The sequence below is a fragment of the Blastomyces dermatitidis genome, assembly GCF_000003525.1.
Source record: "Blastomyces dermatitidis ER-3 genomic scaffold supercont1.1, whole genome shotgun sequence".
In the NCBI taxonomy this organism is placed as follows: domain Eukaryota; kingdom Fungi; phylum Ascomycota; class Eurotiomycetes; order Onygenales; family Ajellomycetaceae; genus Blastomyces; species Blastomyces dermatitidis.
In genome coordinates, this window is record NW_025544774.1 from 5,751,932 (window position 1) to 5,817,878 (window position 65,947).

The 65,947-nt window shown below is 39.6% G+C and overlaps 16 protein-coding genes and 2 non-coding genes across 23 annotated transcripts; 9 read left to right on the forward strand and 9 right to left on the reverse strand.

Moving 5' to 3' along the window:
* Positions 1-8,216: 8,216 nt before the first annotated feature.
* BDCG_00728 lies at positions 8,217-10,748 on the forward strand. Of its 2 annotated transcripts, XM_045416234.1 has the most exons (2): positions 8,217-10,178; positions 10,280-10,748. In XM_045416234.1, exons 1-2 carry the CDS (start codon positions 8,383-8,385, stop codon positions 10,311-10,313), a joined length of 1,830 nt encoding a protein of 609 aa, XP_045279283.1. In that variant the 5' UTR covers positions 8,217-8,382; the 3' UTR covers positions 10,314-10,748. The 2 variants fall into 2 exon arrangements, with proteins under 2 accessions (XP_045279283.1, XP_045279282.1); XM_045416233.1 differs by having other exon boundaries at positions 8,308-10,748.
* An 801-nt stretch (positions 10,749-11,549) lies between these two features.
* BDCG_00729 (uncharacterized protein) lies at positions 11,550-15,222 on the reverse strand. The gene is made up of 4 exons (XM_045416235.1): positions 13,936-15,222; positions 13,782-13,863; positions 12,574-13,602; positions 11,550-12,491 (listed from the first exon to the last, which is right to left on the reverse strand). The coding sequence occupies exons 1-4, from the start codon at positions 14,118-14,120 to the stop codon at positions 11,913-11,915; spliced, it is 1,875 nt and encodes a 624-aa protein (XP_045272010.1). The 5' UTR covers positions 14,121-15,222; the 3' UTR covers positions 11,550-11,912.
* Positions 15,214-22,260, forward strand: BDCG_00731 (AGC/AKT protein kinase). Of its 3 annotated transcripts, none has more exons than XM_045416238.1 (7): positions 15,214-16,044; positions 16,067-16,891; positions 17,238-17,428; positions 17,751-17,862; positions 18,403-18,905; positions 19,053-21,637; positions 21,714-22,260. In XM_045416238.1, the coding sequence occupies exons 3-6, from the start codon at positions 17,382-17,384 to the stop codon at positions 20,488-20,490; spliced, it is 2,100 nt and encodes a 699-aa protein (XP_045279285.1). In that variant the 5' UTR covers positions 15,214-16,044; positions 16,067-16,891; positions 17,238-17,381; the 3' UTR covers positions 20,491-21,637; positions 21,714-22,260. The 3 variants fall into 3 exon arrangements, with proteins under 3 accessions (XP_045279285.1, XP_045279286.1, XP_045279284.1); XM_045416239.1 differs by having other exon boundaries at positions 16,067-16,882; positions 21,714-22,110; XM_045416237.1 differs by having other exon boundaries at positions 16,067-17,428; positions 19,053-22,260.
* On the reverse strand, positions 15,604-16,363 carry BDCG_00730 (uncharacterized protein; the record flags this gene model as incomplete). The annotated part of the gene is made up of 2 exons (XM_045416236.1): positions 16,138-16,363; positions 15,604-15,839 (listed from the first exon to the last, which is right to left on the reverse strand). Exons 1-2 carry the CDS (start codon positions 16,355-16,357, stop codon positions 15,604-15,606), a joined length of 456 nt encoding a protein of 151 aa, XP_045272011.1. The 5' UTR covers positions 16,358-16,363.
* A 129-nt stretch (positions 22,261-22,389) lies between the features above and the next one.
* Positions 22,390-22,706, forward strand: BDCG_16203 (uncharacterized protein). The gene has a single exon (XM_045425458.1). The coding sequence runs from the start codon at positions 22,410-22,412 to the stop codon at positions 22,590-22,592; it is 183 nt and encodes a 60-aa protein (XP_045279287.1). The 5' UTR covers positions 22,390-22,409; the 3' UTR covers positions 22,593-22,706.
* Positions 22,707-24,644: 1,938 nt separating this feature from the next.
* On the reverse strand, positions 24,645-24,730 carry BDCG_16204. Its single transcript has one exon. It is a non-coding gene; the product is annotated as a tRNA-Gln (tRNA).
* Positions 24,731-25,854: 1,124 nt separating this feature from the next.
* On the forward strand, positions 25,855-29,983 carry BDCG_00733. 2 transcript variants are annotated; one of them, XM_045416241.1, is made up of 3 exons: positions 25,855-26,405; positions 26,522-27,247; positions 27,297-29,968. In XM_045416241.1, exons 2-3 carry the CDS (start codon positions 26,790-26,792, stop codon positions 29,320-29,322), a joined length of 2,484 nt encoding a protein of 827 aa, XP_045279289.1. In that variant the 5' UTR covers positions 25,855-26,405; positions 26,522-26,789; the 3' UTR covers positions 29,323-29,968. The 2 variants fall into 2 exon arrangements, with proteins under 2 accessions (XP_045279289.1, XP_045279288.1); XM_045416240.1 differs by having other exon boundaries at positions 25,855-27,247; positions 27,297-29,983.
* Positions 29,278-32,025, reverse strand: BDCG_00734 (26S protease regulatory subunit 6A). The gene is made up of 3 exons (XM_045416242.1): positions 31,416-32,025; positions 30,911-31,326; positions 29,278-30,817 (listed from the first exon to the last, which is right to left on the reverse strand). Exons 1-3 carry the CDS (start codon positions 31,736-31,738, stop codon positions 30,159-30,161), a joined length of 1,398 nt encoding a protein of 465 aa, XP_045272012.1. The 5' UTR covers positions 31,739-32,025; the 3' UTR covers positions 29,278-30,158.
* Positions 32,026-32,041: 16 nt separating this feature from the next.
* Positions 32,042-34,595, reverse strand: BDCG_00735 (trimethyllysine dioxygenase). Its single transcript, XM_045416243.1, has 12 exons — positions 34,353-34,595; positions 34,234-34,279; positions 33,874-34,091; positions 33,759-33,776; positions 33,628-33,694; positions 33,494-33,554; positions 33,341-33,437; positions 33,165-33,270; positions 33,007-33,106; positions 32,456-32,944; positions 32,307-32,378; positions 32,042-32,211 (listed from the first exon to the last, which is right to left on the reverse strand). Exons 1-12 carry the CDS (start codon positions 34,466-34,468, stop codon positions 32,138-32,140), a joined length of 1,464 nt encoding a protein of 487 aa, XP_045272013.1. The 5' UTR covers positions 34,469-34,595; the 3' UTR covers positions 32,042-32,137.
* A 1,851-nt stretch (positions 34,596-36,446) lies between these two features.
* BDCG_00736 (peroxisomal dehydratase) lies at positions 36,447-37,834 on the reverse strand (the record flags this gene model as incomplete). Its single annotated transcript, XM_045416244.1, has 5 exons — positions 36,447-36,789; positions 36,898-36,991; positions 37,134-37,454; positions 37,567-37,615; positions 37,715-37,834. 5 exons carry the CDS (start codon positions 37,832-37,834, stop codon positions 36,447-36,449), a joined length of 927 nt encoding a protein of 308 aa, XP_045272014.1.
* A 737-nt stretch (positions 37,835-38,571) lies between these two features.
* BDCG_00737 (protein arginine N-methyltransferase 1) lies at positions 38,572-40,194 on the reverse strand. Its single transcript, XM_045416245.1, has 5 exons — positions 40,098-40,194; positions 40,020-40,033; positions 39,927-39,946; positions 39,717-39,826; positions 38,572-39,577 (listed from the first exon to the last, which is right to left on the reverse strand). The coding sequence occupies exons 1-5, from the start codon at positions 40,184-40,186 to the stop codon at positions 38,608-38,610; spliced, it is 1,203 nt and encodes a 400-aa protein (XP_045272015.1). The 5' UTR covers positions 40,187-40,194; the 3' UTR covers positions 38,572-38,607.
* A 380-nt stretch (positions 40,195-40,574) lies between these two features.
* BDCG_16205 lies at positions 40,575-40,659 on the forward strand. The gene has a single exon. It is a non-coding gene; the product is annotated as a tRNA-Ala (tRNA).
* Positions 40,600-42,425, forward strand: BDCG_00738 (Mn2+ homeostasis protein). The gene is made up of 4 exons (XM_045416246.1): positions 40,600-41,012; positions 41,092-41,134; positions 41,210-41,984; positions 42,066-42,425. The coding sequence occupies exons 1-4, from the start codon at positions 40,884-40,886 to the stop codon at positions 42,118-42,120; spliced, it is 1,002 nt and encodes a 333-aa protein (XP_045272016.1). The 5' UTR covers positions 40,600-40,883; the 3' UTR covers positions 42,121-42,425.
* Positions 42,426-42,439: 14 nt separating this feature from the next.
* Positions 42,440-47,095, forward strand: BDCG_00739 (phosphoacetylglucosamine mutase). The gene is made up of 6 exons (XM_045416247.1): positions 42,440-42,700; positions 42,772-42,785; positions 42,949-43,093; positions 43,159-43,173; positions 43,246-43,752; positions 43,820-47,095. The coding sequence occupies exons 1-6, from the start codon at positions 42,608-42,610 to the stop codon at positions 44,681-44,683; spliced, it is 1,638 nt and encodes a 545-aa protein (XP_045272017.1). The 5' UTR covers positions 42,440-42,607; the 3' UTR covers positions 44,684-47,095.
* Positions 44,837-47,257, reverse strand: BDCG_00740 (ATP-dependent rRNA helicase RRP3). The gene is made up of 2 exons (XM_045416248.1): positions 46,599-47,257; positions 44,837-46,515 (listed from the first exon to the last, which is right to left on the reverse strand). The coding sequence occupies exons 1-2, from the start codon at positions 46,945-46,947 to the stop codon at positions 45,416-45,418; spliced, it is 1,449 nt and encodes a 482-aa protein (XP_045272018.1). The 5' UTR covers positions 46,948-47,257; the 3' UTR covers positions 44,837-45,415.
* Positions 47,110-49,454, forward strand: BDCG_00741 (ribosome biogenesis protein Ssf2). Its single transcript, XM_045416249.1, has 2 exons — positions 47,110-47,384; positions 47,470-49,454. The coding sequence occupies exons 1-2, from the start codon at positions 47,178-47,180 to the stop codon at positions 48,589-48,591; spliced, it is 1,329 nt and encodes a 442-aa protein (XP_045272019.1). The 5' UTR covers positions 47,110-47,177; the 3' UTR covers positions 48,592-49,454.
* Positions 48,691-50,156, reverse strand: BDCG_00742 (riboflavin synthase, alpha subunit). The gene is made up of 3 exons (XM_045416250.1): positions 49,796-50,156; positions 49,604-49,726; positions 48,691-49,533 (listed from the first exon to the last, which is right to left on the reverse strand). The coding sequence occupies exons 1-3, from the start codon at positions 49,824-49,826 to the stop codon at positions 48,974-48,976; spliced, it is 714 nt and encodes a 237-aa protein (XP_045272020.1). The 5' UTR covers positions 49,827-50,156; the 3' UTR covers positions 48,691-48,973.
* On the forward strand, positions 49,923-52,172 carry BDCG_00743. Of its 2 annotated transcripts, XM_045416252.1 has the most exons (7): positions 50,047-50,134; positions 50,195-50,360; positions 50,444-50,475; positions 50,590-50,713; positions 50,803-51,307; positions 51,381-51,674; positions 51,769-52,128. In XM_045416252.1, exons 2-7 carry the CDS (start codon positions 50,340-50,342, stop codon positions 51,978-51,980), a joined length of 1,188 nt encoding a protein of 395 aa, XP_045279290.1. In that variant the 5' UTR covers positions 50,047-50,134; positions 50,195-50,339; the 3' UTR covers positions 51,981-52,128. The 2 variants fall into 2 exon arrangements, with proteins under 2 accessions (XP_045272021.1, XP_045279290.1); XM_045416251.1 differs by having other exon boundaries at positions 49,923-50,360; positions 51,769-52,172.
* The last annotated feature ends 13,775 nt before the right edge of the window (positions 52,173-65,947 follow it).

Sequence of the window (65,947 nt, forward strand, 5' to 3'; positions counted from 1 at the left end):
GAAGCATTATAAAGATCAAAAGATAAAACAAGATATTTAAAATTGCTGTACTTGATATAAAAAGCTGTTTTTCAAATATCATCTTCATTAACTCTGATTCTATGATAGATATTCTGTATATCAATCTTCAAGAACATCTTTGCTTCAGATAATTGATCAATCATCTCATTTATTAACAGTAATAAATAGCAATTCTTAATCATCATCTTATTGAGGCCTCTGTAGTCTATACATAGGTATAGTCTATCATTCTTCTTGAGTATAAAAAGTATAGATGTCTCTGCTGAACTCTTTGATAAACATATTCAGTTCTTTGATTGCACTTCTTCAAGATATTTATACAGAACATTCAACTTCTTTACAGACAAGTTGTAAAGAAGCTCATACAGCATCATTGCACTGTCTTCAAGATAAATCTTATATTATATCTTGATGTCAGAAAACTTCACTGCTTCTCTTTCTGAAAAGACATTCTTAAAATCTGTAAAGAGATATTGTGTATATCTGTCTTTAATAACAGATACTGCTGCTAATCTTGCAGCAAGAGTGATGACTTCTTCATCTATTCTCAAGTCTCAATCACCTGCTACACAGTATATTAACTCAATCTTTTTCTCAAGATTCTTCTGATGAAACTCTTCAGATTTCTCTATCACTGTCTCTTTATCAGTGAGATGATATCATTACATCTGAGTGACTCAGTCAATGAGAGAATTGTTTTCTCTCAATCACAGAAGATCTAGAATAACATTCTCATCTATGATATTAACTGTATGAAGAAGCAGACTACTCTTCTTGAAGATTTCTTCTAAGTCTGTGACTATATACTTTGCTTAGATTATGTCAAAACAGTGACATTTCATTTCATTAGTAAATTTCACATAGTCTGACAGATCTATCTTCTTTCAACTCTTTATTAAAGAAAAGAAATAGAATATGAAGTTGACATTCATCTCAGAGTCAAGTAGACATCTCACTGATATCTTCTTATTTGAGATATACATTGTGATCATAACATGAACTCAGAGATGTGAGAATTATCAATTCTTTTCTTTCTCTTCTTTATCTTTCACAGATATATTTATCAGAAGAGAAGTTAACTTTGAGAAGATGTCTTCTTAATTTCTTTTCTTCTTCAGCTTCTTACAATCACTGACATAGTGATTACCAGCTCTACAGTTGAAATAGAGATCTTTGTCAAATCTTTTTTAATATTTCTTCACAGTGAGTGAAGAATCAGAATACTTGAAATTCTTCTTTACTTTCTCTACACTGAAGCTGTCATGATACTGTTTAAATTCTGTTATTAATTACTTAGAAGAGATCTTATTGACCTTTTTCTTAAAGAATTAATTATTCAAATAGATTCAGAAAGCCAGGTTAACAAGCTTAGTATAATTAATTAATGAACTCTGATACTGTGATATCATTATCTGCACTTTGTGAGTCAGCTTTATAAGATAAAGCTGTATTTTTAATTGATTCAAATCATCAGTTAATTTCTCTCAATATTCTTCAAATCTTATATTGAAATTGAAAGAATTTTTATTATCTTATTAATGTAATAAGTTGAATCACTGTGCTGCTGTGAAGCTGCAGTTGCAGTGATCTTCAATTTAGTTCAGTAGAAAGTTCTTGAATTCTTTCTAAGTTATGATAGTATTGATACACTCAAGCTCTCTCTTCTTAATGACTCAAGTAGTCACAGAGATGCCTTCAAGAAGATTGATGATGTACATATATTACTTATATCTTATAAGTATTATACTGGCTCAGGTTAAGGTGAAATTTCTGTTCAAGAATACAGATAAAGCTGTGAAATTCAGACAAGATATTTCTCTTATATCTCAGTGAATCTCTGACCTTAATCTCTCTATCTTCATGATAGATGTAGATGTGTAGAGGCTGTGGCAGTGGCAGAGCAGTTGAAGAGCTCATGCTAAAATGCATAGCAGGTTCAGAAATCTCGGATTTCTGCTGAGATAGAGATGTACACACTCTAGAGAATGATGTAGTGTTTTCTCCAGAGAATGAGGTCAGATTGATCTCAGTGCAGATGTATGAGATCATATCAGTCTGTTAGAGCTCAACTGATTCAAACTTATAATCAGGTTGAGTAATTCAAATTGTAATATGATGAAACTGAAGCAGTGACTAGTCAGCAGTGATATGTAGAGATAGTTGTTTGAGAAGCTGTATGAGTGAGCTTGACTATCTTGCTTGAATAGTGAGCTTGTATGCTACAGAATTATTGTGAGAATATCATAGATATGATACTTAGTATACTAAGAAGATTGTATAAGACACACAGTAACTCTTGTGTATATTTCTGTCAGAGTAAAAGATAAATTGCTGGCTTCATTCATGAGAAGTCAGCATCTAGCTATTCTATATAGACAATGAGCAGATACCTTCTCTCATTTCTTGAGTAAGAATAGCTGGAGTGATACCTCAGCAGTGTCTCACTATCAAGAAAAAGTAATCTGCTGACCTTGTATAGAAGTGAGGTTCTCATATTCATCAATCAGATCTTTCTATGATATATCTGAATGATGTCATAGAGCGGTTTGAAACCGGTTCAGACAGCCTGCGGGATGGATGAAATCATCCGCATGGAAGCGATGGGCCGTGTGGAACCGCAGCGGGGCCTTGGCGCGGCCGGGAGCGTGACACAATGATCAAATTTGCTGTTATATATCTGATTGAACATTATAAAGCAGTTAAAGAGTCAAAACTCAATCTTACTTATATAACTGATAAAGTTCTCAATGACTATAACTTCAAGATTTCTGAGTCTATGATAATTATGAAAGCTCAGCTTCTTTCTAATCTAAAACTATCTTTTAAAGATAATTAATATATGAACTCAGATACTGCAGAATAATGAGATTGTTTTCTCACTTGAATCTTAATATCTTAAAGATATGAACTTCACTTCAAAAAGTGAATATAGCTTATATAACTGACTTAACAACTGTTAAAGATTTTCTTCTAAGCTTAATAAGCTTTAAATAGCATCTTACTCTAGCAGTTCACATACTTAATACTGCAGTCTGAAAGCAGTTCAAGTATAATTACATTGAATGAGAAAAGAAGTATAGCATTTATAAATGATGCAGAATCAATTAAAAAAGTATTATTATATTTTATAATTATCATACTCTTTGTCTCTTGTGAACTTTCAGATCAATGAGATTGAGAAAAACAGCACATAGCTTGAAGAGTATGTAAAGCTACTCATTACTAGTGAAGAATGAGAATGAGAAAATACTGATTATTATACAGTTATAAGATGATGAGATCTTTGAGAGAATTGATGCTGCAAGATAATGAGATCTTTGAGAGAATTGATGCTGCAAGATGATACTGTAAGATGATGAGATCTTTGAGAGAATTGATGCTGTAAGATGATGAGATCTTTGAGAGAATTGATGCTGTAAGATGATGCTGTAAAATAATGAGATCTTTGAGAAAATTAATACTGCAAGATAATGAGATTTTCAAGGAAATTGATACTGCAAGATAATGAGATCTTTGAGAGAATTGATGCTATAAGATAATGAGATCTTTGAGAGAATTGATGCTATAAGATGATACTGTAAAATAATAAGATCTTTGATCTTTTTTTAACTTCACTGATCTTTTATAAATATCTGTGAATTTCTTTAAAGTTATATGAACTTCTGAGCCTATCAAATTAGTTAATGAATAAGAAGATAAATTCACTATATTAAAGAAGAAATGAATAATACTATACTGATATTTTTAAATCTTTTTTTTCTTTCTTTCTCTTCTTCTCTTCTTCTCTTCTTCTTTTCTTCTTCTTCATAATTTAAAAAAATCAATATAATACTTCTCTCTTCTATAATATTGATGTAAATACACTCATTCTGCTTTCTCATCAGTGAAAAGAATATAGTTGCTGCTGCTGCAGCTATTTCACATGAATAACTCTACTCTAATAAAGTTTATTACTCACTGTATATATCTATTCAGTATGAAAAGTATAATAAGAATGAAATAAAATACTAACTCTGATAATTAGTTCTTCTCTCTGTATCTGTACTTATATCTGTATCTACTTTTATTTCTCTGCTCTTACTCTTGCTCTCACTCTCATCTGTAAGAGTAAGAGTGAGAAAATATCTGAGACTTCTTCTTCTTCTTTAAAGAATGAAGATGATGAGCTGAACTTATTCAGATAGATATGAAAAGCTCTCTCTAAATAAGTATAATATAATAAGAGAATAAGAAGTTAATATTATTATATAGCAGTTCTTATTCTTATCTCTCTCTCTCTTTCTCAGATTTCTTCTCTTCTCTGTTCTTTACAGAGAAAGAAGTTTCATCAGAATTAATTAAGTAAGTAATATGAATATGAATAAAATATATATAATAGAGAAAGAATCAATCACTGATATATTATATTAGCTTTTTCTCTCTCTTTTCAGAGTTATTATGATTCTCTCTGTCTTCTATACTAATAAGCTTATCTTTTCTATTCTCTCAGCTATCTTCTGTATTGAGTACTTTCTCTCTCTCACTGCTGCTGTCACTGTTAATAATATTATATAATATCTCTCTCTCTCTCAACACTTCATCTGTCAGCTGTGTCTGTTAAGAGCAGACATAGCTGACAAGTCAGTCAAGATAAGATTGAAATTGAATAATGAGTAAGAGCTCATTATTCTATCAGTCTCAGAAATCAGAAAAATGATGATTAGTCTCTTATAAGAAGTTTCAGTGCTTCTCTCTGCAGAAGCAGAGAATGTGAGATCATATTAACTGAATAATGAAGACAGAGCTGAGTGAGCAGCTGCTGAGAAAGAACAGATATACTATCTATTAAGAGAATAATAAGAAATGTTGAGTATACTCTGAGAAGAGAAGAGCTTAGATAACTAAGTCTGAAAATTCTTATTCTTACTGCTGAGTTATTGCATGCAAGAATGAGTATAGTATCTTTAAATATAAGCTCAAGAATCTCAGTGTATTCTTATTAACATAGTTATATCAGTTGCTGTTAAAGAGATTATCTTCTTCTTCACTGAGAAGCAGTACTCTGATAGTTTAGATTCTTATTTTATTTATACTACTCTGCTTTATAAAGAAGATTTCAAGTAGAACTCTAATAAATAAGTAATCTATATAGATGAATATATTAAAGATTCTATATAGATATTCTTTATAAGTATCAGTTATAAATGTAAATTAGTTGATATTAAAAAATAATATCTTAAAAATAAAATTTATCAGATATTAGTCATATTTATTTTAAATCTTAATATTTAATTGACTTATAAGTTGACAGAATAATGCAGAAGTTCTATTATTAATATATTTATCAGTAAAAATATAATATTATATATTAAAGAAAGATAAAGTAAGTAAAGCTTCAGTATATTTATTAATTTTAGTTATTCTTCTTCAGAATTGTTTTTAAAGTATCAGATAGATTATTTATAGTAGATAAAGATAGTATATTTTCAATAAAAATAGAATCTTACTCTATATTATTATTGAATTTCTTAGAATAAGACTCAACTTCAGTATTAATAATTATATTATTTAAATTCAAGTTCATTGCAATTAACTGCTGCTGAATTTATACTTAATTAAAGTACTTAATCTTCTTCTTCAGATCTTTCACTCTAATTAAAAGTATATTTAAGAAGTTAAATATACATTTCTTTGATAGTAAAAGTAAATCTTAAGATAAGATATAATCATTCTTTAATAGACTTCTAGTAGTAGAGAATATTTTAAGCTTAGTAACAGCACTTATATATTTCTCAGTAAGTGAATATTTAAAGATAGACTCTAAAATCTGCTATAACTGATGAACTCATGTATTTAATAGATAAACTTAATTAAATATAAGATAGATATTCTTTATTGAATTTTTATAGTATTTCATCTTCAGCTTATAGCTATTATTGAGATATTTTATATCTAGATTAATTGTTTTGAAGAAGTCAGGTTTTTCAGATTAATTGATAAGACTCACAGTTATAATTACTTAATATAGAGAAGAAGTTTTAATAAATTAAAGTATTTAAAAATAATGAAGTATCTCAGTGATATAATTATATTAATCAGTATTAAGAAAGAAGATAATCAGAGATAAAATAAAGTACTTAAGAAGTTTAATATTATTATACTTAATAGTATAGTATATTTAAATAAATAATTCACATTCTTGAAGAAGATAATATATAATATGAAATTCAATATCTTAAGTAAGTTAAGAGATTTAAGAGTTAATTTCATTTCAGATATTAAGAGTAAATACTTTGATATATATATCTTTAATAAGCTGAAAATACTGTAAAGAACTAAGTTATTATATAATAGAATTAATATCTTCTAAGTATTTAAAATTACTAACTAAATAATCTTAATATTATATAATAGTATAAAATAGAGTAAGACTTTGAAATATAAAGCTCTGAGAAATCACTGACTTAAGAAGATAATATTTCAGATTAATAATAGTTATAGAATTTCAGTTTTAATAAGTAAGATTGAACTGAATATAGTGATGAGTCTTCTCAGAGACTTCAGCTTTAAAATAAGTATAGATAATGATAAAGAATAGATTCATTTAAATATAAAATTATTCAGAAATAGAATAAAGTTAGTTATACTATTCAAAGATATCTGTAGATTTTAACTACTCTATCTTAACTAACTGAATAAGTTTTGTGATTAAAGTATCTTTATATATTGAAAAGAAATGAGTTAAAAATATTATATAATCTCTTAATAAATTAAGAAAATTATTAAATATTTTCTTATAAACTCTTATAGTTTCTGCAATAGTACTCTTATTTTCAAAAATAGTACTTAACTACTGAAAACATATTCTATACACAGAAAGTGTATTAATAATAAATATTTAAGATAATAAATTATTTACAGTACTGAAAATACTTTTAATCTTATTATTATAAATCTTTTAAACAGTATCTGAAATAAGATATAATATTATTTACTTTTAAAGCTTATTATTATTATCTGTTATATCAGATATATCAATGATTTCTTACAGTATTAACAGTCTTATAAAATTATGTATAATCTGAATTAGATCAGTTTCTGAAATATCAGAGAAAATAATTACAGTAGCAGTAGTTATAGTAGTTATGAAATTATTATATTTAATTATCTCATCTTATACAGTCTTCTTAAAGTTCATATTATTATAGATTATAATAACTCAAGAATCTTTAATAAGCTACTAAAGTTTAATCTAATAGTAAGAATTAATTAAATGATTAACTTAGAAGTTAATAGAAGTTTAAAGAATATATTAGAAAATAACAGATATTATCAGAGATTACTAGAAGTTTAAGATATTAAATAAAAATATTAATAAATTAAGAATATTAAGTTATATCTTCTCTTATTTAGTAATTTTTATTATTAATCTATTTCTCATTATATAGTTATAACAGAGTTTAAAGTCAGAAATAATTTCTATTATTCATTATTTTACTTTTGAATTATAAAAATATATAGAGAGAATAGAGCTGAAGAAGTTTAAGTTTTTTAAGAAATAAGAGTAATATATAATACTTATAATAATAAATAGCTATTTAATAGCTATTATTTTATCTGAGTCTCATTCATAGCTCTTTTAATTAATATATTTATTTTTTAAAACAGAAGTAAGTAGATTAAATCAGATTAATATATTAGTCTGAATAATTTTAAAAGTAGTCTGAAAGTTAATAATATTCAGATCAGAATTATAATTAAATTTTATAAAGAAGAAAGTATTAATAAGATATTTCAGCTTCTATTTAAATAAGATAGTATAATATTAATTATTATTAAATATTCCTACTTTGAAAAGTGCTGAATATAGTATATTTTACTACTTTATAGAAGTACTGTATTATTAATAAGTTAAGATATTAGAATTCTGAATTTAAGTCTCTATAAAGATCTTTATTTCTTAACTATTTTACTGTAATATTCTAATAATATAAGATAATTTTAATCATCTTTTCTACTGATTATAAGATATTATAGACAGATACTGTGAATCATAGCAATTTAATTATAAACAAGCTTACAGAGTATCAGTATCAGTATCAGTGATCTTGAATTCTGAAGAAGTATTAATAGATTTAAGCTCTATTAAGTCATTATCTAATATATTGTTGGTGATTACTACACCTACCCTAGTCACGTGCCACCCCAACCTATTCATTTAGTTGTAACTCGCGTAGTTAGATTACAACACAACACAACAACGTTATCCTCCAAGAGGTTATGAAGCCCTCTACGCAATGAAAAGCTGCAAAATAACATGCAATTGACATCTCCACGCGTCGTTACAAGCGTGCCTAGATGATTTATTGAGTGATTGAACCCATGGTTAATCTAAGATCCGGGGGGACGCCTGACTTAACAAAAGAATACGTGCCTTCAAGACGGAAAAACGAGAAAACGCCAGAGCAGCAAACACAAGATCACAGATCACTGCCAACGCCAATAACGAATCGGAAGGCGGCTCCTGGGGCGTTTGAGCCGGACGAAACCATCGCAGAAGAACAGTCTGACGAGTCCAACGTATACGAAGACCCGGTTGAAGGCATCATCAGTGAGATGTCAGGCAATGCGGGGGGCCCAAGTGGCCGGAACGACAATAGCTCAGCGAGCGAGGAGACTCGCATGAGACTAGAAATTGCAAGACTTCAGCATGAGGTTGAGCGGATGAAGACCAGTAGGGGTGACCCTGCAGGTGATGAGATGGGAGCAGACCTGGCAGAATACCTCCAACGGAAAGGGAAGACATCTGTCATAATGAAAGTCCTTGAAGAATTCAGAAGCCAAGTAAGACTCATCAAAAGACCGATTGTCCTCACTGGATCCATTAACTACCCAATGTGGAGAGAGGAAATCCTTTTGGCTGCAGAGCAGTCTGAAACCGATGATATTCTTGAAGGTAATGGCCTTGGTGAGAATGCCACTATGGACATGCAACGTTTCTGGAAAGAACGCAATCTTTGGTTATACAATTACATGTGGTCTGCAATTGCCCCGCAGGCCAAGGCCCATTTCACTATACCCAAGGAGTCCAAATTATCAGCTTATGCTCTATGGACTATCATAGAGGATAACTTTTCCGAGAGGCCTGCTGTACGCAGGACTCGTTTGTTTGAAGAGCTTATTGGAATGACCTCCAAAAGCAAAGGATCTGACAGAGCTTTCATTGAACGATTAATTGCCATCAGGACTGATTATATCCGCCTGGGATATAAGATTGAAGATGTCGTGTTTTTCGATAGATTACTGACAGGAGTCAATAGAGGTTGGGCATCCTTCATAAAGAATAGGATGGACCAGATCGATAAGGACAATTCGAGACCTTTAGAAGAAGACTTCATGGGGTTATGCCGTGACATACTCCTACGCCTTCCTACTGCGGAAAATAGTAGTACGGAATCCACGAGAAATCCTATCAACAACGCGCAAGATAAGGATAAGAAAGCCAAGGACAAAGAGAAAGACAATGACAAGGACAAGGACACTGAATCCAAACCTGAACGTAGGGGTAATGATGCGAGGACCTGCTATCATTGTCAAAAGGTTGGTCATATCCAGACTGACTGTTGGAAGAAATACCCTGAGAAACGTCCTTCGAATTCGAATTCCAACACCAATAGGAACAAGGATAAAGACAAGGATGCGGAGAATACAGGTGCTGCTCCTGTTCACAACGTCATGGAGCAAGTATTTTGCATCAAAGAAAAGGCCTATGCGAGTGGCCAGACAGGAAAAGATACCTGGATCCTAGACTCTGGATCGGGCGCCCACGCCACACCCCACAGGGATCTTGTCGTGGCAAAACCTCAGAAGGTGAAAGTGATGTTGGAAATGGCAGACGGAACGGTAGTCCCCGCTGCAGCTATAGGAGATACGAAGATTCCAGTGGAAGGGGCGGATATGCTGTTAAATGATGTCCGCTATGTCCCAAAGTTAGAAGTGAACCTCATGAGTATGGGTAAGCTTGTACGTCAGGGTTATACCTATAAGCAGTTGACATATGGGAATAATCATGCTATGTTGATTATGTCTCCCGACCGCATGTTCTCATTTACAGCAAGATTAAATGAGAATGATATCTATGAGATGGAAAGGCCGGTTACATACAGAGACTTGATCCGGTTTGCTATGCCCAATGGTGATTTTGAACCTGCGAACACATTACGGGCGAAAGATGACACAATATTGGCACTACCTGAAAGGAATGATACAAAGGTTATAGAACTTACGATGATGCAATGGCATCAAAAGGCTAGGGCATCTGAATCCCGCGGATATCACGAAAATGGCGGCGGATCCACACCTGGGAATGAGGATTATAGGTCAACGAGCTTTACCGTTTTGCAAGGTCTGTGTCCAAGCAAAAATGACACGTCCAACCTTCGCACCTATGACACGAGCTGTCAAGCCGGCAATGAGATTCTTCATCGATCTGGCAGGGGGTGGAAAAACACTTTTCGACGGGAATGACACCCCCACTAGGGGGGGTGCAAGTTATTGGTTGGGTATAACAGACGATGCAACCTGTTTATATGACGCCGGGTTGATGGATCGCGATTTGGTTGAAAAAGGGGAAATCATGATGGAACATGTTGGTTCTACAGCGAACATAGCTGACGGGCTCACCAAGCCACTGGCGAAGCCTGCGTTTGAAGATTTTGTCAAAAGGATTGGTTTGAAAGAGATCAGAAAGGAATGATTGAATGGTAATAATGATACAGTGAATCAGTGGATTTTGCATGTATTTCTTGATTTTTACGGTTATTACTGTACGGACGCCTTTCCTAATAAGGAAATCAGGGTCCGATTGATGTAATTAATTATTATTGCATTTTCGAAAGATTTGAGGATGGGGGAGGCCCCGGGTGGCGGCTTATAGGCCACGGTGTAGCAAGGGGGGGTGTTGGTGATTACTACACCTACCCTAGTCACGTGCCACCCCAACCTATTCATTTAGTTGTAACTCGCGTAGTTAGATTACAACACAACACAACAACGTTATCCTCCAAGATATATTATATTCATCATCTATATTATTAAGAGATTATAGTAATTGTAGAGAGAATTTATCTTTAAGTAATAAAGAATATTGACTGAAGCATGTCTGATATTAAGTGTCTTGAGATTTAAAAGACACACTGTCTTTTATCAATGATTATAATATAATAAGAAGAAATAGTAAGTTATAAAATAGCAGAGATAATAGCAGAATAACTGAGAATTTAAAAAATATTAATTTAATAATGATTAGATAGATATTTAGAGTAGATGTATGATTTCAAAGTCAATTAAATATTTTATATAAATGAAGTTGATTTTTTATATATGATGAAACTGTTTCTTCTCAGACTCTCTACAAGATATTAGATTATGAGTATATATGAAGTCTCTTATTGATCCAGAAGTTAGCAGGACTTGGCAGAAGTCTAAAGGAGTTTAGTTGGTCACACTAATCCGAAAATATCGAGAAGAGAGGCTGAGCATGCTGAGATAACTGTAAATGGCTATTATGATCCGCGGAACAGAAAAATGCAGCCAAGGAGAAGAGTCGATCATTGCTAGAATAAGCTTGGATTTAAGTTACAAATAGGTATATTTAAATAGCAATGACATCTACTTGAGTAGTTTGCGAAGACTCGAGTGCATGCGTGGTGTTTACGGCGCCAAAGGAAGGAGATGAGGGTCAGTACAATCAAGACGTGGACGGAGGGAAGAAAGCTTGAAGGTTCCTCTGCGGAGATCCCTTCCCTATCATTTCCCCCTTTCCCCATTTCCCCCCTCGCCGGCCACATCTTATACCTCCCTCGCAACACCACTGCCTTTACCTTCATAGTTTCAAGCCGACAACACCGGTCTTAATGCTCGCATAACGAAAATGTGTAGCTCTCCATCGCCTGACCCTGCTCCACAACCACCGCCTTCCTTTCCTCCATAAGTTCCAATCGCAGCTCCTTCGCATCTTCCATCGATATCGGAAAGTCATCGAGATGAGACGCAACCTCACTGAACAGCTCAGGGGGGAGGCGACCCGTGATATTTTCCCAGGGCACCTGTTCCGCCCACCAATCACGCCTCTGGCACGGGACGTTGGCGGAGGAGATGATGCGGATGTTGGGGTCGACCAGGAACAACGCGAGGATTTTCCTGTGGCCGAGCTTGGACGGATCTTCGAGCTGGAATGGCGAAACGCGGTGCTGGAGGATGTTAGGGAATGTTAGGAGTCGGCCTTGTTTGCAAACGACGTTGCCAATCTCCTGTATAGGGGCGTTGCCATTCTGGCAACCGAACACGAGTGGTAGCCATCCGTGTTGGTCTTGCTCGTACCCTATCTCACTAGCGCTGTCCACGTCAGCTAGCTGGCGGAAGGCAAGGCGGCTTTCAGTGATATTGTCGCTGTCATAGTAATATAACGCGGTAGCGCATATGTGTTCATTCTGAAACGGTGTCTCAGCGCCATACATTCATCGATGTAAAAAGAGGAAACGGTTGCTCCGATTCTTGCGGGGTAATACATACTAGTTGACCCTCAACATGCCACGTACCACCATTGTACCTGGGCTTTTCTGGTGTGAGATGAATGTTGGCAAGTTTTACAATAACTTGCAAGCCAGTACTTCCATAATCCCGCTGCAAGTCAACGAGAATATCTTCGTTCGGAGGCAAAAATTTAGCATCGGGCTCAGGGAGTCTAAATTTTTGGCTCTGTTCTTCCCATTCGTCTACGCGGTCGTAATAGTCATCTTCGTCTTCGTCGGATTCCAATTCAGGTCTTGGAATAGCTGCGACGAAGTCGTGGTCAACTTCCTTTTCGCAGAAATGGTATGTTATGCGAGTGTAGGTTTTGGACTTCGCGTACCCTAGCGTTCTATTCCATAACGGAACAGCGAGGGAGATAACTTGCTCGATCACTCCATATAATTCTCGGTGTTCCCTTGGGTGCAAGTTATTTATATAGCTGGTGATCTTGCAGCTATTAAGATTTTGATCCTTGTCGTGTCCGTCCGTTTCTGTTGAATCTGTTGAATCTGTTGTGAACGCGACGTCACAGGGAAGCCACTGGAACTTCTGACTGTAAGGAATCTGTAGTTCACCAGGTCGATCATGCCGGAATTTATGTGCTTTAAGTTCTTCTTTCGACGGAATTTCAAGAACCTCACCAGATCCAGCTCTAGCGATCCCCTCGTGAATTCCTAGAACGCCGTCTGTGATAATCCGAGTCCGACCATAGACCACCGGAAACAGAGAGGGATGCACGAGGTCAAGAACCTGGTTGTTCGATTGGGGATGATAATCCTTCTGGTCGTCTGGGACATCTTCTAAGCGGGCAGCAGCGGATTTGAGCGCATTCCGGAGAGTATCCGGGATTGCGGTGTCCGATTTCACAACACCCGCGTCATAGACCAAAATGTTTCCACTCTTTTCGAAGCCCTTTGATTTGAATTGCAGCTCGTTAATGACCCAATCCATCATTTTTTCTGACACATCCATGTCTTTATGCGCCATTACCTCCTCTCTCCATTTGTTTATGATGTCTGGTGAAAATATCTAGATATGAATGTAAAAAAAAAACCCAGTCAACTAGAAGTCAATCGAGGTTGGGGGAATAACCTCATAACGTGTCTAGCCAGAAATACAGTGCATATACAAATAAAACGGCTGATTAGGAGAATAAGGTGGGGAAGCTTAAAGAGGCGCTGGGGTTAGTTAGGGAGATGTCTAAGCACCTTCTTTTCCCAGCCGGGCTTGTCAGTTATGGTATTCATAATCTGAAGCATTGTGAACTCTCGGATGGGAGTGAAGTGTTGCCTTTTACCAGACATGTCAGTCTCGTGGTCAGATAGGGTGAGCAATAGTCAACTCGGGGTGATATATAAGTACATAGCTTGATATCCTTCCAAGGTCTGTAGGGCTAAGAGGGAGGGGAATATTCCAGGCTCTCCCTGCTTATTTGGCGTATTCGTGACATAACCTTTAGCAAGGGTTGCCCTCCATGATGCTGCGCGATTCAATTCGATTCCAAAGCCGGGAAGCACAAGAGGCGCAGGGTTGGGTTGAGCAGCCATGGTATCTGTTTGGCGGCGTTGGATTTTCTAGCGATCTGACTGTAAAAAGACTGTGGAGAAGTATGAGTGATTGATTCGATATCGAATGAAAGTCTAGAAATTTTAAAACTGGGAGGTCCGTCGCGATAAATATACGGAAAGTAGAATTATGGTGGTGTTGCCTGTGTCTGCGGGGAGCTTGCTTGGTCATGATCTAGGCAGCGAGCCAGGTACAAAGATCCATGTTTTCTCGTTGTTTGAAGGCCAATCATGCGCGGGGTTGCCTACCTTGGCGTTAAACGTGGAGAATCAAAATCGTCCACAACTTCAAGCTCACAGCCATCATCAAAGCACGAAAGCTGGAGCTATCCGCATGGCTAGGAAAATCGAGAGCACAGTTATATTATCGTGATTCGTTAGCAAGATGGACCACCTCAAGAGACAGGAGAATTCAAGCTACCATCAACATTATATATGCTTCATCAGAGGTTGAGACACCTTTTAACCCAGAGAAATAAACCTCAATCCTTGACGTGGAGAATCTGAATCATATCATATGCTCATTAATTTTTTCTGCTGTCGTCTCTTTTTTGCTCTGTTCATTGCATTGCAGAGATATTTAATTGAACTGAGTCTCCTTCAAAGTCCAGGAATGTTGAACAAAAGAAAAAAAAAAAAAAAAAAAAACTGCCGGATTCACTGTATGATCCAAGCCGAGGTCTTCAATTTTAATGCTCGAATGAAACAGTATCAAATCCACATTTGGGGGATTTTTAATTACTCATGACCGAACATTGCAGCTCGCGAAACTTGCATTTGGCGTACGGCGAAACATATGCATAGTATTTGTGTGATTTGTGAAGGGCTGGAAGCCATATCTCCGCTCAACACCAAGAAGCTGCTAGGGAGCCTATACGTCACCCAATACATTTCCTGAAGTTCTGTGCTCCTGGGAATCAAGGATAGCGATTGCAGCTGCTTCTCCACTTATCGAGCTCCAGCAGCCAAATCTGTAGTCAGTGGCAAATCCTCTGTATATCGAAATCTTTCTTGTTAGAGCAGTGAGACTTTAAAATCCCGATTATTTTTTTTATTTTTATTTTTATTTTTATTTTTTTTATTTTTATTTTTATTTATTTTTTTTTTTTTTTTGAAAAAGGGACCATCGACATCCGTAGACAAGCAGTGGTTGGAGGTGGCGTTGCTATAATTTGTACAGAAGGCCGAGCTGGCTGGCGGCTGAACCCTGACAGCGCGCGTTGTGGCGGGGCGGAGAATAAGACATTTCTGATCTGTTGCTCAACTACTCCGTCCAGAGCACAGAAGGAGCTGATGATTATTTCATGCAGAATTGGAATTTGGTCTTAGGCGAAAATATGGGCTTTGAAACGGTGCGTCCAGTCACAGAATGAGGGCAGTTGGCCTAATGATCACACATCCAATAAACCAGCGGCGCAATGCCCAGGCAGGGAAGGCGCCGCGAAAGGGGACAACACAATAAGGATTAATATTGGACGGGGGAAGCAGGCAAGAATCGGAAGGCCTTTTCTTGCAAGTTGCTGGCCGTAGGTCCGCTAAACCGTGGACTGGTAGCTAATCGCTCGATGAGACGAATAGTATCTCGAATACTAATCCCAAACTCCGCAGCCGAGCCAGACTGGTGGATGTGATAGTGCGAAGTTTGTTGGTGTTGCCCTGCACCAACCTCTCTGCTCCTCAGCAATTGATGGGGATTCATTCCTAGGAGAGGTGGCCACGAAATGTGATCTCAGGATGGGATGGGATGATATGGCTTTGTTAACTAATAATGGGTTAGCCAGTGCTAAGCCTGTGACAGAGACAAAAAGAAGGAAGACGGATGAGACAGAGAACAGCACTCTCTGGCGAGGAAGCGGAGGACGAGGCGGCGGACGACGACGACGAGGAGGAGGGGGAGGAGGAGGAGGCGAGACGCGGAACAGGAGGAGGCGAGACGCGGAACAGGACGAGGCTGGTGTTTGTCGCCTCCCCCTCTTTTTGCTTCCGCAGTCAACCTCACCCAGCCCGTAGTAGTCGGCTGTTGGTGGTAAAAGATAAAAGATAAAAAAAGACAAGACAGAACGTTGGGTTGGGGGTTTGGTCAGGATGTCTTCTTTTGTCGTGTTGATGCTCTTGGAGACTTGAATGCAGCTGCTGTCTTGTCTTGGCTCCTCTTCTTCTTCTTGTTCTTCTTCTTCTTCTTCATCCTTCTTCATCCTCTTCCCCGTCTTCGTCTTCATTCTTTATTCGTCTTCATTCTTCTGTTCTCCTCTTTACCCGGTACCGTACCGTACCTCCTCTCCCTTCCCCATGCCCAAGCTTTTAGCTCCAAAGTTACTCTACATGTACATGTAAATACATACATGGCTCCCTCTGTCGCTGGATTCTCTCTGACTCCCTGATCTGATCTGATCTGATCTGATATCGCCGATCTCTGCCCACATGTTGTTGAACTGTCCGGTTCTCTCGAGTTGTAACTACTACGTACTTTTGACATATAGCCTCTTCTATTCAGCCGAAAGCTTTCTTGTTCCCCCTCAACTGTTCCCAGACGACAGCAACAGCCACTACAACAACCACAACAACAACAAGAACAAGAACAACAGCACCCTTCTACAACAAGAGCTCCTCTGCAATACTAGGGTCTTCTGCCCTATCTAGTCTCTTGTTATACTATAGGGTAGCTGAATAAGGTATCATCGACTCTCTAGCATCGTGTAAAAAGAAGGTTCTTTTGGGACAACGGTACCTAGGCACAGAGTACAGTGAGTACAGTACGTTTCTCTCTCTGTTTCTCTTGTCCTGAAATCCTAATCATAATCACCACGCCCTCACCGCTGCCCAACCATTTCCATCCTAACAATTCCTGGTCGGAGTCTGTTCCGCAAACTTTGCTAGCTCCCGGGACAAGGAATTTTTTTTCTTCTTTTATTTTCTATTTTTTTTTCCCCTTCCAATTTTTCCAATTTTTCCAATTTTTCCCCTTTATTGTTTTTAAATCAATTTCTGGTTTTGTTTTTCATGTTAAATATACTACGACTCGTTCATTTTTGTCTCTCTTTTCTTTTTACTTTTGCGGTCATAAAGTTAACATTTTCGAACTCTTATCTTCGAATCTAGGCAGGCCTCCTTCTGCGCGCATTCCAGGCCTCTCTCAAACCTACAATCGACCTCTGTTTCGCATACATCTATCTTTTTTGAGTGGGTACTACTACGGCTGTAGGTGACTGCTTTTAGGAGGAGGGTCAGCCTGTTGAATGAAACATGGCGGGACAACGGGTCCATGCGGATTTACTACGGGAGGCCATGCTGTAAGTCTTAGTGTTTTTTTGCGGAGGTGATGAGTGATTCCTCGCTGGGTATCGAAGTCTTGGAAGATAAACAAAAAAAAAAAAAAAAAAAAAAAAAAAAAAAAAAAAAAAAGAAAAGAAAAGAAAAAACACTTGGCTCCAATGCCCGCGGGCTAGCTCTGGCTCTTCTTTTGGGATCGCATCTCTCCCATCTTGAAACTCCGTCCTTTACAACCTTGCTATCACCCTTTGGCCCGGGCTCAAGAGGCTCCCCACAACATATCCATCCCCTCCACGACGTTCGTCCAACCTATTTTGGGCTCTTGTGGCTGATATTTAGCAGAGAAAACGATGACGATATAGGTTCTGTAACCCCTCCCGATGGTAGCTCTGCTACACCGCAACCAGAGTTTACCGACAAGCGCTTCCCGAGCATAATACCCAGCTATTTTCAGGTTCGTGGTTCCGATTATACTCAAGAATACGATTCTCTTGTACATCCTCAAGTTGATGTGGAGACGAAGGCTTCCTCTGATAATGCCTCGATGTCTGGCTCCATTGTAATGCTGGAGCGAGATCAGTCTTCTGATCCCGTTCCATCCCAATCTGAAAAAGAATCAGAACAGCGAGGAAAAGAGGAGGCACCTTCGGACATCAACTCGTTACCCACTCCTCCCTTATCCTCTTCATCCTCTTCCTGTTCGATTGTGCAAAAGGAAGCAGAGGAGGTAGAAAATGGCGCACCTGGGGTTGAGAGCGGAATGGGGTCTATCCGCCGCGCAATAAAGAACCTGCTTTCGCAGAATTCCTTAAAGATTGGACGGCATACATCAGAACCTGTTTCTAGCTGTCTCTCAAAGGATCCTGTCCTTGCATCTCACTTTTCTAACCCATCTTTACCTACTTGCCCTACCTTATCACCTTCCACTCACTCTTGCCCGCTTTCCAATTCTTCTGAGGAACTGGCAAAGCTGACTACCAATCAACCGCAAAAGAATACACCACCTTTAACTCCGCGGGCCATGTCAACAAATGAAACTCCTCAACTAGATAAATCCTCTAGTTCCCCTGCGCATGAGCATCCTGAATCAACAAAGTCGAGCAAGCGAACACCTCAGCAGTCATCGTCTCGTTCTACTGGCATAACGGAAGCCCAAGGTATTCCGGTAGGGTCGCTAAAAGGGAAATTATCTGTCAAAATATCCGAGGGAAGGGGTTTACGACCAAGTTACGACCCTTACGTTGTGTGCGTCTTCGAATTGAATGAGTGCATTTCCAAGGGCGCTCAGGCGGAGGAGGGGGATGACGCTGGGACTACGAAGGGAGGGGAGGATTCGCTATCCTCTGTACCAATCCAACGGTCAAACAGTGATTCCGGGCGCCCAATGGCAATCCCAATGAAAAGTCGACAGAGCAGTAATAACAGTATGTTGGATAATCATGATCGTAAAGAGGCAGGTGTGGTAACGGATCCTCAGTGGAACCATGAAGCCGTTTTGTGCGTTTTGTTCCTGCTCCTCTTTCTAACATTAATTTTTTTTTTCTGAAAAAAAAGAAAAAAAAAAGAAAAAAGAAAAAAGAAAAAAGAAAAAAGAAAACCCCGGCAACACCAATAAATGCGTCCAAATTGCTAATTAATTTCTAGTGATGTCCTTGGAGACGAATCGGAAATTGAGGTTTCGGTTTATGACAGATCGAATCATGAAGCATTTCTAGGTCATGTAAAGTTGAGCGCCAGTTTCAAGGAAGATAATCAGTCTATAGAGGGTTGGTATCCTCTGGTGGCTCGTGGTCGGGGTGACGGCCATGTGTCTGGGGAAATACACTTGGAAATGAGCTTTCAGAAAACGGATAAGAAGCAGTTTGGGCCAAATGATTTCCAAATCCTCAAACTCATAGGGAAAGGGACGTTTGGGCAAGTATACCAAGTGAGGAAAAAGGACACCCAACGAATCTACGCAATGAAGGTCCTTTCCAAAAAGGTGATCATTCAGAAGAAGGAAGTCGCCCACACGCTTGGTGAAAGGAATATCTTGGTTCGAACGGCCATGACGAATTCTCCGTTTATCGTGGGTCTCAAATTCTCTTTCCAAACGCCCACTGATTTGTACCTTGTCACGGACTATATGTCGGGAGGGGAATTATTTTGGCATCTACAAAAAGAGGGCAGGTTCCAAGAAGCTAGGGCGAAGTTTTACATTGCAGAGTTGATATTGGCATTGCAACATCTACACGAACATGACATCGTTTATCGGGATCTCAAGCCCGAGAACATCCTACTTGATGCAAATGGTCACATTGCGCTTTGTGACTTTGGGCTATCCAAGGCAAACTTGACAAAAAATCAAACAACGAATACGTTTTGTGGCACAACGGAGTATCTTGCTCCTGAAGTTCTCCTGGATGAGCAAGGTTACACGAAGATGGTAGATTTCTGGTCCTTGGGTGTACTCGTCTTCGAAATGTGCTGTGGATGGAGTCCCTTCTACGCAGAGGATACGCAGCAGATGTATAAGAACATCGCCTTCGGGAAAGTGAGGTTTCCTCGTGACGCTCTTAGTACTGAGGGACGCAATTTCGTGAAAGGTCTACTTAATCGAAACCCAAAACACCGACTAGGAGCTACGGACGACGCGAAGGAGCTCATGGCCCATCCATTTTTCCATGATGTCGATTGGGACGCCTTGGCCAAAAAGAATGTGGCTCCTCCATTCAAACCAAAATTGAAGTCAGTGATGGATACGTCGTACTTCGACCCAGAGTTCACAACTGCACTGGACCAGGCCACTTCCCTAAATGCGCGCGCTGCTGCACTTGCCGCTGGCGCCATGCCAGCGTCAACACCCTTATCGCCAGGCATGCAAGCCAATTTCCGGGGTTTTACTTTTGTCAATGAGCGCTCCATGGACCAGCATATGAAGGATGTTTACATGGAGGACGGCACAAAGCCAGATGATACCTGGGTAAAACAAGCGCACCCCCCCGCGAGCGGAAGGGATCATCGAATGAGCGGGATCGTAAAAACCAGCGAACACTCTGAAGGCGGTATTTTCGGCGATGATGACTACCACTTTGATATGTGAACCTCTTGACGAAAGGGAAACGCAAAGAAGAATTAATAATGAATGAGATTCTTTTTTTTTTTTTTTTTTTTCAATGCACATACTACCTTACCTGTCTCTGTCTCTGTACATCATCAGGACAACTTTCATTTCCCTCCGTTTCTTATCCCTTTAATTTAAAGAATGAGAAAGAAAGAACAAAGAAAGAACAAAGAACGAAAAATCAAAGAGAGCATGTTTTCCTCCCGTTATCTTAGCCCTTTTTAACTTCTTTTTTTTTAAAAAAAAAATTATCTTTTATCATGTTAACGGATTGCATGCGGGGTGAGGTGTTGCTTGTTGCCTTTTTGCAAAAGCGATTATTTATTCTCTTGTTTACTGGATGAACCCTGAAACGAAAAAAGATCTCAAACGCGTATACACACACCTGCCTAGTCGACGACGTGCCGCCTGCCCGTTGCGTTTAGCTATCATCTACGTCTCAATTTTTCTTTCCTTTTTTTTTCTATGTGTTATACTCCTTCTCTTTTACTCTTTTGTTTCGAGGGAACATATTCCTCAGTTTCTGTTTATTCGCATCGCGTTACATCATTCGATCGATACATCAATTTCCGTTGTGCGGGAGAAAAGGAGGGGGGAAAACCTTTCCCCCTTGTCTTGCTCACTATATATCTTACCTCCCCGCCCTCCTATGCTCCTTATTTCCCCCCTTTCCTTCTATTGTTTTTACTACTTAAACGATATCACTTTCCATTTTTTCTATTTTTTGCTCAGAACCTTCCTTCCTCCTTGAATCTGCGCGTTTTTTTCGCTCTATATTTTTTAGTCTCCTTTTCATTCAATCCTCAATCCAATCCTACTCTTTATTTTTATTTATATTTCTCTACTTGCATATTATGGGTCATAAAAAGAACATATTGGCATCACATATTCATATTTTATCCTGTGTTCTCGCTCTCTCTCTTCCTCCTCCCCTTTCTTCTCTTCTCATTCCTTCTTAGGATTTATCATATCATTTCACGATATCCTCTAGCGGGATTTTATCTATATCCTCTAGTTATACTGTCAAAAAAAAAGCATTTTTCTCCTCTCTTCAATTTTTTCGAGTGACATAACGGAACGTTGTGAGGATTCATGGGTTTTGATATCCCACGAGAATGTGGCATCGGTATATCAATTCCCCCTTCAACCCCTTCATCTTGATTCACCCAAATTTTAGTTCTCTACTTACATGTTTTTCATAGCACGCCTTTCTGTTCATGATTATTGCTCCAATCCTAGCCAACACGGAGACGCAGGCGGGGACAGAAAAGTCGTCCAATATTAGTATGTCCGAATCCCCCTCAGCTTTCTCCCCTCTTTTGGCTCTCTCCACAGTATATCCTCTGTATCAGGATTTCTGGCCTTGGTGTAGTGAAGAAATAAGCACGAAGTAATAGTATTCTTTGATTGGAGAAGACGTCGAAAGCTTCGCTGCGAGGAGTGCGAGTATCGTGTCCAAAAAGGAAAGGAAAGAAAGAAAAAAACCTCTCAATGTCCCCTTGATTAAACTTCATTCTGTGTGCCTGTACAGAGTAGTATTTCGTTAACTAATGACATAACTTATGCATATATTTCTTGTCACGTAACAACACCCAGTAATATTCTCCATTAAAAATCCACGCAAAATTCAGTCATTATTATTTACTTTACTCACGAATTGGAACTCGTGAGGGTTTTTCTAGTATTGTGGCGGACATATTACTTGCGAAAACAGAATTTTCCCAGCCCCCTCTGAAAATTAGTAGCAAAACACCACCAAAAAATCAAAATATCTGCATTTCTCTAGAATCATTCAATATCATCCAATACACATCTTTTTCAATCAAATATCATCCAAATACGCGTCTTTCTTACCTTTATCATCAAATCCGCATATATCAATCAACCCTTTTTTCAATATGCCTCACAACGCCCGCTGTCCTGCTGCTTCACAAGCCTGTACAAAGACTTCTACCCTGCACCTCAGTCTCCTCAAACTACCTGTTCCAGAAGTTCTGGATAATGGAGAGGATCCAGTCAATGATGAGATGGAGGAGCAGGTGGATGAGAAGGATATAGAGACTCAGTCTGAGAATCCTTGATATCCGCGAATCCCTACACCTGAGCCTGACATCTCATACAGATTGTATGAACAGGTGATTATCAATGAGATAAAGAACAAGAGAGATGATAAAATGATTAATGAGTAGAAAGAAGAAGAAGAATCAGAAGAATGAATCTATAATTTCTACAATCAATTCTTCTATACAGATCTCTCAAATGTCAGTGATTATATTCTCTTCTTCAGCTCTGACAGCTTCAACTTCATTCAATATGACATTCTCAAGTGAGATAATCAATGTGATGATGATGAAATATATGATGAAAGGAATAGAAGAACTGAATTCACAATCTCATTATCATCCACATTCAGATCTGCTGTTGAATCTTCCATCAAATCCACCGTTGAATCTTCCATCGAATACACTGTTGAAATCTTCCATCAAATCCGCCGTTGAAATCTTCCATCAAATCCGCCGTTGAATCTTCCATCGAATCCGCCGTTGAATCTTCCATCGAATCCGCCGTTGAATCTTCCATCGAATACACTGTTGAAATCTTCCATCGAATCCACCGTTGAATCTTCCATCGAATACACTGTTGAAATCTTCCATCGAATCCACCGTTGAATCTTCCATCGAATCCGCTGTTCCATCTCCAATTCAAAGCAGTCCAATACCTCAATTTGATGAATACTTCAATTGATTGACAAGGGAACAGTTGCTTCATATGAATATTGACAAGAGTATATTTCAAATTATAAGAGATGGGTTAAAAAGTCCATTATAACAGACAAAATTGCAGAAATTCAAATCATCTTTATTCACTATTTATAGTGATGAGAACAGATCTCATACTGCTTTTACTTCTAAATTTATATTATAATGAATTGTAATCTGAATCTTTCTAATTATTATAATACTATTCTATATAAGTAGATCTGAAATATTCTTTTATATCTTTTTCTCTTATGAAGTTCTCAACTGTATGATATAAAAAAGCTTCAAAATCTCCATTAAATCTCTTCAGAATTGAAGAGATATCTGATATAATCTTTGACTTTATATCACATGTTGAACAGAGTTCTCTAGCAGTTTCAAAACAGTGAAGATTTCATTGAATTCAATATACACAGGTGATAATCAATGCTTCACATGATCTCAGGCTGCTCAGCAGACATATAATCATTCTTAAGAAGGTATACAATCTTGTTGATGGTGAAATCACAGAGTTGAGATGACATATTGATGATAAAGATAAGAAAGACGCATATTTGAATGATATTTGATTGAAAAAGACATGTATTGGATGATATTGAATGATTCTAGAGAAATGCAGATATTTTGATTTTTTGGTGGTGTTTTGCTACTAATTTTCAGGGGGGGCTGGGAAAATTCTGTTTTCGCAAGTAATATGTCCGCCACAATAGTGCACACTGCCCCTCCGCCCCGTATCTATGTAACTAGCTAGCCATCACCGCCAAATCCGACAGAGCACTCATCGTATGTACTGTACATGTACAGTACATAACTAGCACGCTCGATCTCGTTCTATCAAAAACAGCCCCTCTTCCAACCCCGGCGCAGTTACGCAGTTCCACCGTTACGCAGTGTTTAGTGGTGCGACACCGATGCGCCCAAGCTTTCCCTTCACTTCCCTTTTCCCCTGCGGATGGTAGCATGGAGGTGCCTAGGATCATTGTGCATAGACGGTGTCATAGATGATGACGGTTGTTTAAAACGGAGGCAGGAGTCAAAAATAATAAAGTTTTTGTTCGTAACTTATGTAGGATCGATCCATGTGTCCTGACTCCTGCGGGAATTTTCGGAGAGTCTAGGCACTTCCCCAGGGTTTCTATACGGAGGCTCCAAGGTATTGTGCTTGTAATATACATGTCATATTATTTTTGTTATCATCACATGTTGACATGTTGCTACCTACCTAGTGGGGCAAGTCATCAGCCATTCGGTGCTTTTGGAATAGTTAACTCACACCAAAGCTACGCAGCAGGAAACTCTTTTAGCCGCAGTGGTCGTGGGAGAGGAAGGTCAAAAAAAAAAAGAAAGAAAACCATGTTTATGTTTATTTATATTAGGTCCCGCCCGGATTCGAACCGGGGTCAGTGGAAAATCGAGAAGAGCATCAAAATCCACCGTGATAACCACTACACTACGGGACCATCATCGCTCAAGATCTCCCACTCTAGCGAACTAACAATTAAAATGTAAATATCGAGTGTATTTATCGGTTTGCGACTTGAAGTGCTGATATCTGTAGATTCGAGGTGCACGACTTGCCACCACTGAGTCCCTTCCTAGATATGGACGCAGCTCCTCCTTCAATTCTCAAGTCTACGGAGATGTAGACGCTATTCCTATTTCTTGTGAAGTAAACGGTCGAGCGCGCGTACGAAGGGAATAGCCTCCTCGGAGAATAAACATGCCGTCGTGCAAAATTCCACCATAGGCTCTGATCAGCAGGAGATTGCCTCCCAAGGCTGAAGGAAATCTTCTCCCGTGTCTGAAGCGGGGCTAATTGCGTAGCAGCCGCATTGTGTTAAAGAAAAATGGAAGGTCGCTGAGGACGACTTCGAGGTTTCAAGGCCCTGCCATCTTCGCTGGACCTAAGTCTGCATAGGGGAGCTGCCACGCAGGATGCAATGCGTCACCCCGGCTACTTGAGCATCATCTCACTGTCGCCGCAGTAGGATACCAAGCGCATGCCGCCCCTGCCCAAAGTACGAGCAACGTGGAGGGGACGGCGGCTATATCCAATAACGTCAGGGCCTGACAACCCTGGGATCTTTCTGCAGGAAAATATGCAATCATTAACAACAATAATGATGACATGACACCATACGGAGTACACGAGGTCTAGCAACAGATTCGGAGGCCGGTGAAATCTAGCGGAAGACAGTAGAGAAAGACGGCATAGGGTGGTTAAGCCACAGGAGACGAGGAGTTTATAACCTCAATAGCGGCTCGTAATGCACGATACGGATGACTCGAAACTCAGATACGCGGCCGTTATTCCCATGTACTACTGAGTACATGTACTCCGTAGGTTGAGGGGCTTTCAGCAGAAACCCCGAAGGATCAATCAAGCAACGGAGGACCAATTCGATATTATTGGATCATTCGCGCAAGAAACGCATGCAATTCACGGGCCAGGCGAGATATTGGCGGATACCAAGCTGAATGGATCAGCATGAACCATTATTATATATTTAATTCTCTCTGTCCTCACTTCTTTCACGGCGCAACCGCAATGTGGTTCAGGGGAAAAGGCTTGTTAGTCAGCAGAATTTAACGCTAATCCTGATCCGACCAAGTCCCGAGTCGTAAGTAAACTAGTCCCGATATGTCCTAGATCGGAGCCACGGTTAAGCCTCTCCTCCCCGATCAGACTTCCAACCAAAGCTTCAGACTTAACAGACTCGCACCAGCTTTGGACGCTCTGGGGCTCTGCCCAAACACAAAAGGAGCTGAGAAGGAAAAACGCCCAAAAAGAGGGAAATGAAGTAGCAGCTATGCACTACTCCGTACATCAAACCGTGACGCTTGATGGGGAATCAAAACCCGCGTCGATGTGAGCGTTGATGGCATCATGGCAAGCTCAGCCACGGGCCACGGTCAACATCCTGTCGTTAACCCCTTTTCCCTCTTTCGATCCCACTGGCTATCAGTGGCTGGTGGCTCTTTTAACTTCGCGACCAAAGTGCAGCCAAAGCGCTAATGAGAAGCTATTTCTTCCTTGGCCCTGCAGTGGCCTATCGCGAGCCTGTCCAAATAAATTCGCCGGCTGGTACAGAAACGATCGATGGGCACGCGGACGATCGAATGAGGGTGCCACAAGTCAGTTTGCTGTTCACTGCTGAAGATATTTTTTTCCTAACTATTTCTATTTCCTTATAACTATTTCGGATTCCTTTGGTTGCTTGCTAAACAATATAATTATTTGAGAATGGTAGAAAGAATTTCACTTAAAAGATCGTCCGTTTTGTGGGGTTGATCGTCAAGGCTTGTCAGATTCGTACAGCGCTCGTCACCAGAAACCGAAACTAGAGCTGTTGCTCCTCTTTAGAGTCTACACTGTTAGCTCGTGTCAATTCTGGCGGGCAAGCGTTTGTTTCTCTCCTGATTGTTTATGTTTCCAGTGATCAGTAAACAATCTACTTCCTTTGATGCCTCCCCAATCGCTTCGTCATCGCTCCATCTCCTCCCTTTCCGTGGTGTTGAATGAACGCAATGAACGCCGTTGCGAGTAGACCATCCGCTTCCACGGCAATGGCCTACAATGGTGATCCATATCGAGGCGTGGTCCCCGGCCGTCAGGCATCGCCCGCTTTTCCTACCCCTGTGCATCCCAGGAGCCATTCTCCCAGAGCTCCCTCGATGCAATATGCGCGAAATAATAATTATCCCAATACGAACACTCCAAGAATATACTCTCCTACCGCTGCTGCCCCTTCTGGGAGCTTCATTTTCCGCTCGTTCAAGCCCGCTAATGCAGGCTCCAAAGAACAACTACCATTCTCAAGGCCGTTGCCGCAGGAAGTCTATGACTGTATCATCTCACATCTGCAATATTCTCACATGGCTCCCAATAACGAGGGGTGTATAACGTGTTACATGCGAGATTTATATTCTCTAGCATTGACTAGCAGAGCTTGGGAAAAAGCTGTGAGGGGTAAACTGTAAGACGGTCCAGCATATAACGGATCGACAATTACTAAATCGTTTTAGATATAACAAAATATATATCCAAGGCAACGATTCGCCGGCCCAACTCAAGAAATACAAATGGAAAAGAGGAAGTAGATTAAGGCTGTTGCGACGATCGCTGAGATCAAGAAAATTGCTGGCCAATGCAGTGTTTGAACTTAGGGTACCGGATCTGGAGACGGCAACGGGTGGAAATAGCAAACAAAGCATTACCGCGCAGGAATATCGCGACCTTGTGGCATCAGTAGTGATGGTGTGCCCGAACTTGGAACGCTTGGTTGGCCTTTCGCTGCCCTATAATCACGAGTTTGATCGCTTGACGCATGCTCTTTCAACGCGGAAGAAGCTTAAGGAACACGCGTGGATCATTGCGGAGAACCCTGAAATCGGCGAGCGGTTAAAAAACCAGTCTTCCGAACTTTTAGATAATGGACAAGTCTTCCAGTTCCTCAACTACCACGCTTCGTGGTCCAATCTCGAGACACTCATGGTACATTCTTTGGATGGAAGTGGTATGCTGGGACATGGCGTATTCTTACGCATGTTCAACTTCCTGCCATCCCTTCGTCACCTGACAGTTTGTGGTTTCCCTGCAGATGATTTTACCAACCGTACATTATTATTTTTGCCTCCGTTGACATCCCTCCGTCTTGAGAATCTACCAGGATTGACGGAAAATGGACTAGCGCATTATGCAACTCGCCCAGAGGCCCGCGCCCTAGAATCATTGGCGTTAATAGAACTAAATATCAGGTCTCTCCTGATCATTTCTAAGATCTTTGCGTCCTTGAGCAGACTGGAACGCTTCAGCATCTTCCAGACGAAGACTGCACCGACGTTCTCTGATGGAGGGATGGTATTCCAACCATTACTCGCTTCACCAGTCTTAAAGCATCTCCATTGGGACGTTCCATGTCCAGATACGAATGGTTCTCTAACCGATTTCCAATCCTTCCCGCGCCTCTCGTCACTCAGCAAGTTCAACACAGCCAACTCTCATCTGGCCCAGAGTATCTTGAATTCGGGGTTTCCATGTCTGAAATCTCTCCGTGCACCTCATGACATGGATCCCCTTGGGGCATTGCAGGCCGTTTGTCGGCCTACGCGAAACGGCCAGATCATGGTGCCTGCAGACCGCTATTCCCTTCCCCGAAGCTCGCATGGTCCAATTCCGAAGCGGCCCTTAGCACTTCCAAGTGGAAACAACTTGACGTCAGCGCGCATACGTGGCCAAACACTCATCGATATGGCTGCTAAAAGCAGTGAAACGGGCATCAAGATTGTTGTTAGTGACCACTCCGGAGCGCTCAAGCTACCAGACCTACTCGCATTCTCCGACCCGACCCCCGAACCAGGTCCGGATGATAGATATGACATATTAGGCCCGTTGGAAAAAAAAGGGGTTGTTCCTCCACCTAGACGAGATCCACGTGGTATCACGGTGCATGAATTTACTCTTCCATTGCGCGTGGGTCGAGTCTGCACATCATCTGGTACAGGTGCGGGTGCACCCCCCCGCTTTGCCCTGACCCCCGACATCCCCGGCTCAGACGCCGAAGGCGGTCTAATTAGCTGGCGCCATTTCCTCTCCTCAAATCAAACCCTAGCATACTTAGCAGCGGTAGGAGCTGGTGCAGTAGCATCATCGTCGCCTTTACTTATCGACAGAAGAAACACCGGCTCGAGCATGAATGATGACACGGCAACTGTTTCTTCCCCATCTTCATCTCTATTCGGCTCCTGGGGCGGCGGCGGCAGTGCCGGAAGCAGCAATTCTAATCATAGATCGAGTCAACCATTATCTCCGCGTACACCAGCACCCATGTCTCCAACGATGCAGATGGGTAACTCCCAAGCTGCCACTGGGTTCAGTGTCGGCTCTAGCGCTTGGCCGGGGCAGCCGTTTTGGACTGCTAGAGAGACTTGTGATGGGGCCTGGAACCGGGGATATAAACTGGGGAAGGACTGGTGGTCGCATGTCGAACGGGAGAGGGCTCAAACTGGGAGTACCTCGATAGATGTAGTGAGGCAAGAGCAACTATTTTGAAGGAGAGATTATGTTAATGTTTAATGTTTAATTCTCTTTTTAGGAGAAAGCAAATTTTAAGATAGTAGATTAAAATGCCCTGCTTTTACCTAGGAAGGACCATTTCGTCCTGCATTTCGTGCCTATCCTTTATTTCTGTCTTCGATTAACCTTGAATACCGAATTGTTGTCAGGTATCCCTCTGTAACAAAGAGTCACCTATTCAGGAGCGAGGTTCATTCATCCTAGTTATCCATCCTAGTCTCCTAATTTCCCCTATTCACTTTTATCTGACTCTCATCTCAAAAGGCAACTATATAACCCCCCTTATATTTACTCCCTGTTTTACCTTTTCATTTCCTCTTCTCCATTCCTCCCTTCCCCTTCGAAACTAAGCCAGCCTTGATCCTTTGGACTTTCGATATTACGCTCTCTCTCTCTTTTTTTCTTTTTTACTATTTCATCTGCTGTCCTTCGAGAATATGATCCTCCTTCTGCGCCCACCCACGTAAACATGCCCAATAGCTGAGCATATGCTGGGAAAGAGCATATACATATTCATCTCTAGATTACTGGTGAAAATACCAGGTGGCCTTTAATTCTGTTACAGAAATTATCACACTCATCGCAGAACGTAAAAAATATTGAAACCGTTGCTGAAAAAGCTAACACCAGGATTTGATCCAACCCGGTCTAAAAATATGTGGTTTCAATGCTGTATTTATTTTTGCTATTCGCATACACGCATGATACAAATTTAAACGCACCACCGAAAAGAGAGAAAGTGCGCGAGCAGGCTTTTGCTCACAGCAAGGGAATAATGAGAAATTGGAGGTAAAGAGGGGGGGTTAAAATAATTAGACGTAAATCCCGGTGCTAGTATCTTTCTTCTTCGCCATCACCTCCGCAATCGCGTCGACGTAATGTTCATGACCAACCTTATTCATCCCCTTGCGCAATGCAATCATTCCAGCTTCCACACACACAGCCTTCAACTGCGCTCCGCCAAACTCGTCCGTACTCCGCGCCAGTTCGGCCCAGTTGACACCGTCGTCGACAGCCATTTTACGCGAGTGGATACGTAAGATCTGGGCACGCGCTTCTTCATTCGGGAGGGGGAATTCGATCTTGCGATCCAGGCGCCCGGACCGCAAGAGAGCGGGATCAAGTACGTCCACACGATTAGTAGCAGCAAGGACCTTGACGCGGTCGTCGGAGGCGAAGCCGTCCAGTTGGTTGAGGAGTTCAAGCATGGTTCGTTGGACTTCGCGGTCACCGGACTTTTCCGAGTCGAAACGTTTCGTGCCTATGGCGTCAAGTTCGTCGATGAAGATGATCGAGGGGGCCTTCTCCTTGGCCAGAGCAAAGCAGTCACGGACAAGTTTTGCGCCGTCTCCGATGAACATCTGGACGAGCTGGGGACCGGCGAGTTTGAGGAAGGTTGCGTTTGTTTGGGCGGCACAGGCACGGGCAAGAAGAGTTTTGCCGGTACCGGGAGGGCCGTACATGAGAGCTCCTGTTCAGGACGAGCCAGTAGTTAGTAAAGAGCATATTGATGATGTGTTCGGCAAAACAAAAAAAAATAAAAGATCGTTGATGGATGGCGAACCTTTTGGTGCTTTAATGCCGATCTTCTTAAACCGCTCAGCCTCTTTCATTGGCCATACCACTGCCTCAACAAGCTCCTCAATTTGTTTATCCAAGCCTCCAACATCGGTATACTTCTCTGTCGGCTTCTCGTCAACCTCCATGGCTTTCACCCGGCTGTCATATTCGGCTGGTAGAGTATCCAAAACGAGATATGAATCCTTATTAACACCAATGAGGTCGCCGGGTTTCAGTTTTTCATGGTCGACGAGGCCGATGAGAGGAAGGAAGATAGTTTGACGGGTCGAAGTCTTTATAACAGCAGATTTGCCAACCCGAGTGGCGTCCAGGTCAATATTGGCACCCTCCTCCGCAGCCTCTTTCTCAACGTCAAGATCAAGTAGCTCGACGACATTACCTACAAGATATGGTAGTTGTCTATAAAAGTAATGCAAAGATGATAGGTATTAGTCAAAGGAGCAGCTCGCTTTCGAATTTGAATGCAGGCGTGACAAAGGCAGACATACCGGTTATTCTCAATCTTATCCAAATTATCCTTTATCTTCTCCTGCATCGTAGTCTGCTCATGTGTCAAACGCTGGAACTCGCTCTTCATGATTCGCATGTCATTCTCCAGCAGTTTCCGTCTGTTGATGATATCTCTGGTACTTGATCGCAGGATTTCTTCATCTATTAGGTCTTCTTCCTCTTCCTTCTTCTTGTCCGCTCCTGCATCTTTCATTTCAGCATCGCCATCCTGGTCTTGTTTTTTTCCGTTATCATCGCCCTGGTCCTTCTTCTTGTCCTTGTCTTCGCGCTCGAGGTCATCAAGATCCTCTAGAGTTGACATGATGGCGGTTGGGGTATGGAAAGATCGGTTGCGTAGGGAAAAGTACAAATTTGTATCGGGTATAAAGGCGTTGCTACTGGGAAATTAGAGAACCGGAGAGGGTGTAGAAGATCTAGTCGTTGACAACAGAAGGGAGAGTTGGCTGTATGATGCTCAGTAATGTCCAGAGCTTAGGTTGCACAGGTGAGGTCAAGCTGGTTCCTAATCCGGACTAACTTCCTTGGTACGCAAGCTGCTTGCCTAACTAGGTCATGTGACGTGAAGCCTAGCGGAGCTTGGGGAGGTACGAATAGAAGTAATTTATTAACGTATTTCAATATCTTTGGTATTTGTTTCTAGGAAGACTCTATTTAAGAAAGATCCTATATATGTAATTCCGTATTGATCATAACCCACGAACTATATCCTATTCAATACTTTTTCTCGCCCATCCCTAAGCAACCAATATCGTGACATGAAATCGTCATGATTAACTATTAAAATGTATTAGTAGAGTGTCAATCGGTCAAGCATTCCGCTAGCGAAGGAAAGGCCATAAACTAAATCAGGAGACAAAAGAAGGACTCACTGTAGCCACCGCATATCCTCCGCTTTCCCGAAAAAGGAGCTCGTCCATGGAGCATTCTCCAGTTGTCGAATACTGGGTACCGGTTAGCGAATTATCTATGAGTGGAAAGATGTAATATTGAACACATGATATAGCTATAGAAGACTTACTCATTGGGGAGCCAGGATCCAGCTGGAACCAACGTTCCATATCTTTCCGCGTAATAATTTCATTCCATTTCCGTGCTGCGGCGTACCATTTGTTGACTTCCTCTGGAGACCCGTTAACAATGGGCCTCCTGTCCTCATTATTCCATCGCACCTGATACAATTCTCGCGTAACCGGGTGATGGTTAAGGACGGGGAACGGGCGCGCCGGTTGGATGCAGACATGTTCGTTGCCACTGGCATGGCCGCTGACGCCAAATTCCTTTAGTACCCCATATGCCTCTGGATCCTCCTTGTAGAGTGTCTTAGCAGCCTCAAAACCATCAACGAGCAGTGATTCACCACCAGAACCGTTGGTATGTGAGAGCATGTGGAACATCTGGAGGCCTGCCGGATCCGTAAAATAGGTGGTATCCGTATGGCCACCAAGACCTTCGGTTGTGTAGGCCATATCTTTCAGAGAAAGATCGGACGTGAAGTCCCAAAATCCGCCTGCCATGGTTGTTTTTAGTTTCACTTTTTACGCGTGGGAGTTGCTGGGTCGTAGAACATACCATAATGCGTAGGCCTGATGAATGCTATCCGCTTCAGGAGCTGCTCCGTAGCTTCAGGGGTTGCCGGGGATTCCTTGACAAAGGAAAACCCCCATCGATACTTTTAGGGTAGAGCGTTAGTATAAAAACCATTCGTGGGCGAGATAAGGTAGGCAAACAATTTGATCTGTCCATTTTCGAACGCCAGCTTCTGAGGACATCACCTCGTCATACAAGACAGTTGGATAGGTATTTGGGTCATTGGAAACGAATTGTCTCTCAGACCTGGCAAATGTGTTATTATTGAGGTTTCACCAAGAAACAAAAACAAAATGGTAGATGGGCTTCCCAATACCCGAACTTAACAGCGGCTAGTTCAGAGCTACCCTGGCTAAGATGGTGTTTTGATAACCAGTTATAGCTATACGTGCTAGTATGGCCATCATTTGCCCCTAGAAGGGAGGTAAGCATGGGAGAAGCATGTAGGAAATGAATATCATTGCCTTACATTCAATCTCCAAATGATTGTCCAACTTTCTCACCGATGATGGTTGAATATCCGCGGGTATCTAATGGTCCATACGGTTAGGCTGTTGCAGAACAAAATACAAACGTTCTTAACTAGAGGTTAGGTGCCGTTACCGAAAATGTGTCCACAAGCCGCTGTCTCGTGTCAGGGTGAATGCATTTCTTGCACTGGCAGTTGTCTCTGTGTGTTGGTGAGTATATAGTATTACATGCACACCCCTGATGTTACAGTATAGGGCACAAACCTCAACCATAGACTCGGCCTAGATAAATACCGTCCACAGCCATCAATATAACGATTTTAACGAAGTGGAGTATGCCGGTTGAATGAAACGATAGCAAATGATCTGATCGGCTTACCACTTGCCCGTAACTCCTCCAGGAAGGTCAACAGAGACAGGAACATATCCCTGCTCGTTCACAGTGCTGGAACTTTTCTCAGTTCCGGCGAGCGCTGCCGGGTGATGGTTGACGGCCAAGGACGAAAACAGCGCAGCAGGCTCTTTGCGAGAACCAACTCGACCAGAAAAGTGAAGAGAATAGGGTCGAGCCTTACTGGCAGACCATGGTGCTAGTTCCTTAAAAGGAGCGTCAGCAGGAAAATTTATAGGTTGGCGGTGCTTTCTGCATTCCAGACCCTTTATTGGCCAGGTACGGCAGTCTATCCAGGGCGTATCGGACGGATACAAACATGTAGGAAACGCATTCATGTGCACTTACTGGTTGTAGTCTCCCTGCTTGATATACAAAGCTACTGCCCGGAGCCCTTGATTTCCATTATTGTTAGCTTTCACTTCATTAGCATCTACTGCAGGGAAGAGGCTAAAAATAGATCCCACCTTTCGCGTACAACCTGAGCGGCTCTTTTGACAGATGCGAAAGGTGAAGATTTCATGGCTGATATCGTGTTACCAATGATTGCTTCCGTATGTAATAGATGGTGTATCTCACTCATTATTTGTTGAAGAGTGGTAACAGCAGATGGTGGTTTGCTTTGGGACACATTGGTTTTCGTTTTTGCCGAGGCTGGAAGTATTTAGTTCTCTTGGTGCTGTCAACTCCACATGGCGGGGAAAACTTTCAGAACAATATTAGGGGCATTGAAGCTGAAATATTTGTTTTATACAATTGATGGATACTTCTGTACTGTACTGCACAGAAACATTCACTAAGTCATGTGCTCAGAGTGACATCTGTGAAAAAATTAAAATTCAATTTCTCATTCATTATACATTTTTAAAATTTGTAAACTATTTTAGATTATAGCTATTAGCTATAGAGAAGAAGAATAGAAATATATATTTAATATTTTAAAAAACATGATATTTAATATAAATGTTTAAGTTACTGTTAAAAATAATTATATTTCATTCTCTTGTTATAAGTGTAAATCTACTTTGAAATGATACTTCATATATAAGAAATAGAGGAAAGGAAAAAATATGATTTCTCTAGAGCTCAAGATAATATAGAAATAATAAATAGATAAAGTTAAGTTACTATTCTCACTCATGATTGAGATATAGAGCAAATCATTCCTGTGTTGCTAACAAACTGAAACTGTTCTTTCTCAGACACTGTAACTTACAGCAGATTTGTATTTTTGATCTATTTGGGTTTAGCTGTGAGAGTGACTAATTATTAAATGTTAAAACTGCTTCCTAGTACAGACTAGCGCCTCGCACCAAGCATATAGCCCACACTAGATAGCAACCAATACAACCACTCAGACGTCCAACAGGTTATGGCCCGGATTGCTTGTTTTGTTTTTAATAACCTTCCACTACTACTACTTTTTCATTTATCTGAGGTATAAAACATCTCCTGAGCTGCATCGCTGAACTGCAGAAGGGTCCTGATGAGAGGCCAAGGGAGCTTCGATCGCGGGGAAAACGAAAAGATTCAACAAGGAATCCTGATTAGAGGCCAAGGGAGCTTCGATCGCGGGGAAATTGAAAAGATTCAACAAGGGGTCCCGACGAAGGGCAAAGGAAGCCCTGATCACGGGAAAAGGAGTGGCATCTCCTATATCACTGCTGGATCCTGATGAGAGGCCAAGGGAGCTTTGATCGCGGGGAAAACAAAAGATTCAAAAAGGAATCCTGACGAGGAGCCAAGGGAGCTTTGATCGCGGGGGAAAAGATTGAAAACAACTGATTCAAGGGTGGGTACGACTCCAAGAACACAAGCAATATGAACAACAATGAGAACGAGAGCGAATATGGGCAAGAAACGCCTACCCCTGGGCCTAGGGGTCAACTAGGTCAAATGAATGAATTGATGATGAGAATGATGGCATACATGAAGAAACAGGATATATTGATGGAAATACTCATCCAAAAGTTGGGTGGAAACTCTCATTCTCTGTCAACACAACTGTCATTACACCTAGCTGAATTGATATGACGGATACAACAGATATGAAAGGATATGAATGACATGATAGATATGATATGACGGATGAATACGATTGACACGATGGATATGAATAATGAGGGATACAACGGATATGACAAATGATACGATGGAAATAATGATACAAGGGATACAAGGGATTTTATGGATTTGAGCATGACTTTGCGGTATATTCATGTATCAGGCCTAGTCCTGATAAGGAAACTAGGTGCTGCTTTTTGGAATTAATTTTTATTGCGGATTTGAATGATTTGAGAAGGATAGAAGGATATAAGCCAGTACGGTAGCTAGTCCGAGGGGGTGTGGGAGCCCTAGGCTTCCTAGTACGGACTAGCGCCCCGCGCCAAGCATATAGCCCACACTAGATAGCAACCAATTGCTGAGATAAATCGTTGCCCGTCTGGCTGAATCATGGATAGACACCCAACCAATAGCTTAATCAAAATAATACATAGGGACAGCAGGGAGTTTCCTGATATATCTGACAAACAGCCGGCCTTTGAGTCACATGCTAAACCTCATAGCTTACTCTTCCCACCAACAACATTGACCAGCGCCCGGCCATTGCTCAATACAACCTTGCCCTTATCATTCTTGACCACAAACACAACTTCTTCAAATCCACCTTCAAGCTTCCCGGTCCTCCAAATCTCAGTGATCAGCTTAACACCGGGGATCACTGGGGACGCAAATCGGGCCTGGAACTCTTTGAGATTCTTCGGGTCGCTACCGCCCAATGTCTTCAGGATAGCGTGCGCTGCCATGTTCCAGCTGAAAAGGCCGTGGATAATGACACCGCCGAAACCCATTTTCTGTCCCGGCTCCGGTGTGGCGTGCAAAGGGTTATAGTCTCCATTCAGTCTATGCATTTAAAAAAAATAAAAATCGCAGAGTTAGGAATTGTCACGATACAGGCGATCTCCTTCCCAGGAGAGAAATATCAAGAGGTAATTATTGGACGTAGCTTACCGGTAGAGCAACGCTGTATTGTCATCTGTCTGATATTCATAGACGACATCTGGCTTCTTTCCCTGTGGAGGGGGATAGTTCACCGTAGACGGACCTGTACCAGTGCCAAAGACACGAATTATTAGCCATCAGCTCACGAGTTGTACATATTCATGCAACCTCAAGTCCCTTTTAACATCCCTCCGGCCTCCGGCGCGTTACCAAAGTCAAAGAGGCGGGGGATTTAATTTATTCACCTTTTGGCCCACCCCAATTCCCCTGTCCAACGAAAAACCCACTCCCAACAGCCTTGGTATAGATCTCCCCGGTCTCTTTATCGACAATTTGCTGCTCCGTCTCGACAACAGAGCCCGCCTTGCCCTTATCATAGACACCAACAACCGAGCTTCGCAGTTCAAACTTGCGCCCCTCGCTGGAGACAGGTAGGGGCTTGAGGAAAGTCATTTTGCGCTGTCCGTCGACGACGCGGCGGGTGTCGAAGGTGGGCACGCCGGGGATGACATTGCCGGTTTTTTGGGCGTAGAAGTCGGTTACCTCTTGGTTTGTGAGTTTGAAAGCTGTAGTTAATTATTATATTAGTTATTCATTTTTCAAAGTCCGCTGGGAGCGCCCTTGCCGCTTTTTTTCTTTTCTTTTCTTTTTTTTTTTTTTGGTGGCATTGAGACATACGGAGGATAATAGGGTATGTTGGGAACACGGTGAAGTTTGGATGTAGCTCCTATTGGAAAGAGAGATGTTAGTAACAAACCAGGGCAAACCCTCTTCATCTCTTGTTTCTTTCTTCCGACAAGAATTATATGGATAGACACAAACATACGTAGAGGAAATGAAGTTCGTCCGCTGTCGCTCCAATACTATTTGCGAAGAGCAGGACATCTCTCTTCGTCCAGCTCACATCCTGGCTCGGGAACTTATGGCCTGCTCCGGGTCCGCTCATTATGATGTTTAGGATATGAATATTTGATTGTAATAATATGAAAAGTGGGCGACTAATAATCAATAATAGGCGGTGGATTTGCGATTTATAATAATAGTATTACAACCAAAAGGAAGAGAATCTACGAGGTCTCTATTTAGGCCTTTTATTAAATAGGTAATGTTGAGCTCTTCGGCAAGCCGTGGCTTAGAAATTATGCCGAGGTTGTGGAGAGGTGCGTCTCGACATCGGTTACTTTTACTGCCTCACGAACCATCAAATGACAAAGTAAAAAGGAAGAAGATTCCCGACAGGGACATCTACAAGACCAAAGTTGCTGAATGAAGTAGTGAGATTAAGCATCAACTCGGGGTATCTCTAACAAATCGAGGAGCTTTAGAAATCGTATCCTATATATATCATTTGTTCCATATAATCGGACGCCACATTATGCCATTTCCCCCAAAACGCCTGCAGCCCTTTTTCTCTGGTTCTTTCTATCTTTCCTGTTTCTTATAAAGTTTACCTCTCTTGGCAATCTCGCCAGATCATAGAGACACGCATGCAACGTGGCGTTACGCTGTCTGCTGCAATCCATTCCATATTCAGGGCTGAGCGGATAATAGAGCAAGGAAAGAGGAAGAGGAAAAGCGGGAAAAGTTTCAGAAAAATTAAACGAAAAAAAAGAAAACAACGCAAGATGATATGCAGAGCATAAATTCTTAGAATGGCAGAAACTTAGGTTGTGAGTCTTCGTGGTAAGTACGTCGTATGTTTAACACCTGAGACCAGAATTAGTATCCTGATTGGCTCATAATTTCTGTTTGATAGATGGGGGCGAAAGAGAAATGTGGGATGCGATACATTTTATACTCACAGCTGCCCTGGGCAGCACGTGTCTCATCCTCCGTCTCAAAAGTGTACGAGATCTTAATATCGAGATCCCGCTTGTTTTTCTCGTTAGGTTTATTCTCTAGGAATCCTGCAACTGTTTCATTTTCCTCAATGGTGAGGACTTCGCGAATGTAGAACACGGTTTGCTTCCAGTGGGTGTACTTCGCATGAGGTCCGGTGGAGAAGCGAATCTTTTTGTGGCAAGCGGTGAAATCGATATCGAACCAGGCAATGATGGCGTGGATGAAATCGTTGCGTTTTGCGGTGAGTCTGAAGGGAACAGTGAATGCAAGATCGGCTGTGGTGACTGTGTATAGATCAATGGTGAGGACCGGGCAGGGATCGGTGACAAGAGCCTTTAGCTCGACAGTGTCCACAAGAGGCTCAGTCAGCGCCACATCTTTCATAGGTGAGTAATTGAATCCCCAGACATTGTCCCAAACTACAAGAAAATTAGCAATTGACCTGTGATGTGCATGAAAGGGGAGGGGGGTAGGAACTAGGGACTCAGTGCAGGGCTTTTGAGGGGAAAACGTGCATCCGATTTTATCGTCCTTGTATTCGCCATCCTCAATTCCGGCGAGGTAGACAGTAGCTTTGTCCGGGAAAATCTTGCCATCGGGGACAAGATAGTTGTCACGAGCATAGAGAACGGTGTCAAGCATGGACTCGTACAGAAGGAAATATCCCATCCATTCGGATATAATGATATCAACTTTTGGGTAGGGAAGTTGCACTTCTTCCATCTTGCCCTGAAGAAGGGTAATCTTGTCTGCCATGCCATTTACTGCCACGATCTGGCGGGCCTTTTCAATGATGGAAGACATGTCCACGCCGATAACGTGTTTGGCTCCTGCACGAACGGCAAACCTAGGGGAAAGAGGACGTATTAGAATTCATTTTCTGAAAGGTATTGCGTTGGACGGTTTTTTTTCTTTTTTCTTTTTTCTTTTCTTTTCCTTTCTTTTCTTTTCTTTTCTTTTCTTTTTTTTTTTTTTAAACAACATACATGCTGAGAATCCCGGTTCCGCATCCGACATCAAGCACTACCTTATCTTTAAAAAGATGACGGTTTTGGTAAATGGCATCTCTGTATGATCGTGTGCGAACCTCGTCTTTCTATATATAAGGAAATACAAGATTAGTATCTGTTCCCATTTCGTTGTCTTTAAAAAACCAATAGCAGCACACATATTTATTGGAGCATAATATCACTTACAAGCATCTCCTCGTGAATACCTATCCCGTTGGTTTTGTTTTGTCAGCTGTGCATTCGAGAAGAGGGGTGATGCAGACAGTTAGGTCAATTTACCATGGTGGTCGTAACTAGCATAGAATAGATTAGATTAACGCTCGTGAGAAATGAATTCAGGACTAGGAATATATATACCTCGTAAAATAGCGAACCTCTGCGTGGTCCATGCCAGCCATTCTGTCCGCGCTGGACGATGGCTGAGGGGTTGAGGATGTGATGTCCATTTGATTCGAAGCTCCGTTCATGATATACTGTAGGATAGAGGGTAGTTTAAAAGAAAAAAAATGCTCCAAAGGTAAAAAAAAAGAAGCTTAAGGAGGCGAAGTATAAGGAAGTCAGGCAGAGGGAGCCTGATAGAAGTCGAGGCAAGAAAACTCGCTAGATGCCCAAGGAATAAATACGGGAGACTGCCAAGGTTTTTGGATTTTCAGAAGAGGCTCACTGCGATCTCTAGACTAGAACAGACTAGCGTGATGAATGAGGCTTGGCAAACGGGTCTGATTCGTCAGAGAGGACAGGGATTAGGTTTAGGGTTAGATCCGGATAGCCCTATGCCCTGGGTACATGTACAAAGCTCTTTATGGTCAAAATGCCTGGTCATTCCCATCTGCTGGGCAATTAGCTCAGTTGGTAGAGCGTTCGCTTTGCACTTAGACCCGCATGCGAAAGGTCGTGATTTCGATTATCACATTGTCCATACCACGAAACTTTTTTTTCTTATCTTTTTATTTTCTTCCCTTCGGATTCTCAAAAGCTGGTGAGTTTGAATAGTATTTTATGGTCTTAATTTAATGCAGCTCGTCGTGCCTGTCTTCCCTTCCGGCTGACACATTTGACATCGCCCGCCAATCTGCCCCAACTGGCCGCCTATGGAGCTTGCCTCATTACCCACCCGCGACACAGGCAGTACGTGTAACAAACATGGCTTCCACGATGAGTGGGAGGCCATTGTACTGGCGATTCCTTGTATTTACAATTTTGGCATTTTTAATTAGCCGGTCTACCGCGTCTTTGGGGGATATGCTCCCAGATTTCAAGGAATGCGTAATGGTAAGCCGTTTTCCATCCAGGAGACACACCTGAAACGGGAATTGGACCATAAACAATTGACGGTTGATGCGCGAAGTAGATATGCAAGACTGAAAATTGCGGTAGTGGAAAGACATCTATACGTAAGAATAGGCTCCTTTTCGCGCACCTTAACAATCTTCATTCTCTGTGCCAAACCTGACTTTGGTGTTTTCAAGCCCTCCACCTCCGCCTCTTACTCTGGGACTGTCCAGCGGAATGTGACTACACATGTCAACACATCATTACGGACCGACGCGTTAACCGCGACCCTCCGATGCTGGACCCCGTTGTCCAATTCCACGGAAAATGGCCCTTCTACCGAACACTAGGCATGCAGGAAGCTTTCTCCGTTATCTTCTCCTTCATGAATCTCCTCGCCCATCACCATGGTATGTCGCGGGTTCGAGAGTCGATACCACCATCGTATCCGTTGCGCAGGTTCTACCTCGCCTTTGGATACTTCGGCTTGGCCAGCTGGGTATTCAGCATGGTTTTCCATACCCGTGATCTGCCCCTGACTGAAAAGCTCGATTACTACGGTGCGGGTGCAAGTGTGATGTATGGGTTATATCTGTCTGTTGTTCGAATACTCCGCCTCGACCAGACACGTCCCCGTTACAAGCCGACGCTGCTCCGGTACTGGACGCTCATCTGTACGGGATTGTACATTGCGCATGTCTCCTACCTGAGCTTCTGGTCGTGGAATTATACGTATAACATGGCGGCAAATGTGGCAGTGGGGATTGTGCAGAATTTCCTGTGGACGTGGTTTAGTATCTCGCGATACCGGAAATACATGAAATCGTGGACGGCATGGCCAGGTATGATAGTTGCGTGGATTATCGTAGCTATGAGTCTGGAGCTGTTGGACTTTCCGCCTTTGTATGGACTTATCGACGCGCATAGTCTGTGGCATTTAGGGACTGTAGTGCCTACTGCTTGGTGGTATTCGTAAGTTTGTCAACATCCTCTTTTTAGTACTTGGCAAGTTTGTATTGCGTTCCCTAATCAGTTGATTATTTTAAAACCTAGGTTCCTTGTCAGGGATGCTCAGGATGACATTGCTGGAGAGCGGGTTAAAGCTTGAATTATATCCATATTCAACTTCTGATGTAAGCTCTATTTGGGTTAGGAAATATTACTGGAGGCATATAGATTTTTATATTGGGGGATATATGAATATATTTTCAGCGGACTCTAGTTATTACATTAGATATATCATTCTTTTGGAAGTTCAATTGGACTGGATTTCGACCTTTTACTTTTATACTTACCCCTCAAGAAGGCTCCCAAGGTTGCTGCACAGTTTTATCTCCTAAGGTCTCACATCCTGGCGCACAGCCAAACAAAGCAAACTGCGTCCTTGGCGCCAACGCAACATCTGACATCGGTCTTGGCAGCCCAAGCGTTCCTCAGCAGCCGTATCGCACCAACCCAACGACTCACGAGCCCACTAGTAACTCTCACTAAGTCATGCCCGCATCCCTCCTCCCCTCCCTTGCTGGCCCTATAAAGCCCCTCGTTCCCACCCACCAGCCGTGGCCTAGCATATCACTCTTTATCCTTCAGTCACCATGGCGTCTTCAATGGTCAAACAAGCAATTGTCGATGCTGCTGCTGCGTACACCAAGCCTGACGGCAAGGTGTTCGAGTATGGCACAGCTGGGGTAAGTTGCCGGTTTCAGCCTTGCAGCAGCTTCTATGGAGATGGTATTCTGACTGGAAATTCCCCTTATAGTTCCGGATGAAAGCGTAAGAGCCCCCGATGGTCTATAATTGTTCACTTTCGAGTCACTTTCGACTCACTTTTGACTCTCCCTAATTTTAAATTTTTAAACTTCCTTTCGTATTTTCTATCTCTCCGCAGCGCAGATGGGCAAGTTAGAACGCTTCTCACATTACTGTGACGATTCAGGGATATCCTCAACACCGTTGTTTTCGCCGTCGGGCTTTTAGCTGGACTTCGCTCAAGAAAATTGAATGGCCAATATATTGGCGTTATGATCACCGCCAGTCACAACCCCGCGGAGGACAATGGCATCAAACTTGTAGATCCAATGGTACGTCGTCGTTCATCTCATGTTTTAAAGGCGGTCCAGAAATACTGACAAATTCATGTTTTCAGGGCGAGATGCTGGAGGTAGGTGTTGTACCCAATTACGTTTCCTTGTAGAGCTGTCGGCTTATTCATTATTTATCCACTGCTTTTTAGGCTGATTGGGAAAAATACGCAACCCGATTGGCAAATTCACCCCTCGAGACTTTGGGAGACGTGTACAACAGCCTTATCAGCGAGATTGAAATTAAGATGGAGAACCCTGCTCGCGTGGTCTTCGCCCGGGATACTCGTGCTTCAGGCTCCCGCCTCGTGGGGGTGATGTCTGCTGCTCTTAGAGCATCCGAAGTCGAGTTTGAAGATTTCAAATATCTGACCACTCCCCAGCTTCATTATATTGTCCGCTGCAAGAATACCTTGGGGACGCCCTATGAATATGGCGAACCTACCGAGCAGGGATATTACCAGAAACTCAGCGGGGCATTCAAAAAAGTGATGAAGGGACGAACCATTAACGGGCCAGTGACTGTTGACTGCGCTAATGGCGTTGGAGGCCCTAAACTTAGAGAGCTGATGAAGTATTTGCCCAATGGTCAGCAAGGCGGGGTGGATATCAATATTGTTAACGACAATGTGATCAATCCTGATAGCCTGAATCATGAGGTAAAATATACATCCCAAATCCCGCCTTTTCGTTTGTACTTTTGGCTGACGATGAGAATTCATGCAGTGCGGCGCAGATTATGTGAAAACAAAACAACGTGCCCCACCATCTTCTAAAGCATCAATCCATGACCGCTGCGCTTCATTTGATGGTGACGCAGATCGACTAGTTTACTATTATCTTGACACTGGCAATGTTTTCAAACTCCTTGACGGTGACCGAATCGCAACACTCGCGGCTTCCTTTATTGGAGACTTAACAAAGAATGCCGGAATAGGACATAAACTCAAGATTGGCGTTGTTCAAACGGCCTATGCAAACGGCTCGAGTACAGACTATATAGAGAAAGTCCTCAAACTACCAGTCATTTGCACCCCAACCGGCGTAAAGCATCTCCACCATGCCGCGTTGAGGTTTGACGTGGGAGTCTACTTTGAAGCCAACGGACACGGAACCGTAACTTTCTCAGAACATGCGCTCAAGACCATCAGATCCGCTGAACCCCAGTCCCCGGCACAACAGTACGCTCTGGAAAGCCTTATTGGTCTAACCGACTTGATAAACCAAGCAGTCGGCGATGCGTTAGCGGACTTACTCCTTGTCGAAGTGATCCTTGCCCACAAAAGTTGGGGCCTTAAGGAATGGATATCAACATACACTGACCTCCCATCACGCCTCGTTCGCATTGAGGTGGCTAATCGGTCAATATTCAAAACCGTCGATGCGGAGCGGAAGCTTGAATCGCCAGCTGGCCTGCAAGCGCGGATCGACGCTCTCCAATCACGATATAACAGGGGTCGGAGTTTTGCCCGTGCTAGTGGAACCGAGGATGCAGTTCGAGTGTATGCTGAAGCTGCGACTCGGTCTGAGGCTGACGATCTGGCTACCCGGGTCGCAAGCTCTGTGCAAGATGCTGGGAAGATAGTCTAAACCCCACAATAGAAAAAGAGGGATTAAAAAGACTATTTGTAAAGGAGACAAAAACCTTCGCAAAAGCCAAAATCGCATCTAACCTTACACATAGACAGTTGAGCGATACCACACTTTGTTCCGTACTTCGAATGTGTGTTACTGCCAATTAGAGTCGACATGAGGAAATCGAGAGAAATGCTGGAAAAATTACCCAGCACATTCTTGGATGTCTTGGGGCCTGGATTGAATATTTATGGCGACTGTTCTTTTCGTTTCTTTTCTTTTTTCTTCTGTATCTTAAAATCAGACTCCTAATCTACAGCTACCCCTGACGAATTGATTATTTTAATTAGGTTTAATTCAAACGCTCTGGATTCGATGAATCCATGTCTCCTATTCAGACATTTTTTCCCCCATACTGTTGTCGAGCTATTTACTTACGGGAGATAAAACATTTGACAAAGGATTCAAGACAAAAATTGAGAACGAAAATTGAAGATGGAATAAACCAGACGGAGTCTCAGGCATCAATTTTACCGAGCCATACTGCGCCTGTGGCCAGTCAAGGTTGATTTTTCGTCTAGGTCACCTGCGAATCGAAATTTTAAGCATTACTCCACCAAAAAGATATCGAACACAAGGAAAGCTACACAATGACCTAGCAATAACAAGGAATAGAGACTGTATAGGCATCACATAGGATATTCATTTTCATTATAATGATTACCATAAATCTAAATCTCACACTCCCTACCCTTCCTCGCGATCCATATCATCCCTTCCTCTCTTGGCGCCCTTCGCCGGCCTTCTTCCCCTCAATGTAGCACCCCTCGACCCCCTCTTCTCATGTAAATCCTTCATCTCCGTAATCGCATGTCGCTGCGCCTCGCCCACCCTATCACTCAGCACCATCACCTCCTCTTTCTCAACTTTATACTCCTCCAATTTCTTGCCCAGCGCATTTTCAATCCGCAGCCACACCTCAAGGTCGTACTGCGTCACAATGTTAAAGGCATGTCCGCTCTTGCCCGCTCGCGCGGTCCGGCCTACGCGATGGATATACGTCTTGCTGTCCGGGGGTAGGTCGAAGTTGAGAACCACGTCGACGGAGGGGATGTCAAGGCCGCGCGCGGCGACGTCCGTGGCGACAAGGATATCGCGACTGCGCGAGCGGAATTTGCTAAGAGCGCCTAGGCGGGAGGACTGGGAGAGCTGGCCGTGGAGCGGGATGGCGCCGAAGCCGAGAGCGCGGAGTAGGATAGCGAGGCGTTGGGTTTCATTGACGGTCCGTGTGAAGACGATGGCGGATTGGCCGGCGTATTCGTTGAGGAGATAGACGAGGTAGAGGTCTTTATATTTGTGGGGAATGAAGAGGTAACTTTGGAGCAGGGTGGAGACGGTTTGGTATTTGCTGCTGGAGATGGAGACGCGGAGAGGGTTGGAGAGGGAGGCGCGCTGGAGGGATTCGACTTTTGAGCTCATGGTTGCGGAGAAGAGGTATGTGCGGCGTTCGCGAGGGAGTACTTTGAGGATTTTGTCGAGTATAGGGCCGAAGTCGAGGTCGAGGAGCCTGTCGGCTTCGTCCATCACGAGATATTTGAGGTTGCGGAGGGAGAAGCCCTTAGTGTTTTCGAGGTGGTCAAGGAGACGGCCTGGTGTCGCGACGACGATGTGAGGTTTCTTCCCCAGCGCGATTGCTTGAGGAACCATGTCCATTCCGCCAACTATGACAGCGCACCGGACCGAGATCAGAGAGCCAAGCGCCTCGAAGGCTCCTGATATTTGGTAGGCTAGTTCTCGTGTGGGTGCCAGTATGAGACCGAATAGGGATTGTGGCTTCTCCATTAGAGCTATTGTACGGGGGAGGTAATTAGCCAGAGTTCTGTCACTGTGAGGGCGCGCGTAGCTCATTGAGCTGTTCTCTTTTATTTACCTTGTAGAATTGGCAAGGCAAATGCGGCCGTCTTCCCGCTTCCCGTCTCCGCCAGGCCGATAAGATCCCGCCCCTGGAGGGCGAGCGGGATTGACTCTGCTTGGATGGGAGTAGGTGATTTGTAGCCTAAAGTTTCACATGCTTCACATAATGAATCAATAATGCCTAGATCTTTGAAAGACTTCGTCACAGCCTCATCTTGCTGTTCCTGTGGGATTTTGTCATCTTGTTCATGGACTCCTGATGCTTGCGATTGTTGCGAGGTTGCTGAACTGGAGGATTCGGGGTCGCTCTCAGTGGGATCTGGCCGAGCTGCGTGAGCCAGCTTCCGCTTCTTCAAAGCCGACATTTTGGACAATAAATAATAATCCCTAGATAAATACGGATATATGTAACTAGAGCCAATCCTCGCTGGTGGTTATTAAAAAAGCCGGTTTTGTTGATTCTCCGCACAAAATATTTTTTGATATCCCGCAAAATCATTGTTCCGGACTAGCAGAATTTCGAAAAGAAATATATCTTTCGAAACACAAACAAACTGGGCTCTAGTCACATTACATTAAAGAACGAGTTTTAGTCATGGCGAAAAGACGCATGAAGAAGCGGACTCACCTCCGTGCTGCAAATGCAAGCAATGTCACTCCTAGAAGTGCCTCTGCGTCGATGCAAAAGACCCCAAGAAGTATGGTGATTCGGGTCGGTGCTGGGGAGATCGGACCGAGTGTTAGCCAGCTGGTGAAAGATGTGCGGGCCATGATGGAGCCAGATACAGCCAGTCGACTGAAGGTAAGAGCAGTTTTTTAAATTATCAGATATGAATACATATGTGGTTTTTATTCCTGCTAACATGCTCTATTCGCCTCAATGGTAGGAACGGAAATCGAACAAACTGAAGGACTACACTGTCATGACAGGGCCTCTGGGGGTAACACATCTACTTTTATTCTCAAGGTCCAGTACAGGAAATACAAACTTTCGCCTTGCCCTTGCTCCCCGAGGACCTACCCTTCACTTCAGAGTTGAAAATTATTCGCTGTGCAAAGACGTGATCAAGGCGTTAAAACATCCAAAGGGATCGGACAAGCTCCATTTAACTCCTCCATTACTAGTAATGAATAACTTCATGTCTTCGAAAACAGACGATGAAAATCCCTCCTCGAAGGCTGTCCCTAAACACCTCGAATCTCTTACGACAACTGTTTTCCAGTCTCTCTTCCCCCCAATCTCTCCCCAAACCACCCCATTATCCTCAATACGTCGCATCATGTTGTTAAATAGAGAGCTGTCCCCAGAGCAAACAGAGGACGGCTCGTATATCATAAATCTCCGCCATTATGCCATCACCACCAAGAGGACTGGCATACCGAAACGGATACGGCGCCTTGATCCGAAGGAACAACGACGTAGGGATCGAAAGGCCGGAGCTCTCCCAAACCTTGGAAAATTAGATGATGTGGCAGATTATCTCCTAGACCCATCAGCCGCCGGTTATACGTCTGCTAGTGAAACTGAGCTCGACACCGACGCTGAAGTTGAAGTAATGGAGGCCACAGCCAAAAAAGTCCTGAATAAGCGTGAATTACAACGAATGAAGGCGGGAGAAAGGAAGTCATCGACACAATCGGATCCAAGCGTCGAAAAGAGGGCGGTAAAACTAGTGGAATTGGGTCCGCGGATGAAATTGAAACTGACCAAAGTCGAAGAGGGATTGTGTGGCGGCAAAGTCTTATGGCATCATGTTCTCACCAAGACAGAGGCAGAGACTAAACAGTTGGATGAGGCCTGGGAGAAGAAACGCAGAGAGAAGGAACAGAGACGAAAAGAACAAAAGGAAAATGTTGAAAGGAAGCGGAAAGAAAGGGGCAAGGGCGCAAAGGATGCAGATAAAGATGGCGGGGTTGAGGGGGAGGATGAGGATATCGATGAGGATTGGGATAGCGAGGATTTCGATGATCTTGATGAAGAGATGGAAGACGCACCTGCCGATGATTAGAAGTCTATGTGTCTCGCTTTATGGGGCCTCTGCTGCCTATTTTAAATACGCCTTTTTGCTCTCTTTCTTTGCATTCACATTTTAGGACTTATAGGGGGAAATATTAGGAGTTCCAAGGGAGGTCTTCAATAAAGTTGCGGGCTTTTTACCCGAAATAGACAAAATAATGTTGCTCTGATTAATTTTCATGATCTTGATTGATTGACATATCTTAGTATTAACTCGATCCATTTTCCCTTCTGGTCTTGCACTTCAATTCAGGCACTGTTCAAATTTGTTCAATGCTGGGTATGGTGAAATTTCAATGTTACCTGATGCGACAGATTTACGCAAGTACACGAGTGGATATAACTTTTCATAGTATGGTCAAGATCATACCATCCTAAGATGTTGAAGCCCGTAGCTTTTCTTCCACCAGCCTCCCTACCATCTTCTCCAATATAGCAGAGTTGCTCCCACCTCCCTGTCCTTCAAAGTAGCATTGAACGCTCTTCTCAACGTACTTACCAACGATATCAATTTCAACATTAACATCCTCCCCCGGCTGCTTCTTAGCTGTCACAATCTTCTCTTGGGTATAAGCAATCAACATAATCTCAAACCATCCCTCTTCACCATCCACCACTTTGGTCACCGTTAAACTTGCGCCGTCCAATGTAACATATCCCTTCTCAACAATATATCTCAACACGCTCTTGTCCCGTGGCTGAAGGCGGAAGGTCAGCGCATTGCCATCTGGAGTGACAGATAGAATTTTTGCGATGGTGTCGACATGGCCTTGGACGAAGTGGCCGCCCATGCGTGTTGAGGCAGTGACAGAACGTTCAAGATTGACGCCAGAGCCCTTTGTGAGAGAGCCCAGATTCGTGCGGCGCAAGGTTTCAGGAGCGACGCCGACCTTAAAGGAAGATTTGTCGAAGGCGGTTACGGTGAGGCATGTTCCTGTGAACTTTTAGGGAAGGCTCCACTGCAGCTATTTTTATGAAGCGGGGTCACTAAATGTGCAACATACCGTTGACGCATATGCTGTCGCCCAGATGGCAGTCCGTAAGTATTTCCTCGCAATTGGAAATGGTCAGAGACGTCCCCCCGCCTCCCCTAGCTGTCTCATCCTGAGCTTCTAGCGACGTGACCGCTGTTGGGGGAGTGTTAGCGGTGTGCAAGATGGCCGCAGCGGGGTGGCATCAAATAGCAGCTTACTTACAGCCGATCTTCTCAACCAAGCCGGTAAACATGGCAATATGCTTTAATTAATATCTTCACAAATGAATCAAGCCCCGTTTGGATTTTTGGCGTGCCGTAGTATCGCCTGGCAGGTCTCTGCTATTTATTTCGGCTGTTGTTGATTTTACCGGCAATACCGAGTCCGCTGCCAATTGCTGGGCTTAGCCTTTCACGGGACAATCGGTTCGGTTCGGCACCGAGTTTACTTGGGCCCCCCTACGCAGCATGCAATGTTGGTGCTCCGCTATACCGAAAGGACAAAGTAGTTTAGAAAAGTAGAAACCTTGCGCCATGAACTTCTACCAACTCAGGTTTTCTTGTGGGTTGATCTGCACGCTCCCTATACTTACACGATGAAGTCGTATCTGACTTTGAGAAGCATTGTGACGAGATCCAACCCTTTGCCCTCAAGGAGCCATACCTTGGCTACTGCCCCGGCTAAATGGCGGAGCTTCGCAACCACCGCGACGGCATCCACCCAGAATGCCGAAAACCTCCCACTTGCCGGAATCCGCGTTCTGGATATGTCAAGAGTTCTTGCGGGCGTAAGTCGATGTTTCCAGTTGTTTATGAGTTATCTGGAGATTTTCGGCGGGCTGACAGCTTCTCTGACGCTCTCGTTTGCTAGCCATACTGCACTCAAATTCTTGGGGATTTAGGGTACGTAACTACACCTCCGGAGCAAGAATCTGGCGGAGTAATTTCAGTTTGACATTCTCAGGACTGTCAATACATTATTGGCTGTAACGTGTTAACACATTACTATACATGTAGTGCGGAAATCATCAAGATTGAGCATCCAGTCCGCGGCGATGACACCAGGGCTTGGGGACCCCCTTTCGCCAAATATAAGGACGGCACCAAAGAGGGACCGGGAGAGAGCGCATATTATCTATCGGTATTGCTAAAAAAAAGCTCATAGCCACAGGCTGTTTTGAACAAATGGAAACCAATATGTTCGGTCCGACTGACCCACCCGGCATATAGGTAAACCGCAACAAGAAATCTCTCGGACTATCCTTCGCCCATCCTTCCGGCGTCGAAATCCTCCATAAGCTTGTAAAAGAGTGTGACGTTCTGGTGGAGAACTATATCCCCGGATCACTGAAGAAATACAAAATGGACTACGATACTGTGAAAGCTATTAACCCGAAGTTGATATACGCAAGTATTACCGGGTATGGGCAGACTGGTCCCTATAGCCAACGGGCAGGATACGACGTCATGGTTGAGGCTGAGATGGGCTTGATGCATATCACTGGTTCTCGCGACGGACCTCCAGTGAAAGTTGGTGTCGCCGTTACGGATCTAACCACGGGACTTTATACATCTAATGCTATTATGGCAGCATTGCTGGGCCGAGCGAGAACTGGGAAAGGCCAACATATCGATGCGTGTTTGAGTGATTGTCAGGTCGCCACGTTATCGAATCTGGCAAGTTCTGCATTAATCAGCGGTGAAAAAGATTCTGGCCGATGGGGAACTGCTCATCGTAAGTACTATTTTATACTTCCCCCGCTTTGTTAACCACACATCCATACTGAGGCTGAGATTTACCCTTGTAGCTTCTATCGTACCGTATCGTGCATATAAAACGAAAGACGGTGATATTCTTCTTGGAGGCGGAAATGACAAGCTCTTTGGTGTGTTATGTGACAGACTAGGCCAGCCAGAATGGAAGGCAGACGAGCGTTTTGTCAGAAACAACCTTCGAGTTAAGAATAGAGATGTCTTGGATAAGATGATCGAAGACAGAACAAGGCAGAGGACTACTCAGGAGTGGCTTGAGATACTCGAAGGTAGCGGCATGCCATACTCCGCTATCAATGATATCCAGGGGACCCTTAACCATTCACATGGTATGTTTTCAGCACCTCGGCTTTTCTTTCCTTTACTTAATAAAATGAAAACTATTATGATATCCGGTCTCTAATTCTTGATATGAATAAACAGTGCTGGCCCGAGATATGGTTGTAGAGGTAGACCATCCAACCTGCGGACCTATGAAACTTGTCAACACGCCCATCAAGTATTCTGATGCCAAGCCTGGTGTTAGAACACCCCCCCCGACCCTGGGCCAGCATAGCGACGAGGTCCTTCGAGATCTCGTGGATCTTGGGGAGAACGAGATTGCGCAACTGAAGAAGGATGGAGTTGTTGCTTAGATACATAGATAAAATAGATATTAATCGTGCCGCTGCTTACTCACTCACCTCTAGTGAGTGTGTCACACCAAAACAATAAAAACACTGAAATGATAAAAATCTTGTAAATTCTTAATCTTCATTAATTTAATTTAATTAATAATTATCACAATGTTGAATAAAGATGAAAATATTGAAGAGTGTATTTAACAAGTCATAACTGTCTATTAAAAAAATTCAAAACTTAAAATATTATCTCTTTTATAAGAATTTAATGTCTTCTATCAACATTTTCAAGCACATATCAATGAAAGAAATTCAAATACTGTGAAGATATTAGTTAATAAAAGATGAAATAAGAGTTAGAAGAATATAATTAAATAATAAATCAAGCTACTAGATGAAAAAAATTACTTCTTCACAGCTAAACATATTCAAGATTTCATGAATTTAATTCTTAAATATTATTATATAGATTTTACTATCTTTCTTTTAAAAGTCAGTGAAATATAAATATACAGATTTATTAAACATTTATTTAAGTATAAAAAAATAAAGCAAAAGTCAATAAATTTGAAATAACTATTAAATACAAATATTAAAAATATTAAAATCTGATTTAACTATTTTTACATGCTATTTAAGTAGTATAAGTTTCATATCTATGATGTTTACAACTTTGATGAAATTAAATTTTAAGAAAAATAAAAAAGAGAAGAATAACTTATAACTATAACAGACTGTATCTGATTATAAGATTATTTTATTACACTTCATAGCATAAGAGGCCTACACTGAATAGATCAGTATAATATTAATAGATCTTATGTAATGAAGAGAAAAATGTTAGAGAAGAAAAAGAAAGAGAAAGTATGAGAATTAGTAATTAAAGTAAATATTTATACATGTATGTGATGATATATGCAGTGAGGCTTCAGAGTGAAAGAATCTATATATATTCATAGTAGCTGAGAATCAGCAATTGAGAATGACTAAGAATTAAAGCATATATATTCAAGAATAAAGCAGTTGAAATCTGTAAAGTGTAATGAAATAGTCTATATAATTAATCAGACACAGTCTGTCATATTTAGACTGACTGCTGAGACTATGAATTTCACATTTGATCTCATTTGATCTGGTCTCATACATTTCTTGGCGTGAATCCTGCTGGGACTGGCTATCAAAAAAACATGCAAAGTGACTATATATCAGATTTTAAAATGAAATCATGACTTGAAAAAAATGAGAAAGTGATTTCATTTGATCTCATTTAGTTTCATTCTTGGCATAAAGTTACTATTTTTAGACATTTTAAGGTTTTTTTTAGACTATTTTTAATTTTTTAAAAAGTAATGCTTTTTGATAACACTCAAATGAGATTTAAAGTCATTTAAAGCAATAAAAATAATTTAAATTAAGAAGTGAAAATCATGGTCTCATTTGAAAAATGTGATAAGAGTAGACAGTAAGTCTCACTGAGACAGTATGAGACTACTATCTAATGTTAAAACTGTGTAATGAGATCAGTTGAATTGATAATGAGACTATTAAAAAATCTGATTCTGATTTCAGACACGGTCACACAATCAGTCTAGTTATATTAGTCTCTCTCTTTCAGAAGCAGTTGTTATCAGTTAAGAATCACTGTTTCAGATAACACAGAACTCAGAGTTCAGATTAGTTAATTATAGCTGACTTATTTTATAAAATATTATCAGCTGTAGCTGTGAAGTCTTTTATTAAGAATATCTTCAATCTCTCACTCAAGTTTATTGTCTTCTTCTATGATTTCTGACAGCTATCAATTGAAAGTCAGTTAAGAAGAGAACAGATTGATAATAGTACAGTGAAGCAAGCTTGTATAAAAGATATTATAAATCTCTGATAATATATTAAGACAGTAGTTATAACTATCTAGAACTTCTATCACTTTATATCTAATATGATGATAATCTAGTGTATAAAATGAACATATAATTTATATATTCTTGAGATTCAATTATACAAGGTCTTCTATCTTATACTACTCTGTAGAATCTTATCAGATATTAATTTAATTTTCTTAATCTTGTTTCACAGTTATCTTGAAGATCTCTGCTCAGTTACAGACATCTCAGAGCTTTATTATTATATTATCAGTAATTTGAATCAGACTGCAGAGATTCAGTGTGAACTGTGTAGTCTCTAGAAGATTCAGTACTTTCATATAATATTTATATATAAGAAAGAACAGACTTATATCTATTAAAATAACATCTTGATCATTAATAGCAATTTCTGTGTGTAGAAGAAGATTATGTCAATTATCTTATAAGTAATTATAGAACTTATAAAGATAATTCTTCACAGTCTGAATTATTCATTTTGATATATTATCAGTCTCAGAGTGATAGATAGTTAACAGATAGTATATAATCTTGAGAATTTAACAGATTCTTATTCAGAGAGTACTTATAAATTAACAGCTCTGATCTGATACTATAGATCTCAGTAATTCATATATCTGATAGAACAGACTTTATAAAAAAGCTTCAGTAACTTGTTCAGTATTCATTCTATTACAAGATTTTAATATTATATCTTTGCTTAATTAATTCATAATGACTAGAATGTTTCTACAACTCTTACTCTCAGAGAGATTGATAGTGAAGTTAATTATTACATCTCACTAGATTCTATCAGAGATATCAAGCAGTTTCAGCAGATCTTTTCTACAGTTCTTTTATAAGATAATAGAAGAATAATAGTTACAGTTTCAGATAAAGCATCTGATACTGTTTAATATCTCAGATCAGTAGAATTCTCAGAAGATTATTCTATACAGTTGTTCACAGTCTGAATAATCAGTTATATATAAATCATGCATCTCTTGTATTATTCAAGTGTGTAAGAGTTTAGAGTGAGAGACTCAGCATCATTTATAAAATTATAGAATATTATTATTATTAATTGAACATTCTGAGATGTTAGTTCTTATACATAGTTCTGAGAGAAATCAGAGTGCTTCTTATCATACTGCTTCAGTAAGTACTTGAAGAAGTTTATCAGTTTGAGCTGTTACATATTATAGTTTATCTAGTGTAGATTCAGAAGAAGTTGAGATATCAGTATCAGTGTTAGTTTGAAGAGAAAGTATTCTAATCAGAGAAGTGTATATAATATCATGAGTTGTTCTATTTTGATCAACTAATATCTTCAGATCTAGAAGTTAGTGTTCTCAGTTCATTCAATGAGTGTCTGCTACATCAGAAGACATATCTTGCTCTCATTATAAGAGAGTATCTATTATTAAGTTCTGACTGCTGAGATAGTAGTGTATTATAAAATGAAAGCAGCTTAAGAACTCAGATTATTATATCTATTATTCAGTAAGTTTATAAGTAGTTATAAAGTATTTGAGATTCTTATAATCTGTTATTATTTCAAATTCAGAGACACTTCAGAGTTCAGAGTCTCATTCTTTTAAATAGTGTATAATTGTAAGAAGTTTCTTATTATAGATCTTATAATTATATTCAGTGAGACTCAGTTTCTTAGATATGAAGATATATAATTATAGAATATCTTCATTATTATATTATAATATCACTTCTTCTATCACATAGTCAGAGAAATCAGTCTCAACAACTATCTCATAATCAGAATCAAATATTATCAGTAGAGAGATATTAATAAACATCTTCTTTATCTATGTAAATACAGCTTCAGTATTCACTGATTATTGAAATACTGAGTCTTTCTTAGTAAGATCTGTAAGTGATCTTGTAATATCTGAGAAGTTTCATATAAATCATCAACAGAAGTTAGTGAATTCAATGAAGCTTTATATATCTTTCACAGTATATAAAGCTTCTCATTCAAAGATGACAGAGATCTTCTCAGAATTCATTCAAATTTTCTTATCAGCTTCTATGATGAAATCTAAGTATTTAGTACTCTTAACTTTGAAATTACACTTGTTAATATCAATTGATAGTTCTGCTTCTTATAGTTATTATAATATTCTTCACACATACTCTTGATACTCTTTTTTGAATTTATTAGTGAAGATGAGAATGTCATCTAGATAAGCAGATGCAAACTTATCAAGGAAATTTCAGAGTGCTCAGTTAATATACTTCTTAAATATACTGAGAGCATTAGTCAGTTCAAAGAGTGTGACTATTCATTCAAAGAGATTATAATATGTTCAGAATGCTGTAAGTTATTCATCTTCTTCAGCAATACAAATCTTATGAAATACAGTGATGACATCTAGCTTTGTAAATCATTGAGCTCACTCAATCTATGCTAGAGTTTCATTGATGTGTGATTCAAAGGTTGCTTGAGCCAGCGTACGATTACAGGCGTACGCCGGCTTCTTATATATCGTACGCTAAATTAATTAGTGGCTGCTATGACTCCTTTACACTTATAAGCAAGTTCAGAAGCAGCTGCATTATTATTCAACAGTTATACATTCTTTCAAATCACATCCTCTCTCATCAGATTCAGTCACACTCATATGATCATGTCATACACTCTAGCTTCATGCGAATTAGCTCACTACTAGACTGACCGTGTGACCGTGTCTGGGACCAGGACTAGATTTTTTGATAGTCTCATTACCAATTCGACTGATCCCATTACACGGTTTTAACATTATATAGTGATCCCATACTGTCCCAGTGGGACTTACTGTCTACTCTTGTCACATTTTCCAAATGGGACCATGATTTCCACTTCTCATTTTAAATTATTTTTATTGCTTTAAATGACTTTAAATCTCATTTGAGTGTTACCAAAAAGCGTTACTTTTTAAAAAATTAAAAATAGTCTAAAAAAAACCTTAAAAGGTCTAAAAATAGTAACTTTATGCCAAGAATGGGACTAAATGGGACCAAATGGGACCACTTTCTCATTTTTTTCAAGTCATGGTTCCATTTTAAGATCTGATATATAGTCACTTTACATGTTTTTTTGATAGCCAGTCCCAGTGGGATTCACGCCAAGAAATGTATGAGACCAGACCAAATGAGACCAAACATGAAATTCATGGTCCCGGCGGCCAGTCTACTCACTACTAGTATTTCATAATTATATAATCTATCTCTGATTCAGCTAGTATTCTGTATACACTCTCACAAAGAAACTTTTACTATATTACATCACTTATTCACTAACTTTTCTTATTCTTCAATCATCTTCTTTATTATCATCATTATTGAACATTATCATCATTCAAGATTTCTACTTCTTCTTTTATTCAACTCTTTCTATCTGTTTATCTATTATATTATACACATTTCTGACAATGGCCTCTCATTCTCACAATAAGTATTATTATAGTGTTCATATCAGACAGTTTATTAGCAGTAAGTGTAATATGTTATGAAACATGATCAGGACTTGTTTATCTTCTAATAATTATCAGAATATATTATCATGAATAATATATCTTCTTCATCTTCTTATACACTCTCAATTATTTTTCTTCTCAGTGAGTTTCTGATCATGTTTTCTGACACAATTTTGCATAGACACAGATGCTGATATGTTTGTTTTTATTTACATAGAATCTTCACATGTTGACAGATCTGTGTTCACTGATAATAGTGAACTCAATGTTAAATCATTGATCAAGAACTTGAAGAATATAATAATGAAGAAATTGTCTCTATTATGTATAGTTAGATCTTCTGCATTCTCTTCTACTCTCTCTGTTTCTTTCTCTACTACTTCTTCTCAATCTTCTATATCTACTTCTATGTCTGATTCTCTCACTTCTGCTATCTCTGTTTCTATAATTCTCACTTCTGCTACTTCTGGTTTTATCATCTCTGCTTTTATTATCAGCTCTTTCTGTTTCAAGAAGATGTTGTATAGACTTAATAAATCACATTTCTCAGTATATACACTCTCACTCTTCTTATCAACTCTCAGAATGATTTATTATATAAAGACTATATATAATACAACTATCTGAAGCTTGATCACAGACACTGATTATTATATTTATTTTAAATATTTATAATGAGATAATTATTCATTTATATCAGAGAATCATCTCTCTTCTCAACAGTGTTAAAATTATAAGTCTTTTTCTTTTTCATCTTTTCTTTCTGATACTGATTTTTCTATTCTTAGAAGAAATCATTATAAGTTTTACTGTGTATGAAGTTATAATATTCACAGATATTAAGAAGCTTTTTACAACTGTAAAATTTAATATTATAAAGATATCTGCTCTGATAAATTTCTTCAGAATAATAGATTTATATTAGTTTATTCTCTGATATCTGTCATCTGACTTTGTGATGCAGATAAAAGATATTTATGTTTTTAAAAATGAAAATGCAGATATTGTACTCTTTTACACTCACAGACATGAGACTTGTATGTCTTATCTAAGATATTATTATAAGAATGAGCTGTTCACACACTGTATTCTACTTTCTGCATTTTCTCATGTCTCTCTCTCTCTTTCTGAGAAGCCTTGTGTGTGTTGTAATTGTATATACAACTCTAAGATCAGTGAGTGTTTATTCAGTAACTATTCTTATCTCTGATTTTATAATTTTCATACACTAATAATGATTCTTAGTTGCTTCAGTGTCAGAGATCATTCTAATTTAAGATGATAATATCACTGAGACTACTCTCTTCTGCTTTCAAGCTTCTTCTGTCACTTTCTCTCTCTTCTCTGTGAGAAAGATTGTGTGCACACTGAGTTGTAAGTATTCAGTCTCAGATAACTTTCATCATTTATTCAGTTCTGTATCTTTCTCTTTCATTTCTTCTATCTCTGTTCTCTCTGCTCTGACTTCTGATTCTGTGAGTCTCGCGCTCTTCTTCAATTTTTCTATGTATATGCATACATATTTCTATATTGAGATTTCAGTCAATCTTGTGATAAATGATATTAATGCTGTACACAGAGCAGTAGAGGAATTGAAAACATGTATAGTGTTGTTGTAAGAGCAGCTTACAGCTCTCAAATCTCTTATAGATCTTGAGTTTTAAGATTTTCTTTGTTTTTGATGTTTTTCAGATAATGTGGTGTTGAAAATAGATTAAACATGTGATATATGAAAATAAATGAGATGTGTATAATAACATTTGTCTTTCACAGCTGACTCTTACAGTTGATAATTAATTCATTATCTCTTTTCTTTTCTTATACTTTTTTTTTATCTGCTAGTTACTACTCTTATATAATCTCTATATGATACAGTATTCAGTGACTAGATTCAGCAGCTTTCATCTTTTATAATTCTGTCTTATATATTATACTGTCTCTCTTCACTCACTCAGATCACTACAGTGAACAGCTTATTAAAACTAATCTCACTCAATCTCTGAGCATTCTCAGAAATTAAGATGACTTAGTCTCATATATCTGTGAATATTTCAGATAGTTTATTCTTTGTAATCTTCATAATTGAACTAGTATAAACAGTTGAATTCAACTCTGAATCTCTTTTTCTTCTATAATCTGATTTATATACAAGTCTGCTGCTTTAAGACTGCTCTTTACTGTATTACATTCACTGTCTGCAGTGTGTTATTATACAATCAGCTACAGTCTTATTACTTATTAAAGTATAACATTCATCTGATTTCTTTATTACTTCTTATTCTTTTCTTATAATTATGAAAAGATCAGAATAAGTGAGATTATTTGATTTATAAGTATCTATGATTTCTCTTACTTTGTGAGACTTTTCAATTGTAAGTCTCTTCTTTTTCAATACTGATAATAGTACTATGAATAATTATAATCTGCTCAGGTCTTATATCTTTACTTTTATAAGTTATAAATAATTTATTAAGTTATATAAGACTTGTTCCTCTGATTCTTTCAATGCATATATTTTCAGAGAATGTGATTTGAGTATTTTATATAACTTAAATCATCTAGATTGAAACTTCTCAGAACTCTTATTGTGTATAAGAACTTATATTCTTATCTTAAAACTTGATTTCTTAACTAGTGAGTCTTATATTCTTTTCAATTGAATTGCTCAGTTCAGAAGTAACTTATTAGCTTTTATATATATATAACTGATCTCTTTCAATCTTGATTCTGTGTCTGTAACTGTTATATCTGTGACTGTTGTATCTGTAACTACTGTTTTCTCTCTCATCTTCTCTGAAGCATTCTTCAGAATGTGTGAATGCAATTCATACAACAGGTAGAATAATGAACACTTAAAGACTGCATGCTGCTGAATTCGTGTGACTAATAGCATCTGCCTGAGATATTCATCTCATAATCTCATAGACTTGCTCACTAGATATTTCATCAGCATGTTGCTCAAGATTTCATTCAAGTGTTTCATCTTCTCATTCATTCATGAATGATATAACATTGTTCTATAATGTCTTATCTGTAACTGACTTATGAAATGTCTCATCACTTCTTTCATGAGATTCACACTGTTATCAGTTAGAATCTCATGTGATATTTCATAGTTAACATAGATCTCATTATGTAGAAACTTCACTATCATCTTCTCTATCATCTTTGAAACTGCTTTTATAACTGATCAGTCAGTAGTGTAATTAATAGCAGTGATTATTCATCAATTTTCATTTAACATTCATGATAATATATCTATGAGATTCATCTCTCATTATTTAAATAATTGTATTATATACTTCATCTGATATTATACTTTCTTACATTCTAATTCTTTCTTATATTCTTTTGTGACCTGATAATTTAAGCACTTGTAAGTGTACATCTGAATATTCTCAGTCATGCTTGATCAGTATACTCTTGATTTAAGTATACTCATGAGTTCAGAGCTTTCTAAGTAACTGAATTCCTTGTATATGTAAGTCATCAAGTCATGTCTAAATAAAGATTCTAGATAGAGAGCTTCTGCATATTCTAGATTGTGATAAAGTATAACATCATTTTTCAATTTTCTCAGCTTGAAGTTCAGAAGTATCTCTTCTACTACTTTTATAAAATACTTATCATCTGACATCTTGTCATTCTTCAAGTGAGAAATTATAATACTTACTCATTCTGATTTCTTACACTCTCTTAGTGCATTTAATATGAACTTTTCTTATATCTGATTCACAGAATTCTCACTTATGAAATCAGGTCTGTAACTGATTGCATTAGATATCACAGTATTCAATTTCTTTCAGTATTTAATATGAAGATTATACACTTAAAACTCTGAGATTCAACATACTAAGTGTTTAAAAGGTTTTGTCATTAATTGTAGATAGATAAGACTTTCATGATTCATAATCACTATTATTATATGTCTGTTATCAATATATCTATCTCATAACATCAGTATATGCTTGATTACTAGCATTTTTTTTCTCATACACTGAGTAATTGAGCTCAGTGCCTGATAGTTTTCTATTATTATATATCATCAGATATAGCTTGCTGTTCTTACTTATCTGTAGAAGAGTGTCTCTGATAACTCATTTAAATATATTTATCTCAATGTAGAAAGATTTATCATGATCTGATTAAATAAGTACTGAAAATGTTATTATATATTCTCTCAGTGTGAGAAAAACCTCTTCATATACAGTATTTCAGATGATTGAATAAAACTTCTTCTTTTACAGATTTGTATTTATTTCTCTTAAGAGATCTGAGAGTGATGTAAATATTTATATGAAATTCTTGATAAATCTATGATAATATGAGATTAACTCAAGAAACTGTTGTACATGATATACATTTCTCAGTCACAGTCAATTTGCTATGATATTCAATTTCTTTAGAATAAGATGTATACAGTCATCACTTACTACATATTCTATGAACTTCAACTCTTTCATTTGAAACACACACTTTATTAATTTAATATAGAGCTTATGCTCTGTCAGAGTTGTAAGCACTTTATCAAGATACTTCAGATATTCATTATATAAGTTTGAAAAGACTAGAATGTTATCAAGATATACAAGATATAAGGTTTCATTCTGTTTATAAAGAATCATATTTATCATAATTTGAAAGATGACAGGTGCATTTATCAGACTGAATGATATTATCAGAAATTCAAACTTCTCTCATTGTATATTAAATACAGTTCACAGAATTGATAGTTCATCTATACAGATCTGTCAGTATTCTGAGAGAAGATTAATCTTTGATAGATATCAGACATTTTCAATCATATTCAACTGTTGTTGAATCTGTGACAGTGAATATTTATTCTTGATCATAAGCTTATTAAGTACTTAATAATTGATACATATCTGTCACTTCTCATCTGTCTTTTTTATAAATAGAACTGAAAAGCCTCACATACTTGATAAGAGTTATATAAGATTATGTTCTAGAAGATCTGTGATCTGATACTTCTGTTCTTCAAGATATGTTTATAACAGAGAGTACACATTCTGATTAACTGGTTTTACATCTCTCATATCAATCTCATGTATAAATTCTCACTTCAGCAGCAATTCTGATAAAAGATCTGTTCAGAAGATCTTTTCATACTTCTTCAGAAGCTTCTTTATACACTTATTCTTCTGTATATTCTTTATCTTGATTTTCTTCACTTTCAGATTCTGTATGATATACAGAATACTTTCAGATAAGGTCTTATAAATCATTCTCTTTACTTGTTAATATATAAGCAGATTTAATTCTTCTATATCAGAGATGTGAAATGTTCTTCTCATATCAGTTAATAGAATTGTATGAACTGTTTTCTTTCTATCAGTTAACTGTATATAATATGTACATCATTGAATCTGCAGATTGAATCTTTGAAGTCAATTAAGTTTAAGAATAAGATTGTATTTCATATTCTACAGCTTTCATACTCAAATATAGCAAGATCATTCTCTGAAGTATAAGAAAACTCTTACTCTTACAGATGATATTAAATATTAATTATCAGATAATCTTATACATTAGAGATTTTTCACTCAGTAGATCTCTTTCAGTCTTCAGATTATATAATTATTAATATATTATATAGAAGCTTCTGTGTCTGCTAACACTTTTACAGTCATCTCTCAATTCTTACTCAAGTGTCTCTTATATATTAATATTTCAGATCTCAAGACATTGAGATGAGTGTTCACTTCATTCTCATCTGCATCTCAGTCAGAAGCCTGCTTTCTCTTGATATTCACAGAATTCAGAGAGTCTTCTAATGCAGACATCTCTTTCACTTTAAAGACTTTTTATAGAATATCAGTGAGTGTCTCTGAGCTTACTGATTCTGCTAGTTTTTTAACTCTCTTGCTTTTCTTAACTGTATATACTGTGTGCAATCTTTTATATCATGATTTTGATATCTGCAGTTGAAGTAAGCTTAATACTTATAATATCAAGATTTTCACTCAGGGAATTTCTTTTTCAGAGAATTCAGTGCTTTAGTGATGATATTCAGATCTAGATTTATCATATCTGAGTGTATAACTTGTGTCATAGAAGTCTGATTATTCATTCTTCACTGAGATATACTTGATTACAGTATTTTCTATTGTAATTGACTTACTTATTTCTGTATAATAAGAATATTATATGCTTTCTTCACTGTGTCTGACTGTGAGATTAAGCATTTTCATTTCACTCTTAACTCAGATATAAGATCATGAATAAAGATCTGTAAATAGAAAGATGTTAAAAGCTCTTTATTCAATATAAGATAGTGTAAGCTGAAGTGTGTGAAGTATAATATAAGATTATTCACTTATCTACACTCAGTGAAGTATTTATAATACTTATCTCATACATTTACTTTCTCAAAGTTATGTAAGATTCATTTGAAAAACTCATTTCATATTTATAAGAATGAATATTACTCTGAGTCTGTAAGATTTATCTTTTTATCAGTTATTTATAATAACTTCACTTTTCTGTGTAGAAACATAGTAGATCTTAAAACTTGTTAATATTCTGTTAACTGTCTATCTGTGAGTGTAAGAATAAGTGCTCGCAGGCGATTATTCGGGTGTTTGCAGCTTGGCGTGATATGTACTGTTAACTACTAGAAGTATTCGCGGTAGAAAGATAAAATGTAGAAGTCAAATATATAATAGCATTCAAGCTGAGTTATGAATAGTATTCACAAACTCCAGTCTATATAGTTGTGTATAGTCAAGAGCCACTAACTCTATTAATTACATGAGAGATAGAAATAGAGATAAAGAATCTATAAGAAGCAGAATTTCTTACATACTTTTCTCTCTCTAAGACTTTGTCTGTGAAGTCTTTCACTGAGTGACTTCATAGAATCAGCTCAGCACTGCAGTGATACTCACTAAAAATTCTTCACATCTATAAAAATCTTAGTGAGGAAAAATCCCTTATTACTGTAAAGAGAAAAGAGTCTGTCACTCAGTTTCTTATTCTGTGAGATTCTTTATAACCTACAGATTCTTCTCTGACTATCACACAGATTCATCTTACATCTTTTATACAGAAGAGTTTCAGTTGACTCTTAATTATTTTCATAAGATTCTTTATATAATTATCACACAGATTCATCTTACAGATGAATTACTCTCTGTGAGATCACTCTTATCAAAGAGAAACATTCATGAGTTGATCTTTCACTCATTCTCATGAATCATTGTTCTTTAACACTGTAGAATTATGAGGAATTTTCCATTCTTTCATCAACTCTGTAGAATTGTAGAATCAAGATATTCACAGTCTGTAATTACTCTTTGTAATTATATAGAAAGATTCAGACCTGTAATTCACAATCACTCTTATTTACTAGAGTGATCTGACTGTTTCACAAAATCACTCATAGTATAAGTAAATCTCTCTAGAGTAGTATAAATATCTCAGATCTGTTCATAGAATCTCATCTTCTTTTCTCTTTTTCTGTAACAGCTTTCATTCTTATAAACTGTGAGTATTCTCATTTATCTGTGAAGTGTTTTCACTCAGATAACAGAGAGAGAGTATTTCTGACAATGTTTACATATTGATTCAAGAACTTCTCAAGAATAAAAATTTTTTCAATTTCAATCTCTTTGTAAACAATGTTCAGTCACTGCTGAGCTTCTTATAAGTGTTCTCATGACTTCTCTGATCACTTTTTATCAGCTGATGAAGCAGAGATATCACTGTTTACAACTGTGTCTTCATCTCTTTCAGCCTCATCACTGTACTCAATTTTTAAGTCAGTAGTTAACTCTCTGTCTCTTTCAGGTCAGTCTCTGACTTCAAGCAGCACAGTTTTCTTCTTTGCTGTAAGTCTTCTCATAAGTAATTTCTTACAGACTCTAACTGACAGTTCTTGCAAAGCTCTCAGTGTTATCAGTGTCTTCTGCAGCTTCACAAGCCTATGATCATCCTCTCTCTGCCTGCACAATCTCTGACCAGGTATATGTGAATATGTCTAGATTCTCTATCAATGATTCTCACACTGTGGCACATTTCTGCAATCTCATTATCAATGAGAGATAAGTCTCTGAGTACTCACAAAATTCAGATAATCAAGGCAATGTGAATATCATGAATTTACAATAGAAGTTGATCTGAACAGATGAGCTCTCTCTTTATATTCTCATTATTTTCAGGCTGAATACTTCAGCATAACTGAGAGAACAGACACAGCTTTGTAAGAGATATCTGATCACATGCACAGATAATCAGTCTTCAAGACTCTGTCACAACTATGTATACTCTGATATTCAGCTTCTCTGAAGTCTGTGCATTTCTGACAGTCTTTATATTAAATATAATAATTATCTGTATTATAAGCATGATACTTTCTGCTTCTTTGAAGAGAGAAATTAATAGTTGTGAGAAGATTGAGTATTATAGATATTAAGAGTGTGAGTTTAAGTTTTCTTTATTTTTTCTTTATTAATCTTCAAATTGTGTTCATAGTTCTGTTTATTTTCTTGTTTTTTAACTTAATAAGAATATAATTTCTTCTTTTCTTACATATATCACAGACTGTTCATTTCAGTAGAAACTCATCATCTTATAGACTAGAATTTGTAAATAACAGTATTAATATCTTTATCACAATCAGGTTCTT

Bases quoted from the DNA above. Each gene is read 5' to 3' on its own strand.
- BDCG_00734 (XM_045416242.1), bottom strand. From the start codon at position 31,738: ATGTCAACTCTAGAGGATCTTGATGACCTCGAGCGCGAAGACAAGGAC. The intron at 31,327-31,415 runs GTATGTCTGCCT...TTACTTTTATAG, and splicing joins GATAAGATTGAGAATAACCG to ACAACTACCATATCTTGTAG. The intron at 30,818-30,910 runs GTTCGCCATCCA...CGTCCTGAACAG, and splicing joins CGGCATTAAAGCACCAAAAG to GAGCTCTCATGTACGGCCCT.
- BDCG_00735 (XM_045416243.1), bottom strand. From the start codon at position 34,468: ATGAGTGAGATACACCATCTATTACATACGGAAGCAATCATTGGTAAC. The intron at 34,280-34,352 runs GTGGGATCTATT...ATGGAAATCAAG, and splicing joins GCTCAGGTTGTACGCGAAAG to GGCTCCGGGCAGTAGCTTTG. The intron at 33,107-33,164 runs GTTTGCCTACCT...CTACCCTAAAAG, and splicing joins GAAAATGGACAGATCAAATT to TATCGATGGGGGTTTTCCTT.
- BDCG_00728 (XM_045416233.1), top strand. From the start codon at position 8,383: ATGGTTAATCTAAGATCCGGGGGGACGCCTGACTTAACAAAAGAATAC.
- BDCG_00741 (XM_045416249.1), top strand. From the start codon at position 47,178: ATGGCGAAAAGACGCATGAAGAAGCGGACTCACCTCCGTGCTGCAAAT. The intron at 47,385-47,469 runs GTAAGAGCAGTT...CCTCAATGGTAG, and splicing joins ATACAGCCAGTCGACTGAAG to GAACGGAAATCGAACAAACT.
- BDCG_16203 (XM_045425458.1), top strand. From the start codon at position 22,410: ATGCCTCACAACGCCCGCTGTCCTGCTGCTTCACAAGCCTGTACAAAG.
- BDCG_00738 (XM_045416246.1), top strand. From the start codon at position 40,884: ATGGCTTCCACGATGAGTGGGAGGCCATTGTACTGGCGATTCCTTGTA. The intron at 41,135-41,209 runs GTAAGAATAGGC...GGTGTTTTCAAG, and splicing joins TAGTGGAAAGACATCTATAC to CCCTCCACCTCCGCCTCTTA. The intron at 41,985-42,065 runs GTAAGTTTGTCA...TTTAAAACCTAG, and splicing joins CCTACTGCTTGGTGGTATTC to GTTCCTTGTCAGGGATGCTC.
- BDCG_00742 (XM_045416250.1), bottom strand. From the start codon at position 49,826: ATGTTTACCGGCTTGGTTGAGAAGATCGGCT. The intron at 49,727-49,795 runs GTAAGTAAGCTG...CTCCCCCAACAG, and splicing joins CTTGGTTGAGAAGATCGGCT to CGGTCACGTCGCTAGAAGCT. The intron at 49,534-49,603 runs GTATGTTGCACA...AAAAGTTCACAG, and splicing joins CGACAGCATATGCGTCAACG to GAACATGCCTCACCGTAACC.
- BDCG_00729 (XM_045416235.1), bottom strand. From the start codon at position 14,120: ATGGCTGCTCAACCCAACCCTGCGCCTCTTGTGCTTCCCGGCTTTGGA. The intron at 13,864-13,935 runs GTACTTATATAT...GTCTGGTAAAAG, and splicing joins TTGGAAGGATATCAAGCTAT to GCAACACTTCACTCCCATCC. The intron at 12,492-12,573 runs GTATGTATTACC...ACACCGTTTCAG, and splicing joins GGCATGTTGAGGGTCAACTA to AATGAACACATATGCGCTAC.
- BDCG_00740 (XM_045416248.1), bottom strand. From the start codon at position 46,947: ATGTCGGCTTTGAAGAAGCGGAAGCTGGCTCACGCAGCTCGGCCAGAT. The intron at 46,516-46,598 runs GTAAATAAAAGA...CCCGTACAATAG, and splicing joins TGCCTTGCCAATTCTACAAG to CTCTAATGGAGAAGCCACAA.
- BDCG_00739 (XM_045416247.1), top strand. From the start codon at position 42,608: ATGGCGTCTTCAATGGTCAAACAAGCAATTGTCGATGCTGCTGCTGCG. The intron at 43,753-43,819 runs GTAAAATATACA...GAATTCATGCAG, and splicing joins CTGATAGCCTGAATCATGAG to TGCGGCGCAGATTATGTGAA.
- BDCG_00731 (XM_045416237.1), top strand. From the start codon at position 17,382: ATGGCGGGACAACGGGTCCATGCGGATTTACTACGGGAGGCCATGCT. The intron at 17,863-18,402 runs GTTCGTGGTTCC...CAACCGCAAAAG, and splicing joins TAATACCCAGCTATTTTCAG to AATACACCACCTTTAACTCC. The intron at 18,906-19,052 runs GTGCGTTTTGTT...ATTAATTTCTAG, and splicing joins TGGAACCATGAAGCCGTTTT to TGATGTCCTTGGAGACGAAT.
- BDCG_00743 (XM_045416251.1), top strand. From the start codon at position 50,169: ATGAAGTCGTATCTGACTTTGAGAAGCATTGTGACGAGATCCAACCCT. The intron at 50,361-50,443 runs GTAAGTCGATGT...CTCGTTTGCTAG, and splicing joins TGTCAAGAGTTCTTGCGGGC to CCATACTGCACTCAAATTCT. The intron at 50,714-50,802 runs GTATTGCTAAAA...CCCGGCATATAG, and splicing joins AGAGCGCATATTATCTATCG to GTAAACCGCAACAAGAAATC.
- BDCG_00733 (XM_045416240.1), top strand. From the start codon at position 26,790: ATGAACGCAATGAACGCCGTTGCGAGTAGACCATCCGCTTCCACGGCA. The intron at 27,248-27,296 runs GTAAGACGGTCC...AAATCGTTTTAG, and splicing joins AAAGCTGTGAGGGGTAAACT to ATATAACAAAATATATATCC.
- BDCG_00737 (XM_045416245.1), bottom strand. From the start codon at position 40,186: ATGGACATCACATCCTCAACCCCTCAGCCATCGTCCAGCGCGGACAGA. The intron at 39,827-39,926 runs GTAAGTGATATT...CCTTATATATAG, and splicing joins GTATTCACGAGGAGATGCTT to AAAGACGAGGTTCGCACACG. The intron at 39,578-39,716 runs GTATGTTGTTTA...TCTTTCCCCTAG, and splicing joins GGAACCGGGATTCTCAGCAT to GTTTGCCGTTCGTGCAGGAG.